At 36.2% G+C, this 70882-nt stretch overlaps 9 protein-coding genes across 11 annotated transcripts in view; 4 read left to right on the forward strand and 5 right to left on the reverse strand.

Annotated features, from left to right (window-relative positions):
* LOC105957205 (serine protease SPPA, chloroplastic) overlaps positions 1 to 10513 on the forward strand; it is a 10645-nt gene extending 132 nt beyond the window's left edge. The window contains exons 1-13 of the mRNA XM_012981129.2: positions 1 to 622; positions 2114 to 2297; positions 2756 to 2893; positions 3976 to 4146; positions 4222 to 4325; positions 5088 to 5155; positions 5668 to 5834; positions 6085 to 6154; positions 6246 to 6400; positions 7950 to 8055; positions 8610 to 8697; positions 8785 to 8928; positions 9976 to 10513. The exon at positions 1 to 622 is cut by the window's left edge and continues 132 nt beyond it. Of these exons, the coding sequence (XP_012836583.2) occupies positions 236 to 622; positions 2114 to 2297; positions 2756 to 2893; positions 3976 to 4146; positions 4222 to 4325; positions 5088 to 5155; positions 5668 to 5834; positions 6085 to 6154; positions 6246 to 6400; positions 7950 to 8055; positions 8610 to 8697; positions 8785 to 8928; positions 9976 to 10206 (2013 nt within the window). The 5' untranslated portion in view covers positions 1 to 235 and the 3' untranslated portion in view covers positions 10207 to 10513. The remainder of the gene's footprint in view (positions 623 to 2113; positions 2298 to 2755; positions 2894 to 3975; positions 4147 to 4221; positions 4326 to 5087; positions 5156 to 5667; positions 5835 to 6084; positions 6155 to 6245; positions 6401 to 7949; positions 8056 to 8609; positions 8698 to 8784; positions 8929 to 9975) is intronic.
* Positions 10514 to 17434: 6921 nt separating this feature from the next.
* MIS12 (minichromosome instability 12 (mis12)-like protein) lies at positions 17435 to 22409 on the forward strand. The gene is made up of 7 exons (XM_012981128.2): positions 17435 to 17743; positions 17851 to 17908; positions 18108 to 18227; positions 19683 to 19778; positions 19888 to 20026; positions 21922 to 22062; positions 22162 to 22409. Exons 1-7 carry the CDS (start codon positions 17622 to 17624, stop codon positions 22221 to 22223), a joined length of 738 nt encoding a protein of 245 aa, XP_012836582.2. The 5' UTR covers positions 17435 to 17621; the 3' UTR covers positions 22224 to 22409.
* Positions 22410 to 27040: 4631 nt separating this feature from the next.
* Positions 27041 to 30245, reverse strand: LOC148771141 (putative late blight resistance protein homolog R1A-3). The gene is made up of 3 exons (XM_088817658.1): positions 28866 to 30245; positions 27276 to 28616; positions 27041 to 27193 (listed from the first exon to the last, which is right to left on the reverse strand). Exon 1 carries the CDS (start codon positions 30028 to 30030, stop codon positions 28933 to 28935), a length of 1098 nt encoding a protein of 365 aa, XP_088673784.1. The 5' UTR covers positions 30031 to 30245; the 3' UTR covers positions 27041 to 27193; positions 27276 to 28616; positions 28866 to 28932.
* On the reverse strand, positions 27393 to 28574 carry LOC148771142 (putative late blight resistance protein homolog R1A-10). Its single transcript, XM_088817504.1, has one exon. It carries the CDS (start codon positions 28572 to 28574, stop codon positions 27393 to 27395), a length of 1182 nt encoding a protein of 393 aa, XP_088673630.1.
* Positions 30246 to 34899: 4654 nt separating the features above from the next.
* On the reverse strand, positions 34900 to 37947 carry LOC105957203 (putative late blight resistance protein homolog R1B-16). The gene has a single exon (XM_012981127.2). It carries the CDS (start codon positions 37756 to 37758, stop codon positions 35080 to 35082), a length of 2679 nt encoding a protein of 892 aa, XP_012836581.2. The 5' UTR covers positions 37759 to 37947; the 3' UTR covers positions 34900 to 35079.
* A 3516-nt stretch (positions 37948 to 41463) lies between these two features.
* On the forward strand, positions 41464 to 44267 carry LOC105957202 (2-aminoethanethiol dioxygenase, putative (DUF1637)). 3 transcript variants are annotated; one of them, XM_012981126.2, is made up of 5 exons: positions 41464 to 41711; positions 42386 to 42537; positions 42814 to 42976; positions 43529 to 43729; positions 43863 to 44267. In XM_012981126.2, the coding sequence occupies exons 1-5, from the start codon at positions 41561 to 41563 to the stop codon at positions 43985 to 43987; spliced, it is 792 nt and encodes a 263-aa protein (XP_012836580.2). In that variant the 5' UTR covers positions 41464 to 41560; the 3' UTR covers positions 43988 to 44267. The 3 variants fall into 3 exon arrangements, with proteins under 3 accessions (XP_012836580.2, XP_088672999.1, XP_088672998.1); XM_088816873.1 differs by having other exon boundaries at positions 41505 to 41711; positions 43841 to 44267; XM_088816872.1 differs by having other exon boundaries at positions 41514 to 41711; positions 43860 to 44267.
* Positions 44268 to 45568: 1301 nt separating this feature from the next.
* Positions 45569 to 48319, reverse strand: LOC105957184 (putative late blight resistance protein homolog R1A-10). The gene has a single exon (XM_012981109.2). It carries the CDS (start codon positions 48206 to 48208, stop codon positions 45674 to 45676), a length of 2535 nt encoding a protein of 844 aa, XP_012836563.2. The 5' UTR covers positions 48209 to 48319; the 3' UTR covers positions 45569 to 45673.
* A 5243-nt stretch (positions 48320 to 53562) lies between these two features.
* On the reverse strand, positions 53563 to 57363 carry LOC148771143 (uncharacterized). Its single transcript, XM_088817505.1, has 2 exons — positions 54171 to 57363; positions 53563 to 53681 (listed from the first exon to the last, which is right to left on the reverse strand). Exons 1-2 carry the CDS (start codon positions 57361 to 57363, stop codon positions 53563 to 53565), a joined length of 3312 nt encoding a protein of 1103 aa, XP_088673631.1.
* Positions 57364 to 59202: 1839 nt separating this feature from the next.
* On the forward strand, positions 59203 to 63106 carry LOC105954566 (uncharacterized). Its single transcript, XM_088817506.1, has 7 exons — positions 59203 to 59328; positions 59419 to 60264; positions 60353 to 60436; positions 60488 to 60738; positions 60784 to 60860; positions 61213 to 62496; positions 62988 to 63106. Exons 1-7 carry the CDS (start codon positions 59203 to 59205, stop codon positions 63104 to 63106), a joined length of 2787 nt encoding a protein of 928 aa, XP_088673632.1.
* The last annotated feature ends 7776 nt before the right edge of the window (positions 63107 to 70882 follow it).

Consider the following 70882-nt stretch of genomic DNA (forward strand, 5'->3'; position numbering starts at 1 on the left):
TCCTAACTATTGATTATAAGATACTTGTACGTCGATCTTGCTTTATCATTGAAAGCAAAAGGGGCCTAATAGTTACGGCCCAAAAAGGAGAGAAAAAGGGGAATGATGGTCAATCCTACACCTTGTAATTTTTATCCTATGAGCTCTCAAAGCTGAAATATTGTACATTATATATATCTGAATTTCTGCTCCAACCTCTGTTATCCCCTGCGCCAGCCATTAATCAGCTCCGGTAATGGCTCAGTTACCACCCACATCTGGGTTCACCTCAATTCACACGAACACCATCTGTTCGACGAAATCCCCACCCTCTTTCTCAATTCATTTTTCAAGAGCTAAGCTCAACTTGAACAGGTACCCTTTCCACTACAATTGCCCCCGCCCACGGTTTCCGAGCAGGGCATTTGATACAGAGAGCGATCAGAAATTACCCGACGAGGATGAGAAGATTGGAGGGAAAGAGGAAGCTGAGTTAATTGATGACATGTACCCAACCGGTGAGTTTGTGTATAGGGAGTATGATCCTTGGGAGAATTTGGTTGTGAAGTTCAAAATGTTGTTCGCATTTCCATGGCAGCGCGTCAAGAAGGGCAGTGTCCTCACCATGAAAATACGAGGAGAGGTTCATATTATCTCTCTCTCTCTCTCCCCCTTTTTTGGCTGTTTTTATATTAATCTTTTATTTTGGGTTTGCTGATAATACTTGTTTGATTCACCCAATTCTTCTGATTTATGTGCTAAGGAACATGACATTGATGGTGATCTGAATGTATATACCAAGTTAGAAGGATTGGTAGATTTATAAATAAGATCAAAATAAGTAAGTATGCTTTTAAATAAAATAAGTTGGTATGTATGCTTGATACTAAAATTATGTTTTTAAAATTCTAAACAAGATATGTTCTTAAGATTTTGTTATTCTTAGTTACCGAATGTTTCTAACTCTTCTGATCACTTGTTTGACTACAATCTTGTTTTGCCAATTTGCTAGCAAAAGAGTAACTCACTTCAATTTTCGAGAAAAAAATATTGAGCCACTTCAATGTTATTTCTAAACATGGTGAGATAATTGCTTTTAGATACAGTCAAAATTAGTGTGAAACACTTGTTAGAGAGAGAGACATCGTTTGATAATTAATGTGCGTCCACTGCAATTTGATTGCTCTTTTACAAAGTTGTATGTTTAAAGTAACAAGGTACCCTTCAAATTTCCTTCACACGGTCACCTTTTTGGTGCAGGTTGCAATATTTAATAAGTTAGAAATTAAGACGTGAAAGGGCTTATTTTAGGCCTGTATGAAAATAAAAGTATCAGTTTACGATAGACATGTGAATTTCTTAAAGAAAAATTCTAACATCATGTGTCTACAAGTTCGTCAACATAAGTATTGTTTTTTTGGTGATATGGTAGTCAGAAACATAGTTAATGCAAATCCGTGGGTGCTCAATAAACTTAATTTTAGAAAGTTTTAAGTTTATGTTGATTGCACTATATTCTATTGAATATCCTTCCACGAGCAGGAGCATATTCTAAGAATTTCATTTCACAAGAATATTGTGACTGTTGTCTTTTATTTATGGAGCACATCAAGCAATAAAAATTTTATAAATAGAATGGAGGCCTTACATATGCACTTATACGCTTTCGATTCAGATATTATGCGCATGTCCAGGAATTTTTATCCCATCTTGAGGTGCTAATTTTACAATCTTAAATATTATGAAACACATATTTGTTAGCAATTTTTAATTTAGGCCTTTCGAAACTTATTCCCTTCTTTTTGCTTGCCTCAAAGTCTACTCTTCTTGTATGAAAATATAAAATCGTTGAGTTCCCATGACATTCCCTCTTTTTCCTTTATTCTGTATGAATAATCACAGGGAATAGCTCTGGCTACCATATTTGCATTTTTAAATATATGAACTATTAGGAACAGTAATGACTAATTTGTTTAGTCTAAAAAATCGTATGGGGCAGCTTGCCATTAGAACCAGTATGACTTGGTAGGGATGTAAAAATGCTCTGTGGTCATTCTATTATATTCCTCATTGTGTTGCTTCAGATTTTGTTTTCATGATTTTGTGACAAGGAAAATTTCTTCCTCTTTGTCAGATATCGGATCAACTTAAGAGCCGTTTCTCATCCGGATTATCTTTACCTCAAATTTGTGAGAATTTAATCAAAGCAGCATATGATCCCCGTATCTCTGGAATTTATCTCCAAATTGAACCATTGAGTTGCGGGTGGGGGAAAGTTGAAGAAATCCGCAGGCATGTATTGGACTTTAAAAAATCAGGTATCAGTACATAATTTTTTCGGGTTTCTAATGCTCTATTTGAATTCTATTATTGTATCTAGTACCCCCTAAAGTTAAGAAAAGATATTTGGATACCTGATCATGTCTAAGGTTTAAATGGATCAACTCAGGCTACTGTAGATGGGGACAGAAATCTCTTAGATGTAATAATTTTATTTATTTTCAATTAAACCCCACCATATATGAACATCTCCACATTTACCACCAAACTAAAGTTTTCATGTCAAAATTCCGAAATACATCGTGTTATTGTGCAGATGTAGATAATTTCTTGACAATATAGGGCTGTTAACAAGGTATGAGTTATATAAAATCAAGTTTGTTAATTCAGACTCCTATTACGCTGAGGAAAGTTTCTTGATTTTTTTTCATCCATCTCGATGAAACTCTTTTCTGGCTTAAAAAGTTCACTGAAAATTGTTTCTTGCTATATGTAGGAAAGTTCATTGTGGGCTATGTGCCAGCTTGTGGAGAGAAAGAATATTACATTGGTAGTGCTTGTCAAGAGCTTTATGCTCCACCAAGTGCTTACTTTCAATTGTATGGGTTGACTGTTTCGGCATCATTCCTTGGAGGTAAGTTGTTTTTCGTGGCTCTGGAAAAGTCTTATTTTTCATTTTTCACGAACAAAGTTCGCAATATAGTGTATCTGAGCCTAGGATGTTGAAATTCATGTTAAAAATTCACAAGTTCTTTGTCTATACTTCAACGTGGTATATAAAGAAGGTACTATCCATCAGCAGAATTCAGACACATACAAGATGTTTCGTGCATAGAAGGAATTTTCAGATAGCCAGTTGTAACAAGCCCCCAGAAATAGGACACCAAAGTGGTGAAAAATTAAATTTAGTTTAACAACTCTAAACTGAACACCAATAATTTCGTTGGAGACAACCCTAATTTTACCGTACAGTTTATGTGGGTAATCTACCACGTAAAATACCATATCACATAGCGCAACCCGAGTCATTTGTCCAGACTTAACATGGTAGCTTAGGTCTTTATTTTTCCTATTGCATGAATAACAAATTATGTCAATGTTGTTTAAATTGTGAATATGCATGAAATTGTCACATCATTAATAATTTAATAATCTAATAATTTATAATTTTCTCCTATTCCACATCCTACGTAGATTGTAATGAAGTTAAGATATGTTTTTATAATATATTTTGTAGCTTATTAAATTTTGGAACCCCTCGTATCTCAAATTCAGTATTTAAAAAGCAGTTTAAGACATTACTAAATCTAATTAATTGTTTTATTTTGAGAACCTGATTCCATACCTCCAACCGAGGATCATAGAAGACAGGCGTCTCTCTCTCTCTCTCTCTCTCTCTCTCTCTCTCTCTCTCTCTCTCTCTCTCTCTCTCTCTCTCTCTCTCTCTCTCTCTCTCTGTGTGTGTGTGTGTGTGTGTGTGTGTGTGTGTATGTGTGTGTCTATATATATATATATATATATATATATATATATATATATCAGTGGCCTCTTCTTCAGAGGTACCTTATCCTATACACATATTCATTTGACTAGATTTTTAAGAACTCGAATAGAATTGAAAGACTTTTAATTTATGAGCATCTTTTAGTGCACTTCTATATATCCCTATGATCTCCTTTTAACTGCAGTGGAGTGCCTTCAACAATTGTTTTGTAGGTGTCCTTGAAAAAATTGGGATTGAGCCGCAGGTTGAACGGATTGGTAAATATAAGAGTGCTGGGGATCAACTTACACGTAAAAACATATCAAATGAAAACCGTGAAATGCTGACTGCTTTGCTTGACAACATTTACGGGAATTGGGTAGAAACAATTTCACTTGTTAAAGGTAACTTTACAATTGGTGTCTTTGTTTACACTCACAAAACATTTTTGTCAACCAATTTCTTGTTTGCTTATGCAGGAAAGAAAAAAGAAGATATTGAAAACTTTGTCAATGAAGGGGTATATGAAGTTGAAAGACTGAAGGAAGATGGATGGATAACAGATATAAAATATGAGGACGAGGTACCATGACTTGTACATGTTTATTTGATTTTAAGTTTATATATGAAGAAACATGGAAAATATTTTGATTTATATTCTCTCAGATACAACATTCGTAAAAAAAGGGAGAGATGGCATATAATTAGATTGACTACTAGTATCAGGCAAAACAAATGTTGACAACTTTTTGGTTAGGTAATATTTTTATATTAGTTGTTGCTTTATGCACAAAATATAATTTGAAAAGCTTAACTGGATTGATATGCATTAAATATTGTAAATCTAGATAGTATTGGGGCTGAGCTTGGACTTACAACTGGACCTAGTGCAGCAAACCGACTTGCATTCTTGTATTATCTTGTCTTGGAGATAAATTTAGAAAACATTACTAATGTTGGTTCATTGAAAGATACACTTCACAGTGTAATGTACTTGAATAAGAAGCATGCTAGGTCTTGTTTTGTGAAGTTCGTAAACCATTTTTTCATTATTAGAAGTAACTTACGTTTTCTGCTGACATATCAAATATTCAGCCGTCTCAATGTTAATGATGACAGAACAAGAGCAGGAAAATAATCTTATTGTATTTCTGGCCCTAGCCTGTTCTACTCATGAAATATCTTCGCTGAGTCCTAGTGTTTTCCTGTTGAAAAAATCAAAACAATCATTCGTAGCCGCGTTTCTAATGAATTTCTTTTTTCTGCTTTTTGTGTTCTTCAATCTGTGTTTCTCTTTGCTATATACTGGTCATTCACATCTTTTTAGTAAGTTTCCACATTTCAGGTTGAGTCACTGCTAAAAGAACGTTTGGCAATTCCTAGCAGTAAAAAACTTCCTACAGTTGACTATAGGTATTTATAGTTGAACTCTTATAAGATCCTCAAGAAGTATTTTAAGATTTTTGCATGCTTTCTGCATGGATTTCGTATACTATGACTGCTAGAGTGGAACTTCTTGGGACTTCACAAATAAGCCTGATTATTGAAATACTTCCAGTCAATTGTCTTCTTCAGTACTCACTTCGTTTTATTATTTATTTATTCATTTAATTTTTTTTCCAAACGGCCATCGGATAGGGAGTAGGGCAGACACCCAACCTGTATTCGTCAGCATTCTTTGTTCTTACATGGGTTTCACACGAAGCATACTTAGAACTTTTGGATAAAATTTCTATAGTTGCCTTAAGTCACCAGTATGGAATCCCTCGTCTCATCCACTGCTTAAACATTTTTATTCGTCTCCATAAATTTAGACAGAAAAGGTCACATATGTCTTCGAATTATGTTTATTTATGTGCATGTAATTTTCTTGTTAAAGAATGCCATTTCTTTTATTAAAATGTATTCTTTCCCAACACATGCAGAAAATACTGCCGTGTTAAGAAATGGACATTAGGATTAGCTGGTTCTAGAAATAGAATAGCTATAATCAGAGCCTCTGGAAGCATTAGCCGTGTAAGAGGTTCACTGAGTACATCCAGCTCCGGGATTGTCTCCGAGCAGTTCATTGAAAAGATTCGCACTGTAAGAGGTACATGTATTTCCCGTGTATGTGAACATAAGTTATATTTCTCCATTTTAAAAGAGCATTCGATTAGTTAGAAATGAAAGCCGATGCATACTGTAGTTCTTGGATTACTGTAAAAAATAGTCTAAATTATCTGTAACTTCTATATAACAAACGTTAACACATAACTATTGCTATTTTTGGTGCTTCACCGTTGTATTTGATTAGCTACTTCTCAATTCATCTGATTTATACTATAAGGTCTTTTTTTCAGAGTCAAAAAGGTACAAGGCCGTTGTCCTTCGGATTGATAGTCCTGGTGGAGATGCCCTTGCTTCTGATTTGTAAGTGCCGTTAGATAGTTCTGTTCCGTTTATTTATTCTTGCCATCATCTAATATTTGTTTAACCTCGTAGATTAACAATGTGTTAACAGAATGTGGAGAGAAATAAAGCTTTTGGCTGCCAAAAAACCTGTAGTTGCATCAATGGCTGATGTTGCTGCTAGTGGAGGATATTACATGGCAATGGCTGCAGAGACTATAGTTGCAGAAAATCTTACAATAACTGGTTCAATTGGAGTTGTGACAGGTCTTACAACTCTCTCTCTCTCTCTCTCTCTCTCTCTCTCTCTCTCTCTCTCTCTCTCTCTCTCTCTCTCTCTCTCTCTCTCTCCCCCCCCCCCCCCCTCCCTCCCTCCCTCCCTCCCTCCCTCCCTCTCTCTGTTTTTTCTTCTTTTGTCTTGCAAGAAATAAGAGGTTTTGAGTCAGAAGGCGGCAAGTAGTAGAGTTTTTCAATGAGGTTTGGATATTCATTTGTGAACCTTTTGGTTTCAGTAGAAATAATTGACAACGAGTAGTTCGTTAACACACCCAAATGTCAATAACATTAATTATTAGAACTTAAATGCACTAAAGTTACCTTATGGCACATCCAGGAAATTGTGAAGCATATCTTGGCTTTCTCTTTCTAAGATAGTGTTTATTTCTACATTGCTCAATATGTAAATTTGCCAAAAACATATGGATAACACAATCTTATGGAATTAGCACAAGCTAACGCAATCAAATAATGGCTCACCCCCATTGGAGACACAATGTCCATACTTAATGTACACATTTAGTACTATTTTGACAAACCAATCGATAAACTAAGTAGGTGCATTAATAAATTAGTGAATTAATTATCTAATGAATCCATATCCTGGTAAAATGGGATTGATGTATATCCCTTGAATACTTTAGAGGTTTTGATTATGTCAAAAATTCTGGTCATGTAGATTTAATTATTCGACATATCAAATAAGTTAAGTTGTCTAGTCTCAGGGAAAAGATGTCAATTTAGTTTGTTTATTCAGGCTTAAATTAACCGACTGTTTTCAGATATCTTAGTGTGGAGATATTTCAAGTAATTTAAAAAACGGAGCGTTTTTTTTTGTGTGGAGAATTCTAATTTTATAAATAGGAGAAATCGTTACATTGGGGCCTTGTTAAAACCTTGCTCCAATCAAGGAAAGAGAAAACCGGAACTCAATAATATAACTTTGAGATTATGGGTGATATAATATTTAGTGGAATAAATACCAAATGATTGATTAAATTAGTTGGAGTGAGAATTTAAATTTAATTGATCATTGGATTGCTACCATATTTTCTCATTTTGGTCCCTACTGTATCCCGTTCGCAGTTGTGCGTTTGTGCTAGACATGAAAAATCGACCCATATAATATTTAGTAAGAGAATTCGAATTATAAAATTTCTTGTTTGATAGGGGTTGGAAGTTAGTGTCTTTTTACCACATTTTAACCGTAAATCTCCTACAAATTAATCATTGGGTCCTGGAATCCGTTTCCGAACAGGATATCATAACTAGGTAACAATTTCTTTTTACAACAAACACGGCATTGAAGAATTGTGCCTATCATAATTATCTTTCTAATGAAAACACAAATATCAATTGTATCTGAATGTTGCTATCATGGAGAACGTGCTAAACATATAGTATATGGTAGCCTGTTTCTCCTGGAATCATATGAACGCTTTTTAAGAAATGCGGAAATAATTCATTCATTATCTGAACAAACATTTCATATTCCACATGTTTTTACAGTTTATTGATACTTTTGCTAATTTTCTCCTAGGGAAGTTTAATTTGGAGAGATTGTATGAAAAAATCGGTTTTAATAAGGAGATCATATCAAGAGGAAGGTATGCCGAGCTTACTGCAGCTGATCAACGACCATTCAGGTGAGTTGAATATTGTTGCTGAGGAATATATCAATTTGTACTTCACATTAATTTAGAGAATGGTCACTCTTTCAAATGAGCCTCAACTTAGTGAAGTTATGCACAAGCCTCTTATCATAATTACTGTCATTTTTATCCTCGCCTTGCCAGTATATCAATATTAATTTTAAGAATGGATACTTTCACAAATGGGCCTCAAATTTGTGAAATTTACGCACAAGCCCCAAAATTCTTTTTGCAGAATATCTCCAAATAGGACTAGCAGTCGATTTACCATTTTGTTTAAAATCAGGCATTGATACTTTCTTAACTGAAGTTATTTGAAATATTCCTTTCATTATTTGCCACTCTTTCTCTCCCTCTCCAGCTTCATTGTCACCGTGTGTATTCATTTATTGTATTTCAACCAAATTCCAGGTTAAAATGGTTCTTTGTTACTACCGTTTATGCAATTATTTCATCTCAGTTTCAGTTTGATTCAAGCTTGTGATCTGTTTCTTTTTAGGTAAAAGATTTCTTATGAATTAGTGTATTGTTTGTGTTTTCCTAATCAGGACCGATGAAGCAGAACTATTTGCAAAATCCGCGCAGAGTGCATATAGAAGTTTCCGGGACAAGGCAGCTTCTTCTAGATCAATGACTGTACGGTATTCAGTAACGTACTATGATTGCCTATTCATATTATACATTTAAGATCCTTGTTATTCAAATACCCCGTGTTTTATTTAGGTAGACAAGATGGAGGAAGTTGCTCAAGGGAGAGTGTGGTCTGGTAATGATGCTGCGTCGCGAGGTCTAGTTGATGCTATTGGCGGCATATCTCGAGCCGTGGCAATAGCAAAACAGAAGGCTAATATACCATTGGACGAAGAGGTAATTTTCAAAATCATAATTCTGTTGATTCTAGTCCTTTTAATTCTCTTCTTTATTCGGCCACTTAAGAATAATATTTTTCATCCAAGACATGAAAATATGTGAATTAGGAATACTTGCAGGCACATCCCCTCAGATTCCATGTAAATATAGATACAAACCCTTTGGTTTAAATAAATGGTCACATTTACTACCCACAACTAAACAAAGCCATTAGGATTTTCGATGGGAGATGACGTCATCAACGAAACAACTCAACAAAAATCCACTTTTCGCCCGGACTAAATAACCCTTGGGAATAGTTACATGAACCTCTCCTAAGTTTTTGAACTACAGAATCCCTTACATCCGTTGTTAGTTATCATACATATAAGTTTACCATTTGTTAGTGTGCGCATATACATTTCTTAACTACCTCGTGTTTATCCAAAGTTCTCTGAGATTTTTTCCATCTTTTCCTTAGTAATTTGCGTAACTTGTGTAAGTAAGTGCATTTTAGATTAATTCTATTCAAGCTGGCAGTATTTCAAACTTAATTACACATATCTTCATTTTCTGTATCACCTTTTTCATAAATTCATGAGCATCATAGTGCTGTTGTCACAATCACATGAATGATCGATTAACTTCTTATCTCTAACCACTCCATTTTTAGAAGTTAATATGAATTATTTTAGTTTGAGAGCAAGCATAAGTTTGCATGTGAATAGGAGAAGACAAAACAATCCAAATCAATATTCGGATCAAGAATAATGTCGTAAACTTTAATTACAAAGTTTCAAGATTCAGCTTAGTTTGTGTTTTAAAGTGCCATAGGAACGTTCAGGATAATTTTTATTACTATTATTATGTTCTATTAGAAGGATGAAGAGATGCAACTGTAACGCTACAAACCTTAGCGGAGGTCAACGTAGTTCGACAAACCTCTACCGAAACACGTGCAATTTTTAAATTCAGAGAACACGAGTTACTTAATAAAAATGTAAAAAAATCTACATACATGTATTTAGACAAAACTAATGTTTGTAATGTGTTGTCAAAAATCAGGTAACTCTTGTTGAGATATCGAGGCCTTCAACATCGTTATTTGACATATTGGGGGGATTTGGAAGCTCAATTGCTGAAGCAGACAAAGCGATTAAAGAGTTGATGCAGCTCGTGTCTTCGTCTGATGGAATTCAAGCCCGAGTTGATGGAATCGTGTTGGAGCAACTTGATGGAGCTTCTTATGCCAATATCATATTCACTTTGTTGAAAGACTGCCTCAGCTCTTTCTAGTACACTCTTTTCCAAAATCTTCTTTGTATACTACATCCTTGATTATAAATGTGTTTTATTGATGGTGCAAAGGGTTGTTGTCTACGAAGGGATCGAGTTCTGATATCGGAGGCCCTATTTGCGAGTGGAACTGCTCTGCTAGTAGGATATACACACATGATTAAGTTATTAACAAGAACTTCCATATTTGTAATGTTTCTATATATTCTTGGGTCTTGGTTTCGACACTGTTTACCAAGCTGCCAATGTAAGACTACTAAATTATTTACATAAACATATGAACTCCACCTTATATTTTAGGGAACAATCCTTATTTTTTCTTTCCTCTATTTTTCATATATTTATTATTCACCCTCGACTTCCTTCAAAATGAATTATGTGCCCCTCATCTTACTTGAAAATTGTTAGGATGTTAAACTGAAATCCTCACTTTTCTCAATGTAAAAACAATCTATTTTTATTGTTAAATACAAGAAATAGAGAACACAGAAAGGAAGATGAGAGAGAGAGAGAGAACACAAAAATGCGTGCTTTCATTTTTACCATTTCAAGTAATAAAGTGGTGATACTTATCAATAAGGTGCAGCAAAAATTGATTCAAATTTTTTTCACTTCAGTACCTTCAAGTTAAATACTATTTTTTTACAAATTGTTACATGTTTTTCTTAGATTAATATCGCAAATAATTTCTTTTATTAGCAAAGTATTAAAATACTCCTCATTCAAAATACAATTTATACAAACAAATATTTATTTTCTTATTTCAATACCAAAGATAAAAAGAAAAAAAAAAGAAAAACTCTCTTCTTCTCCCCCAAACCCGTTAAACCATCTATTCTTCATCTTCTTACAAATCCTCGAAATTTTTTCCAAATTCAAACAAATTAAAAAACTCACAAAACTTGTAAAATGGAGTCACAAGACAACAAAATGATTTACATGAAAGGAGAACCCATTAAAGTATGCATTTGTGTCTTTTTTGAGCTTGAAAGTCGATTTTAAAGTTTTTTTTTAACCCCATCGACAGTTTTTTATACATACAAGTCGATTTTGTCAATTTTAGACACCAACTTGTTGAAAACTATTAAAAAAAGAAGTGAATTCAAACACATATATGTCGAAATTTCTCAAAATTCCGACATGTATGTGTCGAAAAACTACTGCTGCTTAAAAAAATAGAAAAACTTCAAAATCGAGTTTGAAGCTCAAAAAAGACATGTATACATACATTAATGGGTTCACTTTGGTCGTAAACTACCATTTTGTTATCATTTGACTCCATTTTACAAGTTGTGTAAGGTTTTGATTTCGTTAGTTTTGAGATTTTTTAAGAAGGTTTGTTGTGAGAAAGAAGTAGGAGGGAAGGATTTGTGAAGAAGGAGGGGGGTTTGAGGGGTTTTGTGTGTTTGGTATTGAAGAAAGAAAAATGAGATTTTTAATGTTTTTGTGGTATTGATTTCTATTAAGGGTATTTATGTCATTACCTATTTATTATCTAATTTTTATTTTGGTGGTATTGAAGTGAGAAAAAAAGGGTATTATTTTTAGCTGCTCCTTATCAAATATAAAAGAGGACAACTTATGTTATGCCTTATCACTAAGGAATAATGATTTTATCTCAAAAAATCATTTCACAGATTTGTTAGGATTTGTGTTAAGATGGTAGTGTTGTATTGCTAATATGACCCCTTGTGTTAAGCTGAACGGGAGACTCGTCCGTAAAGTGTGGAACTGAACATTCGATCGTGGTTAATATATAACCAATTGATCTCCGCTAGAGAGGAAGGGAACTTGTAAGGCTTTGGCTTAACCATAAGTGATTAACATACAACCAATTGATCATTTTAGACGAGTATGTCGCCCCCAAATCATCACAGTATAGTTTAGGAGAAATCGAAGAAGAAATACCAAAATCAACCATGAGTGATTGCACCCATAATAATTCACATATACGATAATACTCAATTTTGGTGGTTGATTGAAGATACAATCTCTTGGGTATTATAATAATACTCTCACAATTGTAAGAACATTTTTATTACAAGCATAATATTTCTCTACCTAATGCCACAAAGGACACGATCCTTACATAATAGGGGAAATTAGCTTGACGTTCCTAAAAAATATTCTCTATAGCCATACGGACATTTGTAGTTTGCCTTTTTTACTAAAATTCCTTGTATGCTTTCGCGCTCTAGATCTGGCACTAGGTCTGGGGTATCTCTAATACAACTGCTCAGGAAAATTAACAATAACGGCGTGGTGATTTGCACATCTTAGTTATATTAATAAGTAACAACTTAGTTATATTAATAAGCTACAACTTATATTCACGACGCTGCCTGTCAAGGTGGTCCGCAACACCTTGCAATGGGCATCGTCAGACATGGGGTATAGATATGCTATGACGTAATATTTTTCGATGTGCTCTGCTGCATCGTCAGTTCCATCAATTGTTGTAAATTTGAAATCTTAATACCCTGGGGTTGTTGAGAATTGGGCACGTGTGCGCAGCGAAAAACAAAAATTTTGTATGAAAAACGAATTTAATCATATAAATACGTGGTCAATTATAGCAATTAATAGCGTACCTTAATGCTTCCAGCGCAAATTATTAACAAACATGCATATAATTAATTTCCTAGGAAAATCACGTAGCATGCTCGGAGTAAATCACAAATCATACATTAAACAATTTCACGAAATCATTCAAGTAAAATTCATACTGCAGATATAAACATATTATTTAATCGTATTAAACTAATACATGTTACTTAAAATTGGATCCGAAATTACCTCTTGAAGCGTGAGGCAAACTATCGGATTCGACGAAAACTGTCACGAAAACCAATTCATGCAGTTGGGAGAAGCGACGGCGACGGACGCACGGGGCAGCGGCGGCGCGTGCTGTTCACGCGCTGTCTTTGGGCGGCGCGTGCAGTGGCGGTTCGGCGACGGGGTCTCGGCGATTTGACTCATTTATCTTCCTCCTCTCGGATTTCACCTTATACACTGAATTCAACTGATACGTGGCACTAGACACGCAAAAGTCAGTATAAACGGAAGAGTAACGTAAGGATTAGAACTACCGAAGACCGAGGCGGTGCGTTGAGGGCGATTCACGGCGACAGCGACGACGGATCGGCGGAGGAGAGGCAACGAAGAGCAGCGGCCGTGAGTGTGGAGCGGCTAGGGTTTTCACATGTGTGCAAGACCTATAAATCTTGTATTTATAGTGTCTTGTATACAAGCCCTAACAGGCTTAAGTTGGACCGGGCCCAACACCTTAAGCCCGTTAATCTTTCTTCGCTCGTTTCTCATAAACCGATGATCGAAAAATTATGACAATTATTTTTTCTTATCATTGAAACGTCCTCGTGGATACGAATGCCAATTCTCGATTTCCAATTTCGAAAATTGGAAACCCTAATTTAGTAAAATTGCTAAATTTGGAAACTTCCCAATTTAGAAAATTTACTAAGATAATCGCCTAGTTCTTTCCTTTTCTTATTCTCATTTATAATTCCCAATTATGAATGTTGGACTCAATTGTATTGACTTCCATTTATGCAAAGATTAAATGTTTTTATCTTTGACCATTTATTCAATGAATTCGAGTACACACGCAGTGTGACCCTCGATGGTTCAGGTGCAAGCTAGCCGTGGGGCCACAACTCTTTGTGGTTTAAACTCGTCCCTAGATTTATAATTAAGATGAAACTCGTTTCAACTTAATCACCCAACAAATCAAGATTGGAGTCTAGCAACTACGCATCATGATTCCCTAGATACAACAAATGAAGTGCCTACAAGAAACGTGTGATATAGTAAACGTACAGTACGATCCCTTCGATACATATGTCCCGAATGAACTAGAGACATTGGTTCATCAAGAACTCCTTTATAGTTCAATAACTGTGCGATCGTTCTAAGTATTGTAATTGGTACGTGCATGACTTACAGAATCACATTCCCTAATCATCACTTAGTCAGCTATGACAAGAGACTTAAAGATTACAAACTATGAGAACACACAGACATCGAAGACTATTCTAGCGATCGAATCCCCGACTATAATGCACATACCTCCCACTAGATTTCGGGCCGCACAAACACTGGCCCTTGGGCGGTCCTCGGTGGAACTCAGGGACAGGTCACGATAAAGCTGGTCCTCTAGTGAAGTCACGGTGATGTCTAGGTCATAAGGACTAATGGTGTACAACTATACCATAGATATCTCTACTCGATTATTGAGAACCACTTAGAGATTTCTAGGGTGAGGGAGTTCAGTGAACTCGTCAACTTACGAGCATCCACTTATGCATGCCGATATCACGATACCGTTTACTGATGAGATGCAGTACACATACACTAAGTGTTAGTTTCTTAATGGGAAATGTTGATATCCTCATTGGTGGCGTAACCCGTCGACTAGTATCATGGTTCAACAGTTATATTACTTAAGTAAATATCTCATGATCGTACTAGATCAAATATAAGTTATTATAATAACTGTAAGGACTATATCAATGCTTATGTAAGGGGACAAAGATATAGAATGCCAAAAGGTGTTTGATCATTAATTTGAAAAATGATTATTTATTACAAGTATAAATGAAAGAACTCAACCACAAATTGGCTTGTTGGTCACCTACGCTAACAGGGTAATGTCTCGACATAAATTGCTGGGTGAAGGGACATAGTCGGACTGGGCCCAAGTCAATAATGATATACCTTATTGGATTGACCCAGAAAATGAGTATTTGGCTCATCTAAAAGGTCTGGTCCATGTACAAGGTCATTAACTAATTCCATTAATAAGATCTTACAAGCTAATTAGGATTTACTAATCCTACTTAGAGTTCTTGTCTAATCAGGATTCTACTAGTCACACTATATATAAGACCTCAGCCTTATTATAAAAGGTACGTTCTATTCTCTAGTCCTGATACCTAGAACTCTTATTTTTTTACCTACCCACCTCTTTCCTAGGCATATATATCTAACTTGAGCGTATGAGGGGTTTCCGCCGGATCAACCCCCGACTTAGTTCACGTGCTCTAATTTTGCAGGTTGGAGATTCAACTTTCTGTTATTGCGTGGTTAGATCACCTACTCCCGGGCAGAGACCTACTCCAGTGTTCCCGTTTAAACCCAACAAGGTGAGTGATAAATTATCATTCTTGCGCCGTATGTGGGAATGCCAACTAGATCATCGTGACATAGACAAGATGATCAAGACAACCACGTAACCGCCACTTCCGCCACAACCAACCAGATGAGGAATCCTCCACCACCCCCTCCCCTCCTGCAACAAAGTAACCGCCGCTGAAAAACAACACTGCCCCTCCGCTTATACAAGACAACATCGCTGCCCCTCCGCCTTCACAAGACAACAACGGTGCTCGTCCACCTCCTCAAGACAATAATGGTGCTCCTCCGCCACCACAAGATTACACTAGGCCAGATCCTCCACGCACCGTCCAGATGACTGAAGAGACTTTAAGACTTATGGTTAAAGAGGTGTCCACCCGTGCCGCCGCAGAGGCAGCCCCGCGAGCTGCCATTGAGGTTATAGCCCATTACATCACCACATGAGTTTCGGCAGACCCAACGGAGAGAGGGATCTCGTGATCGGACTCCGATACCCAACGACTAGCGCCAACGAAGAAGGAACCTCGCGACGAAGTGGATAGTCGAGATTCTCACCATGGCAATAGGGACAGACAACCCGGACATAGAGACCGCATTGCTCCGCCACACCTACCTCACTGTTCCCGTTTAAACCCCTCAAGGTGAGTGACACATCATCGTATATAAATATTATTGAGCTTATCGATGTTGTGCCTTCTTCTTTGTCCTCAAATTTTCTATTATTTGTTCTTTCTGTTTCTACTCTTCAAGTAATGAAAATAATTTCTTCACCTTTATCTTTGTGATATCATCAAATTATATGAGCTTGATGCTCTTCACTGGAGATCATAGTGTCCCTCCATCGAAAAAGACTTGGAAATATATCCATAAACTATTGTGCCCTCAAAAAAGGGATCCTCTCATGCAGCCATGCCAACAACTCAAGGTTGCATCCATTAAAATACGTCGCCACGTCATTCATGTGGGTTCTCATTTCTTTCGGAATATACTCGTATGCAACGATGCCCCATGCATACCATCCCAGATTTTGTAAATTATCTAGGTACTAAAATATAAACTTCGAATGTATGGCTAGGATTTGGGAATAATAGACAATTACAAACTACATATGTATACAACCTAAAAAATCATCCACGCAATCATTATTTACTGCATAATCCTCTAACATGTTGAAATGTGTGGGCAAAGATTCTTTCTTCTAATTCATGTCAACTGTGGTGCCTCTTGTGGTGCACTCTAACATTGTTGAAAACTCCTGAGAGAAAAATGGGACATTTATTGTGTTTTTATCCTTCCCAAATTCGAAGTCGGTTAATTCTGGAACATATATTTTCATAAGATGTTGCACTTTGGTATAAATGTGTCATACTTTGGGCATGTTTATGAAGTGCCCAATCGGATTCGATTTTAGGGCATTAAATTGCTGACCCCATCTTTTGCTTCACATGGTACATTGCTTTTGTGAAACAATAGGGGAACATCGAGTATCCTTTTCGGAATTTTCTTTCTTGGGGCATCATCTATGGAAACAAACTTTGACAAATGATCAGACTAATAGTTCCTTAGATTTTCTTTTTTCCGAGAATACAATCGATCAATAATCAAAGACTTCATCTCATTGGCCCGTAAGGGGTGATCTAGCGGTTGGAGTAAGAGAGCTTGTGTCAATTGACTCAAGTTCGAATCCCTTACCAACATTCTCTAGGTCGAGCTTGCCACATTGTTTAACTTATGATTGTGTGCATATCTCGTGTGGTTCACGATTTATTGCACGAGAATGAAAGTTTACCTAATTCACCTATATAGTTGGTTGCGGATTCTTTCATTATTAAAAAAAAGAATAAAAAAACTCCAACTCCATATAATATATGGTTGGTTAGGGTAACAGCGTATTGAGAGGGTAACATGGGACTTATATTATGCTACACTAGGTAAAGTATATCAAATACATTTTTACTACTAATATACATTTATTAGTGTGTTTAAATTAACTGTAAAATCCATTCAGTGCAACTTTCGTGGACTGCATTATAGAGATAACTGTAAAATGGATAGTTTAAAAAGAGTGTATGTTAAGTTGAAATATCATTCCTTTGGGAATGCAAACTAGTCAGTGCATATCCAAATTGAAAGTTGAAACCTGGTCGACCAGCAACTTCTCTCTCTCCTGTTTCTGGCGCTAAACAAATGCTGAAGTTTCATTTTTCAATTTGAACTCTCTCTCTCTCTCTCTCTCTCTCTCATCAGCAAAACATAGAGAAATGGCAGCAGACAACAGCGAAGCCATATTCGAATCCTTGAATCTGAGCCCACAACTGTTCATCAATGAGGTCCTCAATATCATTGACGATCTGCTCCAAGAGGGTTTCAATTTCTTCCTCCAGTTAAACCCTCTCTCTCTCTCATCACTCTTTTCTCCTTCTTTCTCTACTCAAACTTCATCTCTTCCTTAATTTCCCTTTTTCTTTTCTTCTCTTTAATTTGTTGCAGGGAGGCTTCTAAGCTGCTGAAAACTGAGAGCACTGATCGTTCCGCTGAATTGAGCAAGGTATTTTTGTTGATTATTTCTGTTTCCTCTGATGAATTTGTAAATTTTAGGGTTCTTAGTTATTTTTATTTGCTTTCCAGATATATATATATATATATATATATATATATATATATATATATATATATATATATATATATATAGGGTTTTCTATGTTTGGGAATTAATTTTGTTGGTGATTCTTGTCTTGAATGAATAGGGTGTGGCATACCTTCAGCATTTGATTCTATTGACCCTCGACCAGCGAATGCAGAAGTGGGAGGAATATTGTCTTCGATTTTGTTTTCGTGTGCCTGAAGGATTTTCTCTGCCAAAAGCTGTATGTTCACTAGCATCCGCTTGAAATGTTATTTTTTTGTTTATTTTCCATTATAGTTTTGTGTTGATTATCTTAATGGGAAATCTGTGAGATACTGCGTTGGAGATTCTTTATGATGATCTGTATGAAAACAATTTTCATATGGTTTTGATCTGTTGTTCCTTAGAGCAGTTGGTCTAGTCTAAATAAATTGTCAGAATAATTAGACTAGCTTAGTCATGAAGGCAGTGGAGACGGACGTGCAATGGAAGTACTTTTTTTAGTTTGTGGTGTTTAGTACATTTTCTTGGTCCATTGTTTTAATTTTGTTACGATAAAATATTTAAAAAGATAGATTTGTCTTTGAAGCAAAATAATAGGAGGGATTTTGATAATCTAGAAAATAAAAAATGCACATCAAATAGACGAAAAGAGATGAGCCCAAGTAATATGTCATTTCTCATCTCCGGCACATAATTGTCTGCGGCCTCCATCAGCCAGCTCTACCTACCTCTGACCCTTTTTTTTCTTTCTTTTTTTCTTTTTTTTCTCTCTTCTTCATCACTATTGCATTTCACTCTGTTATGGTAATATTTTTTTGCCTTGGCTATTTAACGACTTATGGTCTCAAGAACCCATGTTTCCTACTCTGTATGAGCATGAAGCATTAGTTCTGTACTTTTTCCCTGCAGTACAGCATTAAATTTTGCAGAATTTCTATTTTTCTGGAGTAATTTCAGAATATTTTTGATGCGGCACCAACTAAGTTTGATGCCTTCGTAGCCCTGAAGACTAATGTTCTACTGCACAGAAGGCTAGGATATGCATATTGTTAATAAAGTAATCCCTTGAGGCAGACTGGTCTAGAAATGTTATGTTCCGGGTGAAAAAGGCTGCAAATACAAAAGTATACAAGTTTAAAGAAATAAGTAGATTCTTTTTCAGATGAAGAAAAACCAAGATGTATGATAGAGAAAAGAATTGCTTGTCAGTCACAGGATCATATTGAAGATTTAACAGACTCCCAAGTATCTGATCTCCTAAAGTTTGTTAAGAGTGCATGTATCTTAATTTTAAAGGTAAAAACCGTTGTCCCAAGTCTGATACTAGTCTAAAACCAGAGAGAATATGTTGTCCCAAAAAGGAGTTACTTGTATCTGAGTCCCCTAATGCTTGATATCGGGTGAAGCTTTTGAAATTTCTTTTTCCAAAATCTGCACTACAAGTTACTTAACTTGGTAAGTTTCTGAATGTTACTAGATCACAAAACGGTGTTTATAAACGTGTTATAAATCGTGTAATTGTTCATTTTATAATGGTTGTTCAGTTTTGCCATTTGTTCAGAGCAAACATCAATAATAGCACAAATAGCCAAATCCTGTAATTACGTACATTCTAAATGAAAAAAATGAATGAATCAATTTCTCTTAGTTACTTCCCTTTGATATTGTATCCTTTCGGAATTTTTCATTGTAGAATGAGTCATCTGGAAGTGATTTACCAGAACTCGATGATCTCACTGATACACAGCTGGACGCACAGTTGACTTCTCTGCGTGGCAAGCTTGCTCTGGTAACATCAATCCTTCAGATTTTATTAACTTGCTCAATTGTGGACAATAATGTTTGTGATTATCCTTACAGATGATCTGTGTCCTTCAAAAATGGAATTTATGAAACAGGTCGGAAAAGAGTCTGCTGAACTTGTCAGAGAAATCCATGCACTGGAGAGGCAGTCTGTGTCAACTAGTCTGCCTGCAGCGTCTATTGATGAAGCTTTGCAAGTTTACAAGGAGCATGATTCCACTCAGATTTTCGAAGGTACTCTACTTTTGCTTTTCATAAGTACGACTCAATTTAGGCGCACTGATACAATAAAAGTTCCTTTATGTGTTCAGGGTAAATAGTTCTATTTTTGTATTTGGTTCATTAGATAGATGTTAGATACATTAGGTTTCATCATGGCAATATGGGCTAGGAGTGTAAATGACTCGAGCTCACAACTCGAGCTTCCTAACGAGCTCAAGCTTGAACCCGAGCTCTATTGTTCATGAGCTCACGGGACAACTCATAAGCTATTCATTTTTTTCTTTCTTTTTTTGAATTACAAGTATAACTAATATAATAATAAAAATATCGAAATACTATTTGTGTAAATAAACATTGGTTTTTATGTGCTTTTTTAATTATTAAAAAAAAAAGAAGTTTATAACAATACTAAAAAGTTTAGCTCAAGCTCGAACCTAAGTATGAACAGTCGTACTTGAGCACCAAATAAGCTGAGCTGGGTTCGAGCGCTTGCTCAAACATCAGTCATCATTAAGAGTCTGTTATGGTTTTGCAAGTTTAAAATTAAGAAATATTTGATTTACATTTAAGATATATTGAAAATAAGACATTGCCTAGTCGTCATACTGAAAATAAATATCATGTGAATATACAATAGCTTATCGCAATTTCACCAATCTTTGGTGCTATCAGTCCCAGATTTTCTAGGCGCACACAAAATTCCATATAAACTACTATATGCGCTGTTTTTGCCCTAAGAAATTAAGTGAAGAGTTACAAGTACAAGTACAATGCCAAAGAGGAGAAAATGAGAGGAAATGATTGGAGATACTTTTTCAAACCAACGACATCGGCAAAAACATTAACATGTTCAAGCCAATTCCCGATAGTAATCACCCTTGGAGTCGAGCCAGTTTTCCTTTAGTTAACTGTCCCTTTTAAAATAAAACCAAGAACATGTATCTAGAAATAATTAGTTCTTACTAATAAGATATGTAGATGTACCTAGAAAATTATGATGATATGTATTTGAAAGAACTATTCTTCAAATATGTTTTATGTTAGAAAAAGCTCTATTTGATATACGAGTCCAATAGCGGGGTCATGAATACATTGTGGGTTGGTAAGGATAAATAGAAACTTTGAAAATTCTCGAGTTTTGACAGAATTCCCCAGACCTAACCTGGTCAAGTACGCATGTGTAAAACTTAAGGTCTTAAGTTCAGAGACCAAATTAATAATGGTGCTGAGAAGGAATACATTATATGTTCTAGGTAATTTTACGTCAATAATTATCTAACTGTTTTACACGTGATCAAAGAATTTGTACATCTGATTGGTACATTATTTGGTTAGCCTTAACTTTATTTTGTATTTGACCCCAAGTCTGAGTTTGTACCACTTGATTAACTACTAATTCAACTTCTACTGGGCTCATCATCATACCAGACTTATGTAGCATTTGTCAACATACTGGTACATCAGATTATGCCTCAATTTGTTGGATGATTTTTATGTTGGCTTCTTTCTTTTTTCGTAATCAGCATTTTTTACCAAATGGGAGAGTCTTTTAAGGATTGTTTTCTAATTTCAATTTGTTGCATGATCTCATTGTCGACAAATAGCCTTTTGAGGGCTGAATGATAAGCTTCCAAGTCATAATCTCTTTGAGCAATCCAATAATTTCATTTACCATAGTTTTGCAGTATTACTTGTTATTCTCATCTGGATCTGGCTTCTGTGTGACCGACCTTGTGATTTATGTATCAATGTCAATCACTTTTTGCTATTAATTTGCGTTTTTTTTTGTCTGAAATTAGTTAGAGAAATATATATGAACTGATTTGGCTGTTTATGTGTGTCCTAAAATGGGTGGAACGAACATCTTCAGTAGTTGATAATTACATTGTTTTGAGCGTAATATGCAGAGCTGAAGACTATGGCATTAGAATTCCACACGAAAATCGGGAATCTGAAAAGGAAAAGAATCGAGGAATTTCAATGTGATAGAGTAGACAGATTAAATGTAGCAGCTCATGGGGATTTGCTCAGAATGCCTCGTAGCAGCGGTAACTTTTGTGCATAAATAGTGTTTTTTTTGTTAAACAATACTCAACTTGTTTTCAAAATGCTGGATTTTTTAATTTAATTTAAATTTAATTTTGTAGGTCTGTTTGGTGCAAAGCTGGAAGAACTTGAGAAATTCTTAGATGAGATGCCTACTAGATGATATGAATGATTAAATACCACCGCATCTATATATTTTTATTTATTAGTTAGCATCAGGTTAACAACCTGCAATTTGACGGACCCACCCATCGGGTTGTGTTTGTGTTTTGCCTTGTTTTAGTTTTCCATCATCGCCACTGGTGTTTGATTTTGGCTGCTAAATGGTGTTTTGGATTTCAAATTGAAACCTGACTCCAACTTTATCTATACTATCTATAAAAGGGTGAATAACTAGGTGAGTTTCTTCCCTTTTTTGTATGTTCAAAAACACCCTTACTATCAACATTTGGATAAGTACCCTTTCGAGGACAATATAGTCAATCATCCATTTAAGTTAAGATTTATTCCATTTTTTTTTCTTGAAGTATTTGTTTTCTTTATAATAAATCTTAACTTAGTTGCAAATAAAATTAAATTATATATCAATTCATAGTAATATTAAAATCAAAAATAAAAATAGAAATCAAATTTAATATGTTTAAATTATTAGATAAAATTTAATTACGTGCTAATTCCACATCAAGGTGATTCCATTTTATTTAAAATGATAAAATGGAAAATGACAAAAAAAAATAAAATATAACCATTAACAATAACAAAAGTTAAATTAAATTTTAATTAAAGAAAATGAGATAGAAATTAAAATAAAGGAAATTAAAGAACACGTTAAAAGATTTGTTTAAATTAAATTTATACTTAATAACTAAATCAAATGCACTAGGCCACTACTTCCAATGTAGAGAGTGTTAATCAATTCCTATTTTAAAGGAGGGTTACTCATAATTAATAATCAATTTTTCATTAAACATAACACTTGTCTTTTAAGTAATGGAATCATATTATTCATTATAACGTATCGTCCGTTAACAATATAAACTCCTCCAATAATCCTTTGATTTAATATTATTAAAGTAGCCATAGAACATAAAAGCTCAGCAACAATATTTAAAAAAAATGCAACTGTTGACGAACATAGAATGGCAAAATAAATTCACCAACAATTAATTATATTGATGCAGCTAGACAATTTAGTACATTTTTTTCGCTGTGCATCCATAATACAAGAAGAGCATAGTACAACAAGAACACAATATAAAATTATTTTTCAGGTACATAATTTAGTATACCATTGATCTTATGCACAATTTTCATAATTGTAGTACTTATCGCTTCACGCATTGCTTGCATATATTGTCTCCTAAGTGAGTATATTTTTTGGAACAAAATTATATCATATAGGAAATTTGTTCAAATTCTTGTGCTTCTTATATTGCAGCGAAGGAAGCAAACATGTCAACTGAATCTATTGTTCCAATAAAAGCATGAACACTCCTTATAATAACAGCATTAACTTTATGAATGCGAAATAGATTCATAGTTGAATTGATTTTACATTGATTTAAGAATTGATTTTACAATTATTTATAATGAAATTGATTTTTCATTTAATTTTTGTATTTATGTTTACTAGATTTTTGGCTCGTGCGATGCACGTGATTGAAGTAAAATTAATAAAAGTAAAGTTCAATTTAAACGATAAAAATGAAGTTTCAATTCATTTTGATATTTTGCTATATATATTGATGATAATCTCCCATCCATAAACTTTTTTTGCCATATTTATTAATTTACTTTATATTTTAAATATAACATGGTTGTATATTTATCTTATCTTAGTTAATGTTGAAGTTTGACGAATCTTCTTCTTTGTCACCCATAACAGGCCTCAGTAAATTTACTGTAAATTAATGATATCATTAAATTTCAAGAATTTATGAAGAGCAACTTTACTTTTATTAATAAAATAAGACTCAAATATTTTTTCTAAACAATTTTTCCATCAAATTAATATTAAGTAAAAATGACAATTTTGGTGGGAAAAAAATACGTAAATTTGGGGCGAAAAAGTCTGGATACTTAACGGATTTATTAAACTTGATTATATTAAATATAGTAAAACAATAAAATTAATTAATTAAATAAATGACAATTATAATTTATAACTATCAAATGAGCGGTAATAATTTCCTAGGGTTTAGCAGGAGCAACCTTACTTTTATTAATAAGATATATATATATATATATATATATATATATATATATATATATATATATATATATATATATATATATATATATATGAAAACTAACGGCGAGGGCCACATTGAGACAAATTTTCAAGGTACATGAGGGCAAATCGATGCAATAGAGAGTCTAAGGAGGTAAAGTCATATTCAACCAAAGTAGAAGAGGGGAAATTGAAATTTACCCTATATTTTATGCACTTGACTGATGGTTTTAAGTTGTCTAATGGTAGAGAAATATAACTTGGAATTAAAAGTTATTTCTCATGTAATTTATTTCAATAAACTTGTTTCATTGATTTTTATTTTGATCGCGAAAATTTTAATGCCCCTTGTTTGTTTTATCTTCTATATTATTTGAATTTTTAATGATTTTATTTGTTCATGAACTTCTTATATTTTTAAATTCATATTTTTTCCCTCTAAATGTTATGGTCCAGTGGCTATAGATAGTTTCATTTTCAAGTTAGTAGGTTTTGTGTTTACTCCAAATTAAAAATCATGAGTTAAGTTTTAGGCTCTGACTGAATCATCCATCTCCTTCCTGCAGACAATACCTCACACCTTATTTAAAACACCTGTAATTGTTGTCGTGCTCTCATAAGAAATTTTAAAGTTATTAGATATAAAATTCCTTTAACACAACTCTGAACTTGGCAAGCATGCTGCTTTCTGCAATTTCTTCGATCTGGTTCCCGTTACCATTCAGGTGAGTTTCAGGGAGATATTATTATAGAAAATCTACGAGCCATTCAAGGGTAGAGTGAATTATGCCAGTATACTTTATATGCTTTATCACTGTTATTATTGGAGATATCAGTATTAAATGATACACTTCACTAATAGCTTAAGCTTTCGGTTGAGGTAATTATTCAATATGGTATCAGAGTCAAACCAAATGAAAGGTCATGTGCTCGAATCCCACCGCTACCCATTTCAAATATTTCAAGTGCAAGGCTTCAAATGTAATTCGCTTGAACTTTAGGGGGTGAATTGGAGATATTAGTATTAAATAATAATAGCTAAAGTTTTTGGTTGATGTGGTCATTCCACAGTTATATTTGGTTTTTTTTCCTTTTTTCCCCTTTATAGCAAGTCGATTGATCCGTCAAAACTACAAGATAAGGATGTTGGATGTACACCATAATTCTTAGACATAGTAGGAAGGGGAGGTACAACCATACAGGTGAAGTCAACAACAAATGGATTCTTCATGGTGTAGTCACATGATGATGAAACTGATAGTTGAAGGACAAAATGAAGCCACCAAAAATGCATAAACAGAAATATCAGCTCAATCTCGTATTCTCGAATGCTTTTACTCAATAGTTAGTTTATAGGAAGCTAAATGAAGAAATGATTGTACATGTAGTCCGTTCTTTGTTTTGATATTTCATGACATACCAATGGCTGAAGACAAACTGTCTTAGTTTCATTAATATATTTCATTGTTTTATTTGGAACTGTAGCAGGTTTTACTGTATAAAGGTCAAGATTATGCTCTTGCTACGCTCTTTTAGAATTCATTCAAATAGACAATCAACTTAGTGCTCTAGAAGAAATTTGAACCTTTGGAGAATAATCGTCATGGAATGCTCAAGTATAAATGTTTTATTGTCCATAATTTTTATCTCTATGATACACTATTTTTACTCAATATAGTTTCACTGATTGTTGGATAGTATGGCCACTTGGTTCCATTCCAGATGTTTTTTTTATAGTTTTTGCATTTAGAAGCTTGATATGTTAAGAAACATGCAAGATATATCTTTCAATCTTTGTACCATATCAAAGATATCATTGTATACAAACTTATGGACAAATATCTAAAGTTCTTCCATGAATTATTTATTCTTTATAATTGGAATTAATTTAACTTTGTGAAATTATTATGTCATTACTTTGACATGATGATGGCCTGGTACATACTAAATTCTCTAATTCTTAAACGATCGAGACTATTAAAGAGCCACTCCAGACTTGCGTTCATGTGGAGTGATACTCATTGCTAGCTGGAAATTATGTTAATGCACCAAGCTCCTGTTTTTTTGTTTATTTTTCTGATGTATGTTTCATCGTTCAATAAGGGAAAAAAGGGCATTGGTTAAAGAGCGGGTAATCCACAATAAACATAGCATGTTGCATAAGGACTAGCTGTGTCATGAGGACATTGCAATTGGATGATGCATTTTGGTTGTCAGGAGTACATTTGCTATTCCACCAGGAGTTATAAGAAACACCAGAAGTTATAAGAGTTGTAGTAGTTTTCAATGATTTCACATAGGCATCATTAACTAAATAAAATTTTGTAATTGACTGCAAATTTGATCATCAATCTCGAAAAATATGTTTTCTTAGGATTCACGTGAATTTCAATGTGTATGCAATACAAAGAAGATAAGAAAGAAGCATTTTAAGTTTGATTTGATGTAGTTTACATTTCCCCAATATTTACAGAAGTAGCAATATGTTTTTGGTCTAAAACAAATTGACTCATATTTTATAAAAGGCATCTTGCAACCTAATATGGATACATCAAAAATATTTTCACCATATGATAATATTAGGACACGTGCAACGCACGTGCACCTTGCTAGTATATTCAAACATCTAAACCTCACTTGTTCCAGATTTCATGTAAAACTTTCGTATTTCATTTTAAATTCAAATATTACGAAGATAAAATAAAAAATCAATGCATAATGTGAATCAATCTAAATGTCTCTTTATCTAATTTTCTTTTTCCCATATTGAGCTGAGCCTTCACAAGCTTCTGTGAGCTTTAAATAAATATCTACAATGGAATGGGTGAAGGACTTGAATTATTTCAAACAAAAATCTGATTTCGTTTTATCACTCCAACAGTGCTTGAGCAAAAAATCATTTGCTCAACTTCCTCCTTGCAGTTGCAGTTGCAGCGGCAAGGTGTAACTAACGATCTGGGTGTGTCATTTGTCAAATGTAATTACCTCTAAAGGCATATTGTACACCCGTCTCAACTAACTGCGTTGCACAATCAACTAGTTCAATCTTTTTTAGAGATTCAACAAGCTCCATCGGGATCTCTTTCAATTTGTAGCAGTGCTTTATGACAACTGACTCAAGTACACGTAGGCATTTATCCATTGCTCGAGATCACTGTCTTCAATCAGAAGATGCTTAAGCCTTCGAAAGTCCTTCCAACGAACTTCCCATTTTGGGCCTCGAAAGGCGTAGCACCGCAGTTTGAGCACTTGATGATTTGACAACAAAGAAACATTGTTTATTTCTTCCCACGGATATCCAAAGCCGCTCAACGTTAATTTTTCAAGACTTGTTGAGTATATTGAAAGAGGAGCAACAATCTCCGTCTTGATCAATACAGGATTCACAACTACACATTTAAGCAATTTTAGCTCGTGGAGATGGGAAATATGATCAAAGCAGCTCAAGGGTTGATGACTATTATCAGGAGACAATTCAATTCGGATTCCTAACTTTTGTAGATAAGGGATTTTTTCAAGAACATTTAAGGTACAAGTTTGATGACACACGTCTAGAAGTGTCAAGAGGTTTGGTAAGAAAGACCCCTCACAAGGATTTGGTAGGTTGCTTCCCATGACCTGAAGATGCTTTAGTTCTTTCATATCCCGTATCTCCATAGGCAGATTTGAAGAATTCCCATAAGATTTTACGATGCTCAATTTTCGATGGGCAATCAAGTACTCAAGGTTCCAAAGTTTGGATATGGAAGAAGGTAGACTTTCATTGTAAGTGACGACAAGGTACCTTAGTTGGACTAATTTCAGTACTTGGATTAGGAACTCATAGAAACAGATTGAAAGAGCATCGAGTACCCTCAACAACATCAAACTGAGACATATTGGTACCGGATATTGATGATATGGACCGGTACATAGGAGAGAACGTACCACTGAAATTGACTCCATTGACACAAACGCATCTTTGATGGCAAATAAAGTACTATTGCGAATGCACAACCGGCGTTGGTATTTTATACCTTGTTCCGGTGTAGCATCAGCAAGACTATTTAAAAACTTGTTCTTATGAGCTTCTTTGTTACAGAGGTACCAAAAGGAAGAATGCAGGCTAGCAGTTTTAATTTTGCCATAGAATCCCCGCTCACGGACCAAGACAAGATTATTGAAAACAAGTTTCTCAAAGTATTCAGGAGCTGAATCCCTGTCCAATTCAGTAATTCCCTCAACCATCCACAAATTGTATAGCTTGGAGCAAGAGACCTTCGTTTTTTCAGGGAAAGTTCCCATATAGAGAAACAATATTTCAAGTGTTGAGATAAGTAGTTGTAACTTAGGGCACGTTTGGTACAAGTATGGTATAGGGTGTGATATGCAATATCCGTGATATGTATTCCAATATAACATATCATATTGGACCTGATATCAAATCCAACCTAAGTAATAGGATCCATAATCACCTACGTTGGTGGATAAAAAACCGGGCCTCTACCTAATAATGGGCTTGCAAGTGAGCCACCAAACAAAATATTGCATTTGATTTGTTGTGGATCATACCCTATCAATGCTACCAAACGTGGCCTTAGAAGTAATGCCTTGTACATTTCATCGTATGCATTCATGAAAATTGAGTTTTGTTTCTGATCAGCTACCTCGTTCCAATACTCTGCTGTCTTTTCGGCTTTGGATAGTATGTTGGCAAGGATGACAATTGTAAGAGGAATTCGCATTTCTCTGCAATATTCTTCTTTCCAGCTTTCTCGAGTTCGTAACAACACGGTTCTTCAACACCAAACGCCTTCCCACGAAGAAGATACCAACTTTCTTTCTTATTGAGGAACCGTATTGTGTAAACACAACTCTGATGGCTAGCATATCTAGCTACTTGATGTAGCCTAGTTGTGAGCAATATTTGGCTTCCATTATTGTCGTCTGGAAAGAAATCGATCAAGTCTTTCCACAGTTGCCAGTCCCATATATCATCCAACACGATGAAGTATCTCCGATCCATTAAACTTGAGACTATGATTCTTTTAAAGGCAGATAATTCTATCGCTTGTCCTTCCAGTAATGTTTTCCAATCATCATCATCGAACAAGTCGGGATTCACTAGTTGTTTTAGAATAACTAGCAAGACCCTTTGTAATTGATATTTCCGGCCAATGGTGACAAAAGCACACCTGTGAAAACGTCTCGAAATGAAGGGAGCGTGAAAGAGTTTCTTGGCAAGAATAGTTTTCCCAATGCCAGCCATCCCGACAAGGGAGACAGGTGTAAGATCTGAATAGTTGGTCGTGAGTCGATCTTTGATTTCCATAAATTGATCGGATAATCCAACCATCTTTGAGTACTCATCATCTCCACCAAACTCATCATTTTCATCTTCTTCGGGTGACATGTTGCGTAACTCGTGAATGTAGGCCTTCATTAACTTGTTTACCTTTTCGGTAAAGGAATGGATATCTTGTTGTGAAAGAAACTGATTTGAGAGGTGGGAATGATCAAGAGTGTCTTCTAATTCGCATACCGTTTCTCTGATTTGTTCATCTAAAGCATTCACCATCTTTCTGTTGATGCTGCTGTTGCTGCTCTCCATTTCCTCGAGAACTTGTTGCAACGAACAAACCTCCTCGTAAACAACTTGTATTCTTCCTGGAGATGAAATTACAACTGCCGAAATATGACCAGAATTTACAAGCTGATGTTCAATTCTCTGTTTTAGAGAAATCACTGCTGCATAAGCCATCTCTCTCGATCTCTCGATCCCGACTCAACTCAACCAAGATTCAGTAAACAGACAGTAAGTTCATAGGCAAAAAATGCTTATGATCAAGTTAATATTGTTTTTTTTTGTTTGTTTTCCTATAAAAAGAAAAAAAGTTAATATTGTTTTGCAAAGATTTTCAATGAGAATTGAATAGTGAATCAGAATTTTAAAGTAGACATGAGAGGGAGTTGGATTGGGAATTAATGAGATAAAACTTTTAAATATTGAAAAAGAAAAAGTTTGCTTTAATTTTATATTGTGTCTTGAGCTGATGAGTAAAGATGAACATTAAGTGATAATGCTAGAGTTAGATCACCTTAGACTAGTGTTGAAGTAGGATGAGTAGGAAGAGCATAGTGGATCACTGGCTCATGAGCTTGATGACCTGAGATACATGCGAACAGAGAACACGAGAACTAGGCCGCGATTGATCCGGCGGAAACCCCTCCGACGCTCAAGTCAGACGTACAGATAGTAGAAATTGTTGAGAGAATACCAAGTGTAGTATCACTCAAATAATAGGGCGTACCTTAAGGTAGGGGTGAGCAAAAAAACCGAAAAAACCGAAAAAACCGTACCGAATAGCAAACCGCATGTACGGTTTTTTATTTTCGAAATACCGAATTATTCGGTTCGGTACGGTGGAAAGATAAATAACCGAACAGAAAAGCCGAACCGAACCGAAATTATAAAATTACTTCATTTTATATAATATATGTATTATTCTACCCTAATTTTTATTTGGGACTTGCTTTTTACGGTTTGAAAATTGCTATTTACGGTTCAAGGCAGCTGATTTAAACGCCCAAGACGGGCGCCCACGGCGTGTACGAACACCCGGTTTACACATGCCCCATTTGGTGTTACTTTTGACGAATAAAATAATTTTTTTATGATTTATTTATATCTAATATATAGTTTTTGCATTTTATTTGTTTAAAATTGAAATATTATTAGAAATTTATTAAAAAAGAATGAAAATATTTTTAACGTAAAATAAGAAATACGGGAATATCTTTCCAAAATATGTGAAATCGATTTTACTGAACAAATAATTATAAAATTATAAACAAAACAAATGCCAAAAAATAAAAGCTTTTATTGTTACAAGATATGTTTAATTCTTTTATATATATATATATATATATATATATATATATATATATATATTCTATTTTTAATAATTATAAACTCAAGAAATACATTACAATTTTAAAATTAAAAGTAATTACATTTTTTTAAGTATATTACATTTTGCCCTATAACTAATTAATATGCTTACAATTACCTAACAAGGGCCAAAATGACCTTTTCAGATGACTATTCCATGGAATAAAAAAGATTCTGTTAAAAGTAACACCGTAGGGAGATTGTGGGGATAATTACATTTTGGTCCCTCATGTTTGGATCGATTCCCCTTTTGGTCCCCCTTGTTTCAAAGTGAACAAAGTTCACCTTAATGTTTCATTTTTAAACAGATTTGGTCCACTCCGTCACATGGACGTTAGCAATTAACGGAGGAAGTCACGTGCGCCGCACGTGACCCTCAATTAGGTCTGAAAAACGGGGAAAGAACCCCCAATTGCCATTCCCAACAATTTTCACCTTCTTCCCCAATTCTTTAAAAACCCAATGCCCTAATTATCTCCATAATCCCCCCAAACCAACATATTTGGTGATCATCTTCACCGAAATTCAAAATTCATCTCCATCATGGGAAGCCGATCGACAAATTCAAGTGGAAGCTCACACAATCGAATCAATATTGGCGCACGAAATGCGTGGTCCCTCCCACTCGAAACTGTTACTTGTCGTTGTGATTTTGAGCTTTCAACCCTTACTTCATGGTCGGAAAAGAACCCTGGGAGAAAATTCCGGGCATGCCCAAATTATACGGTGAGTTGATTTCCAAAAAAAAAAGAAACGATTTTTTTTTACATATTTTCTGCTTTTCTTTTTGCTCTTTAATTGATTTTTTTGTTTCTAGAGCCCATCATGTTGTGGCTATTTTGAGTGGGTGGACGAAGAAGTTTGTCGAAGATGCAAGAACATCATTCCTGGATTGTTGAAAAAACTGGACAAATTGGAAGAGAAAATGAAACTGGAGAAAGAAAAAAAAAAGAAAAATACAAGTTGAGCTTGAACTGTACAAGAAGACACAAAGGAAGATGAAGATGATGGCATATCTTGTTATTTTTCTTCTATTTATAACAATCCAACTCATGTGCAAGCCCAAATATGAGAAGAAATTTGTAGAACTGATGTAGAGCTTAAATATCTTGGAGGTGTTGGTGTTGCATCTTGGACATGTAGTAAAGTTTGCATTTTTATTTACTCAATAATACTTGTTAATTGTTTTGAATGACATTGTTGCTAAACTTCAATAATCTTTTGGACCACTCTTGAATCTCGTGGATAAACTTATATACCCATAGCTCTAAGAACAGTCCACTCTTGAAAATTCACTTTTCTTTGAAATTGTAACTATACTTGTCTCTCTCATATTGAAATTTTACACGTAAGAATGGGAGAAGGTGTGGTCGAGCGTACCACCACTAGAGCCGAAGTATTAAATTCGTAGATTTTATTGCGTTGTATTTTATTTTTTAGCTATGGATATTTGATTTGGCATTTTATTTGTGACTCCTAAACTTTTATTAGTCAGTATTGAGTATTGAGATTAGTACAAGAGTAAATTGGTTGATGATGACAAGTATTGGTACTTGACATACATTAGATATATGTGTGTATCTCCTCGTCATCATCGCCGTCATTAGGGCTGGCTTTTCATGATATTTGGACGACTTTTAGTCGACACTTCGATGGTATTTATAATCTTAATATTATTATGCATTTTTTATATTAGGTGAAATAAAATAAAGGGTTAATATGCTATGAGCCCCTCAAACGAAATCGAATTTGAACTAAATGACAAGTTCAAATTCATTTTTTTAATTAAATCCTTAATTTCAAATAATATATGGGCCACATCCCTAATTTCTTTTTATCCCTATCTTGCCCTTATACCCTAAATTATATAACCTACATATATTCACGTTTCTCCAATTCAGATTTATTTCGTTCTTTTGGTTTCTCTCACGTTATCTCTCTTCCTCCATCTCTCACACAATCTGTGTATCTTTTTTCAATCCCGTTTTTTTTTTCTCGCCCTCTCTCTCACCTCTCCATCCCCATACATATCTCTTGCTAATTAATTCAGTAGTAGCCGAGCCAGGGATTGTGGTGGAAAGGGCGGCGGCGGGGGCTGTGGTGGAGGAGGAGTCGGCAGCGGCGATTGTGGTCGAGGCGGCGGGCTGTGGTGGTCGAGATGGCGGCGAAGGGTTGTGGTGGTCGAGGCGGCGGCGGGGCTGTGGTGGTTGAGGCGGCGGCGGCGGGCTGTGGTGGTCAAGGCGGCGGGCTGTGATGGTCGAGATGGCGGCGAGGGGTTGTGGTGGTCGAGGCGGCGGGGGGGGGGGGGGGGGGGGGGGGGGGTTGTGGTGGTTGAGGCGGCGGCGGCTGGCTGTGGTGGTCAAGGCGACGGGCTGTGGTGGTCGAGATGGCGGCGAGGGGTTGTGGTGGTTGTAGCGGCGGGATGCGTTTATTGTGGAGATTTGATCTTGATCTTCAAGAGATTTTGTTTGATTTGGGTTCAAAATCGTAAATCTGGTTTTCCCAAAGTTGGTAGGTGACTACGGTTGTGACGGATGCAGACGTTGGCGGCTAGTGTTTGACGGCTGCTGCGTTGACGGCTAGGGTTGGCGAGGATTGTATGTTTGTTGGCTGCTAGGGTTTGGTAGTATACCGTAGTAGACCATAGTGCACCGCAGTATACCATAGTCTACTATAATATTACAACAAATAAATTATTAAAAAAGAAATATATATATATATATATATATATATATATATATATATATATATATATATATATATATATATATATATATATAAATTGAATTAACAAAAACGAAAAACGAGTTTTGTTTTGTAGTTTTCAATAATATTGTAGAATATTTTTTTTAATAATAGTATAAAAACGATAGTACACCATAGTACACCATAGTACAATATAATATACCATAGTATTTTTAAAATTTGCTGAATTATTTAACAAAAAAGAAGAAAAAAATGTTGAATTATTTAACAAAAAAGAAGAAAAAAAAACGTAAGTTTCAAAAAAATGTTATAAATAAGGAAAAAAAGTTGTTTATATATAATAACGTAAAAAATGTAGAGTGAAAATTGAAAAAATAAAGATGCGTGAAAGGGCATTTCTGGAATTAATTTAATAAAGGATGTGAAGCAAATGTTTAGTTGAGCTTGTCATTTAGTTCTAATTAGTTTTGCCATTAGGGACCTATATCTTAAGACCCCTAAAATAAAATCGCCAAATTTTGTTGATGCCTAATCCAAAAAAAAAAATGGATTTTGGAATACATTTTTAAAGTTTTCTGATTGCCATTTTTTCGAATTGTTTTGAAACATAAGTACAATTATATTTTTTTTTAGAACACAAATTGATATTTTTATGAATCATGTGCTGGCTATGCCCATAATTTGAACCCATTAATTTGACGGAAAAAAAAAACTACTAAAGGAACCAATAGAAACAAAAAGATATAATCAACGGAGGGTGATGTAGATTGTAGACAATCAAAATAATTTGTACCACATGCATAGTACAGTCAAACATTCAAAAGATCACAACTAACATCCTCTTAATTGATGAAAATAACAATAAAACTCCTCATACACAAAATAATGTGATGTATATTTGGACAACATTTTCAACCAAATACCAATTTGCATCAGTATATCATTCTTCAAACCTTACTGCAATATGTAATCTGTAAGTGATCGATCAATACATGTAAATTAACAAAGTACAAAAACCAGTGTAAACAAATTCACAATCATCTTTACAGAATAAAATTAAAATCTCCATAATAATATTACAATTTACAATCTCAATCTCCCAGCCTCAACCCGGTCTCGAGGAACACGAAAGAAGCATGCATGTTTCTTCACTCATTGAGGGAAATGACGCTCTCTCACTTCATCTGTGAAGGCCTGGAATTTTTCCTTCAACTCTTCACTCGTTAGCTCCTTTTTCTTGTTGAATATTCGAATTGTAAGGATTTCATTTCCAAGGCTCTGTTGATCTTCTCCTATGTTAATTACCGAAATGACTGCAGACTCGCTGCATCCGTTCAAAAGAATATTCCTAAGTGTCGGTATATCTCCAATGGCTAAAGGGATCTCATCTAGCTTTTTCAATCCTATAACAAAGAGATTCTCCAGAACTGGGAAGTGGGAGCTGTCTGCATTCCAATGTACCAAATCACTGCAGTTTACAATTTTTAGAAATTTCAGTTTAAGGAATTCTCCCTCAACTGGATTCCACTCCGATCCTACGACGGAATCATTTATCAGTTTGAGAACTTGAAGATGGGGCAGCAAACCGATCCTTGTCAAATCTTCCCAATTAAGAAAACAACCTTCTAAAGTCAACTTCACGAGAGATCTTGGGAATGCGATCGTGTTCCGCACCAAATCACGTCGCAGCAGCGACGTTTGTTCGTCGCTTGATTTTTGCGGCTCGTAGACACAAAAATTTAGCGATTCGAGCTTTTGTAAGCGGCAGAGATTATAGAGACAGTAGTCGCGGGAGCTTCTTGAAATACCAAAATACATTATCTTCAATTTCTTGACGTTGGGGATTCTCTCACACACCTCCTCACTCAACCTCAAATTCACCGCTCCCTTTAGCGTTTGCAGGTTCCGCAAAACCGAGTCATGATGATTATCTTGTTGGTCACTCAAAGGAGGATCACGAAAAGATATTTTTGCGAAATCCAGATGCCTAAGTTGTTGCATAGACCAAATTTCAGATGGCGCAACAAATCGTACGTTGCCTCTAATAATGAACGTTTGAACATTCCAAAGTAGAGAAATCGACGAAGGAAGCCCAACGCTAGTGGTATGAGATTCGGAGGAATAGGATTTGCAAGCGTAGCGCAAGTTAAATAGTTTGAAAATATCATCTCTAGATTTACTATCGACCACGTTCAATAGCACTCTCAACAATCTAAACTTAAACGACATCCTACCCCCGTTGCTTACCAAAGAACGAGCAAGAGATGCCGACTCCAAGCCATGAGAAAAGACTCGCGGATCATCATACTTGTCCTCTGGAATTTTTTCGTGAAATACAATGCGACGCTCTTCATCTATGCCTTGCGGAATGTCCGAAACCCCCATCACACGAAGAAATTTCTCTTCTTGTGCCTTCTTTAAGCATAAGTCTCTTAAGAGATCATGGACGAGGCAAATTTTAATTTTTCCTGTTGACCTATACCTATGTACTAAAATCAAATTCCTGTCAGTGAGATCTTTTAAGTAATCCTCAGCAATCTCCTCCAAGCTTTGACTGTTATTTGGTCTTATAAATCCCTCAGCAACCCAGAGTTTGATTAGTTGAGTCACATGAATTCTATGGTCCTCTGGAAAAACCCCCGTGTAAAGAAAACACGGTTTCAAATGAGCAGGTAAGTGGCTATAACTCAAAGATAATATGTCGAAACTTTGTTGGTCGTCTCCTAAATTTATAATTGAGTTTTTTTCTCTTGCAACATCCTCCCAGTATTCTTTTGTCTTGTACGACTTCCTAAGAAGCCCTCCAATCACAACAATTGAGAGTGGCAGTCCTCTGCATTTCCTTACAATCTTCTTTGCTATTTCCTCTAATTCAGGGGGACAACCTTCTAACTGCGCGAATGTTTTCTTACAAAATAGGTTCCAACTTGTATCCTCATTTAGAAATTTCATTGAAAGGTACGACGAGGAGCCAAAATAAGTAGCCACACTCGATAGCCTAGTGGTTACAACAATTCGACTTTTATTGGTATTATCTGGAAAGAAAAAATTTATCCGATCCCAAGCATCGGTACTCCACATATCATCCAGTACGATTAGATATCTCCTACCTATTAAGTTTTGATAAAACTTATGCATTAATTGGTGTTCGTCAGCCTCGGGAATATTCAACTGATCACCAGTTGATTTGCTTTGGCAAGAAAAAAGCTGTGAAAAGATTTCTGTAACACTATAGTTTTGAGAAATTGTAGCCCAAGCAATGATATCAAAGTGATGGAAAATAAGCGAACTGTCGTAAACATTTTTGACGAGTGTAGTCTTACCACTTCCGCCCATTCCGACAATAGGGATGATTTGCAACCCTGATTGTTGTCCTGTGAGAGCATCCTTAAGTTGAAATGACTCCTTATCAAATCCAACCATGGTGCATTTTTCTGTATTGCTAGTGAGAGGTTGTTGTGATGAAGTAGTTGGATATGATGTGGGCTTTAGATCTTTGATTTCCTCTTTATTAACATTGACAGAATCCATGTCGGCTATTATCGTCTGTAGATCGAGGAAGGAAGTCGAACCGGCAGCTAATTGGTCGACTATATGAGATTCGATTATATCTTCAGCCGCATAGGCTGCGCGTGCAATTTGGCTCTCCAAAACTTCAACTTCTTTGCTACCTCCACGTGAATGAGTACTCTGTATAAAATCTAGTAAGAAATCGATCTTCTCGCAGAGAGATTGAGCCTGTTCTTGGTGAAGACAAATGGAAAGGCGAGGATGGTTTTGGATCTGGTCCATAATATTCAGTAGAGAAACTAAAGATGCATAAGCTGCCATGATCTCAAATCTCAAGCTAAACTCTTGAACTACTTTGTTTGAATTTTTGAAGTGTTACGTTGGCAGAAGAAGAAAGAGAAGAGCAGAAAACACTAAACACGGGTTAGCAAATGATAGAAATGTTTGACCGAATCTAGAGATGACTTTCCGCAAAATGTTATGTTGATTTTTGTGCTTAAACATAAATTAATTACAGTCGAATATTAAAATAATAATTCAGTTGGGGGTTTTGGCAATTTGCACCCTTAAATTACACCATTTTGGCACTTTGCACTCTTAAATTACAAAATTGGCAGATTGCACCCTTTAAATATAAATTGTTTGGCACTTTGCAGCCCAAATCACGTTTGGCTTAGAAAACTTACCTGCAACTTGCTGGGAATCTGGAAGATGGACAAATTCATAATTTTCTTATTATCTATCCTCTTCCCACAATTCTTAATCACTGTTCCACTATTTTTATCTTTCATCCCTCAATAAAAAAATCCTAAAATCTTTTTGGCCCTTTCTTTCAATGGTAAAATCGGTATAAACGCTAAATAATAATAGTAAATCACTTTTTTTTTTCTTTTGAGTATGAAAAACCCTTAATTTTTTTCTGAATTGTCAAATGACAAAATAAGGCTACTGAGAAGTTTATTTGGTGGTAGAAAGGTGGTGCCTATTAGTTTCGTGATGAGAAGATTTTTGTGCTCCCATTGAATAGTTTGGATCTACAAAATTATTAAAAAAATAGCGTTGTCATGGAATAAAACTTAGTTTTCTGAAGGTGTGTTATCGGACTCTTGTCTATATATTCCTACCATTCTTGAGTTTTAGTTCAAAACTTATATATTATGGCAAATAGAAACGGCTAAGAAGAATTTAGGATTTTTTGATTAATATGACGAAATATAAAAATGGTGGAACGATGATTAAGAATTGGGGGAAGATGATAGATAATTAGAGAACTGCGAATTTGCCCATCTTTCAGATTTCAACAAGTTGCAGGTAGTTTTTCTAATCCAAAAGTGATTTGGAGTGCAAAGTGCCAAACAATTTATATTTAAAGAGTGCAATCTGCCAATTTTGTAATTTAAGGGTGCAAAGTACAAAAAATGTGTATTTCAAGGGTGCAAAGTGCCAAAAACCCATTCAGTTGCCTTTAAATATTGGGATGCCACATTTATCTGTACACATAGAAATATAGAATGGGGCGACGGAAAATGACAGAATTATGATACACATTGAGTGAGGACAGTCCTCAACAGGGATGAAAGTCTAATTGAATGAATTGGAATTAATTATTTTGGATTTTTTTTATTTTTTTTCGAAAGAACAAAATCAATACCACTTCCAATTTTTTATTTTTCGAAATCAAAAAATTCATTCCATCTATAAAAATTACGGAATTTTCAGAATGTTGCACTTTGATATACTAATAAGTAATAACTATAAAGTTTAAATTCATAAAAAAATGAAAAATAAAGGCGCAAGAAAAAGGTATGTTTGGAAGCATTTTTATTTTGTTTTCATTGATTCCAAAACAAAATTGTATTTATTAAAATTTTTAAATCATTTTCTAAAACAATTTTAAAATTTTCTCTCTCCTTCAGAAATGTTGTACAAAATTGTATTTATTAAATTTTTCAAATTATTTTCTCAAAACAATTTTAAAATTTTCTCTCTCCTTCAGACATGATATGACTGCTACAGTATAATGATTTGACTGCTACAGTAAAATATGTCTTCGCTAAAAAATAGATAAACATCAAATCATCTTTCAATTTTTTTTCTTTCTAAAATACTTTTTTTCTAACACTATTAAATATGATTTGACTCCTACAGTGTATTTTGTCTCCTTCCAAAATATAAAAAAATATTACTTTTATTCTCAAATTCTTTCCCCAAAACATATTTCCTCAAAATGAAATCAAACTAAGTTTCGAAACGCTTCCAAACATTGCTTAGATTGTGAATAAAAAGACTTTGACTCTTCAACCAGGCTCATAGACTAAAAATATTATTAGTATATCTAAGATATAAAAGGAAGATATTTTTTGAACTAAAACCTAGACCTTGACCTAGGGTTAATTTTGTAAATTAATAAATGTCTAATTTAAACACTAATTAATAAATCTCTAATTTAAACACCAACACCTATATTTACATATACCGAGTTTCTATCTTTTTTCTTTTTTTTTTTTAATTTTCCTTCTCCACTCTAACCACCCACTAACTCATCATGGTAGAAGTAATCACACCATGATCTCAACCCCTACCAATTTCATTGTTCTATTTAAACTCACGAGAACTCCACAAAAAATCACAATTTTTTTTGCCAGTCATTTACTTCTCGCTCATTTAAAATTTTATTCGTCTTCTTCTTCCTCACCAACATTTTTCAACGTAAGCAATTGCTTTCTATGAGGAGGAAGAGGAAGAGGAAGAGGAAGAGGAAGAAGACGAGGAAGAAGAAGAGGAAGAGGACGAAGAAGAAGAGGAAGATGAGGAGGAGGACGAGGAAGAGGAAGATGAAAGGAGGACGAAGAAGAAAAGGAGGAGGAGGAGGAAGGGGAGGAAGAAGAAGAAACATGAGTCGAAGCGAGGGTTTGTAAAGAAGAAACATAGAGGTGTGAAATAGCCGTTCATTTGATAAATGTTTTATTATTTATTGTTTAACATATATATATATATATGATGAAAAATATATGTTATAATAAAAAATAAGTTAATAGCAATGTAATTTTAATTTCAAATATATATATTTCAATATTATTTGATAGTCTTTTTTATTACAATTTGTACTATCATTTATTTCAACAATTTTTTTTCCATACGTTGAATGCGACCCCTCGTGCAACGCAGTTGCACGGTTACTAGTGAGTATTAACGTTAGTATTAACATATTAGTATTAACATAAGAAATAAGCATCCATCATCATTAATATATTAGTATTAGTAATATTATTATTATTATTAGTACAGTATTAGTATTATCATGAGTATTAAGTATTAATATTAGACATCGTTTGGTTGCCAAAATAAGATTAACCAAGATAAGATAATTTTCCCTATAATTTTCTAAGACGTTTGTTATCAAATTTTGAATTTTTTATCTCCACATAATTTAATAGTGTTATGTTTGGTTCCGTTAACATCAACACAATTATATGAAAATGACCGAATTACCCTTTCTTATTGTACATAGCTTTTTTCTTTTTCCTTTTAACATTTATATTTTGTTTTTTTTATTTTTTTCGAAATAAATATATTTTTGAATTTTTTGTCTTCTTCATAATTTCCGATAAATTTTTTTATTTTCCGAAAAAAAAAATTATTTTCGATTTTTTTTCAAAATAAAATTACTTTTCGAATTTTTTCAAAAATATTTCAATTTTTTTCAGAATTTTTCGAAAAAAATATATTATATTTCGATTTTTCCCAATTTTTTCATTTTTTTTCAAAAAAAATTATTTTTTGAACTCTTTTTTTTACGAAAAATAAAATAAATATCGGAAAAATTGAAGCAAACAAAATAAATTCGAAAAAAAATTCTAAAAATATTTTTTTTGAAAAAAAAAGAAAAATATTGGGAAAAAAATCGAAATATAATGTATTTTTTTCCAAAAAAACAAATTCGATTTTATTTTGGTAGAAGGGTATTTATGTTATTTCATCCGAAACTCTTTTTTCGCTAGTTAAAGTAGTAGCATGTGGGGATGATTTGTAGAGTTGGAGATAATAAGTAAATAAATTTTCTCAACCCGTCTGCAATGAATTCACCATTCCATTCGCCCTATAATTATCTCTCTCATCAGAAATGTGTGTTCATCGAAGGCTGTTCACAATGACGAAGAAGAAGAGTTCCTCCACTATTCAAGCTCTCTTCGACCTCTGCGCTGACACTTTCACTCAATCCACAGCTTCCCCACCTTCTCCTAACGCCATTCATAAGCTCTCCTCTTTGTTGGGTACTTCTCTTATTTAGCTTCCGAAATTGATCAATTCATTCATTTTTTGGGAGATTATTTTAGATTTTTCCTGTCGATTCTTTACCTGGGTTTTTTCTCTTGCAATGACATGAATTATGGGTTTGGGTTTTTTTTATCTGATGTCGAATTGAGTTGCTCAAATTTTGATTTTCAAGAATATATTTATCCTCTATGCAAGAAGTAGGATTATTAGAAACTTTAATTGGATTTTTGGATTAATTTATCTTCTTATAAACACAACTTATGTGGTGCCAGTTGCAGAATATATCAAAAAGTTAAATGAAAACATGTGATCTTTCTGCATAATTCCAATCTTTGCAGCTGAATGAAATAAAAGGAGCTAATCATTGGATAATTATCGGAAAACGGGTTCTTTCTTAACTAAATGGAATTTCTACATGGATTGTTTTAGACGTATTCTAATACGTCTTGGTGCTGTTTTGTTCTGTCAGCATTTAGTGGTTATTCATCCTCCTTCATTTGACACCTTATAATTAGTTTAGTGGTTTTAACTGTTATGCTTATGCTCCTTGTTTGCTGTTATAGTAGTAAATATGTCCATAATCCACTTGACATATTCTTACAAATTCGTTTACTTATATTTGTTTTGTCATCGTTAGCACCGGTAAATTAGATTCTTAAATTATTCGCAGACTCAATTGGTCCTGCGGATGTTGGTCTTAGTGATCCTAGCAAAGAGGATGACAGAGGTCATGGTCCTTTTGGATTTTCTTCATTCAATAGAGTTGATCGATGGGCTCAACCTATAACTTATGTCGATGTACACGAGGGAGAAAATTTCACGGTAAATGATTTTGCTTCCTTTGCTATTTTCTCTTATGATAATAGCCCACGTCGTCATCATTATCATCATCTTACAGTTTAACGATTGAAGGCTATTGAAACCTAATTCAAACTTAACGAACTATATTTATTTGCATGATCCACAAAGTACTTCATGTCTTGGCTAAATTTGTCTTATTATCTCTATTTCAAGGAACAATAAAGTTTATTTTTTTTGACACTATCGAACATATTTTCAGGATGATTTAGCAAACTGTGTGGGTATATTTTATTGCAGATGTGCATATTTTGCTTCCCTACATCGTCTGTGATTCCACTACATGACCATCCTGGCATGACTGTTTTGAGCAAAGTCTTATATGGTTCATTGCATGTCAAAGGTTACGATTGGGTTGACCCACCTCGCATCCGAAAACCTGTGGGAAATGATAACTCTGCAGGTCCGATTTTATATCATTTTCCTATTTCTTGATCTATTAGTTTGTGATGCGTCTAGAAAGGAGTAAAATGTCGGCATTGCCTTGAATAATAGACTGTAGAGAAGAACATTTGAAAGGTTTTGGGCAGAATGAAATAAGGAGGTAGCAATTGAGAGAACGCTCGTAAAGAAGCTGATGTATTTAAGATAGTTCTGAAATAATGAGGTAATTTTTATACAGAATGATGTCTACTAGAGTTAGAGGCAGAAAAAATCCAGGGCATGACAAAATTAATCCTTGTGCTGCAATTAATTAAGCTCCTGATTTTTATTTGACATTTAAAAAGGGAAGAAATACCAAGTGAATGACAATCTTTAGAAGGTGCGATAAGGAAATAAGGAGATAAATCATAAGAATAAGGAATGTAAGAGCGATAAATCAAACATATATAAATTGACTGGAAATCAATTTTTGTTTATATAAATTGAGTTTCATTTCTCAATTTTGATTAATTGTAACATGAATATCGGATCAATTCTCTCTTCTCTCTCTCTCCGACTGTCTCTCTGTCAGTGAGGCTGGCTAAATTGGCGGTGGATAAAGTTTTGACAGCACCATGTAGTACGTCTGTTCTATATCCAAGTAGTGGAGGGAATCTGCACAGTTTTACCGCAATCACTCCTTGTGCCGTTTTGGACATTCTTGCCCCTCCTTATGATGAATTTGCCGGCAGGAGATGCTCGTACTACCGTGATTATCCTTGTTCCACCCTCTGTAAGTATCTTCTTCTTTCATCTCTTTAGGCCTCGTTTGGAAATATTCATGTGATTGCTAAGATACATAATCATCCTTAAAATTTGGGCTTTATGTTCGAGCCAATGAAAGGGTTTGTGGAATTCATATGCAGCCACAGAAGACGAAAAGAGTGATATAGAGAAAGAAGAGGAATATGCATGGCTTTCTGAGATTGACACACCCGATGACCTCTACATGCGCTCAGGAACATATACCGGTCCACCTATTCACAAATGATCGTCACATCTAATATTTTTTTTTGTGCAATGTAAAATGGGGTTTTTGCAAAAGAAATCGTAACGGTGCACTAATTTGGACTTTGGCTCAGCAAATATCCTACTTCCATGACAGTTCCTTCCGTATCTGAGTTGTATAGCAGTCTGGTAGGTCATTATCGAAAAAGAAAAAAACAGCTTGATTACTTTTGTTGTCTCTTGGTTTTGTAATCTGATTTGCTTAGTCTATTATAATGTATTATAAAACATAAGTTTTAATCATTCGACTTATTTCCCGGGCATGTTTGAGCATGTGATCGATGACATCATAGTATCTGCACTAAAACGAGGTTGTCTCCGTAATAGATTTACTCGATGAGTTGTGTCCTATCAGCAACGATAGGAAGATTATCCGTAAAAAATGGAACGCTTTGGATGCAAAAATTAAATCAGAGAGGCAGTATGTCAATTAGAGGATGCACTCGAATTCTATGTCTCAAATCAATATTTCTTTCCGTACTCTGAAAATGAGGATTCATCCGATTCACTAACGGAAGAATTGAAATCCTTCTCCCAAATGGCAACGAAAATACCGAGTTATGATGTTTTTATGTCACTGTTAGGACAGTAAATGTTTCAACATAGAGATGTTGGAACCGTCTTAATTCCATGCACCACAAAGTTATCAACATTGTACTGTATGAATAGAAAATTCAAAGCATGTGATATAGATAGCGAAAAAAATCAAAATGCACGAAACCATTTCTGATAAGTTTGTCCCTTTATATTGGATGGTGTTACCGCAGAGGTTGTTGCAACTCCCGTTTTCTAATCGGTATGCGCTAAAGACTTCATTAAGACACCATTTAGGATTCCTCGGGCTGTTTTTTTTTTTTTTCAAGCATGTCAACGGATTATTGCTTGTCGGTCGAGATACCTCTAGTGTAGACACATCACTAGACTGAGAAGGAGTCACATGAACAATGGTGACTTCGAGGCCATTGAAACAGACCCCTGAAAGAAAACAAAGAGTTTCGAAGGGTTAGCAATTATGGATAGTTGAGGGGTGTCTTCATAATTAAACCTTACTTGGGCGAGTTTATTGTAATTTATAATTGGGGAAATTGGCTAGACACCCCTTATTCTAGACTTTGGCTAGACACCCTTTATAATTTTATTAACTTACGGGCCTTATTGGCAACTATAAAATTCTGTTAAGAAATTTGATCAACCATTATTCAAAGGGATTTTTGGTAATTATGAATATTTAAGAGGTGTTTTGGTAATTTACCCATTTTATATTTTTAACAGTCAATTTCAAGGTTGAAACACAAAAGGATTTTATTCTATTACATGTTTGAACTCAGAACCATAAAATACAAATGTAACAAAAATTCCATCACTTTTAAAAAATTCCATTCTTCTTTAATACAAATGGAACAACTTCAATATTATTCACCTCCAACCTCTAAGTTGACAAATACATACATGACTACACAGTAAACCAAGCTCAATCACCTTTATTTATTTACTCTTTCTTTTCTTTTCTTTCTTTCTTTCTTTCTTTCTTTCTTTAATATATATATATATATATATATATATATATATATATATATATATATATATATATATATATATATATATATACATTGCAAATTCACCATGAAATAAATATAGATAAAACTGAATCATATGTAGAAGGCCCGGATCATTCATCCCACGAAGCATGGACATGGACATCAATTTTGAGGGACACAAACTTCGCCCAATTTGAAATAAACGGACTGCAGTCTCTTACTTGAATTTCTCTAAGATCGGAAGAAAATTTCCGTGGCACCTGTTTTAATCTGTAGCAGTGTTTAATGCTTAGGCAATCAAGAAATCGGAAGCTTTCCTTTCCTGCGGTCCAGTGCATCAAGTCACTATCTTCAATCAGAAGAAACTCGAGTCGCATGAATCTATTATCTTCGATTTCCCACTTTGGGCCTCGAAAAGCATAGCATCGCAATTTGAGCACTTCAAGATTAGGCAATGAAGCGATCTTGCTCATTTCTTCCCAAGGATATCCTAACCCACTCAGGCACAATTTCTTAAGACCTAATGGGAAAACTGAAAGAAGGGGAGGGTTCTTCAATGTAGGATTCACAATAACACATTTAAGTGATTCTAGTTTATTGAGAAGTGAAATATGATCGAAGCAGCTCGATGGTTCGCAATCAGAGGCTGCATCAGACGATATTTCAATTCGAATTCCTAATTTCTTTAGGTTAGGGATGCTTTCAAGAACACTCCTAGTACAACTGTGGGAGCTTATGTCTGAAAGTGTTGAGAGTTTTGGTAAGACAGATCCTTCACAAGGATCGGGCACCTCGTTTTCCATGATTTGAAGATGCTTCAGTTTCTTCATATCCCATATCTCCACGGGCAGCCACTGTGGTTTTCCGGCAGACCTGATCGCCATATGTCGGTCAACAATCAAGCACTCAAGGTTCGGAAGTTTGGATATGGAAGAAGGGAGCTTCCCATTATAAGTTAGGGCAAGGTACCTTAGCTCAACTAGTTTCAGTACTTGGATTGGAAATAAGTAAAAACGGACTGTAAGAGCGTCAAGTATCCTCAACAACCTTGAATCATCCAAATATATCGGTACTGGATATTGATGATAAGGGCCGGTACATAGTAGAGAAGACACGTTTGATGCGGATGACATTAAGTTATTCAAATATTTGATGCCAAACAAAATGTTATTGTGGATGCAAAATCGAGGCTGGATTTTCACATCTTCTGCTACTATATCAGCATAACATTTTATGACATGGAAAAACTTGTTCTTTCTAGCTTCTCTGATGCAGAGGGGCCAAAATACAGAATGGAGTCGACAAGTTTTAATCCCGTTACCTGTGCTATGCTGGTGGACAATAACAACACTTCTTGAAATAAGGTCCTTCAGACATTGGTCAGCAACATCTTCCCATGTTTTGGACAGATTTCGTTCAAGAAAACCCTCAACAATCCACAAACGAATGATCTTGGAGTAGGGAATTTGGTGTTTTTCAGGGAAGACTCCCATATAGAGAAAGAGTGTTTTTAGATGGTGAGGTAAATAGTTATAACTTGGAAATAGTAGCTCCGACATTTTATCATATGCATCCAAGAACACAGAATTTTGCTTCTCCGCTACCTTGTTCCAGTAATCTAGGCTCTTCTCTGCCTTGGACAAGAGGCGCGCAACGGTGACTATTGTAAGAGGAAGACCTTCACAATTCTCAGCAATCTTCTTTCCAGGCTTCTCCAGTTCGGGAGGGCAAGGCATTTCATCAAACACCTTGTCTCGAAGAAGACACCAACTCTGTTGATTATCGAGGAAACGCATGTCATAAATTTGATGAGTTTTAGGAAATAAAGCTACTTCCTTGAGAGTAGTTGTCAACAAGACTCTACTCTCACTCATTATGTCTGGAGATAACCTCTCCAAATGTTCCAAAACCTCTTTGTTCCAGACACCATCCAACACAACCAGACATCTATCTATAAAGACGGAACGATTATTGGAGAGATCTAATCGATTTAGAATCTCCCGTGATTGATAATCGGGGCCTAACGTGAGCCACACACGACGAGTAAAATGCCTAGAAATTGATGGATGTTCGAAAATCTCTGTAGCGAGAGTGGTCTTACCTATGCCAACCATACCCAGGAGCGAGACGAAAAGGAGCTCAGAGGACTTCGGATCAGTAAGCATCGCTACGATTTTTCTAACTTGATCAGATAATCCGACAACCTTTGACTTTGTTCCAATCAAACGAGTTGCTGACGGAACACAGTCAACGCGTTCGAATTCTTTAATGTACTCCTTCACCCTTTTCGTGAAGGAATTAATCTCTCGCCGCCTTACATCGTCCAAGGCCGTGAAATCCACGCGCCGCCGCCGCCGACGCCGACGATGGAGGGTCCTCCAATGGGACTCGAGCATATCTTGGAGTCCATTAACCGCCTCTGTGATCCTCCAAAGGCTGCTGCTGTTTCCCAGAAACAACTGCAGGGACTTAAATTCATGGTATGCAAATTCGAGGATTTCGAGAGAGGTATCGTCGGAGCGATTCAGATGGAGCTGTAGTGTACGCTTAAGAGATACATCGGCGGCGTGCAAAATTTCAGATATCTCACGCTCTCTCTCTTCCTCTCTCACAAACCAATACAAAGGCACAATCAGTAAGATGTAGTAAATTATTAACCAAAGCATAACTAGGAGGAGTGAGTGATTCTTTCGTTTCCAGTTTTTGGGTATTTAGTTCTGCCAAGAAATTGAAGCTCAAGAACCATAACAAACATTTTACTTGTAATTACCGTTTAAAACTTTCGGACTATTAACCATAGTGTTTTTTTAATAATGGCCATATTTTCAATATTGGTAGGAAACCCACTATTTTAATTAATCCCGAAAATAGCCTTTTGAAGCCACGTTATTTCTAAACAAAAAATCACACGAAATCAGGAAAATAAACCTCTGAAATCGTGTGAGATTTTATCCCCAAAATCTCGCTCTCCCAAATCTTTCCATAACTCCCACTGCAAAACCTAAATCTGTTAAACGACTACGCCGGCGACATAACCTATGGCTCAAAAAATCGAATTGCTGCCAAATTCCTAAACTCACCCACTAAAATCTGCGAAACGACTATATTGTATCGTTCCCTGGGTAAAAAAAATAGGCGAAGAAGCTACAAAAAAAGTGAAATTCTTGAAGCAATGGACACCAACGCACTGCAATCGGAAAATAAAGCGACGTGTGCGAGCAGTAAGTATCCCAATTGAAATAGTCTTGTTCATTACCATCCTCTTCTCGATTATACCAAAAAAACACAGTCTACAAATGTGTTTGTTTTATATTTTGTTTTTGTGAACAGGAGAACGCAGGACGAAAGCATTGAACGACATTCAGCTAACCGACGCAGGTAATTAATATGTTATTCTTGCTGGAATTTGTGGCTTTGTATGTAGAACTTGTTCAGTCGAAAATTGACATAACACGATGTGAAACACAATAGACTATTTGGCTGTATTAATTCGACTATTTGTGTTGTATGTAAATAGAATATTCTGTAAATAGATCATTACGAATCATTGACTAAGAAAATCGTGGGCTTGAAAGTCTATTTATGGGGAAATTAATATAATTTTAAATAGATGAATTTGTTGAGTAGTTGTTTTGTAATTAGCTAAAATAGAAATAGTTGAATCTTACATATATGGTTTTGTTGGTATATATTTAGAATAGATGACTTTGGAAAAAAACTGTGTAGTTCGTGTTTGAGTATACTGCAAACAGACTATTTTGTAAGCAATTACTTGTAAACTATGTAATTGTAGAATATATGGCTGTATCGTAGATGTTTGTTTATGGTAGTTCATTAGGAATTGTTATTAATCTGTTATTGTTGCTGGAATTAGTGGGCATTTGTATGTAGTACTTGTTCAGTCAAAAAAAACGCATGACACACTGTGAATGAAAATAGTCAATTTGCATGTGTGTCTTGAATGTTCTTTAAGTATTAATAGACTATTTGTGTTAACTGTTAATAGACTGTTTTTTAATTTGTTAAGTAGTTGTTTCGTAATTAGCTAAAATAGAAATAATTGAATCTTACATATATGGTTTTGTTGGTATATATTTGGAATAGATGACTTTGAAAAAAACAGTGTAATTCGTGTTTGAGTATACTGGAAACGGACTTTTTTGTAAGCAATTCCTTTAAACTATGTAATTGTAGAATATATGGTTGTATCGTAGATGTTTGTTTAAATAGTTCATTAAGAATTGTTATTAATCTGTTATTCTTGCTGGAATTAGTGGGCATTTGTATGTAGTACTTGTTCAGTCAAAAAAATCGCATGCCACACTGTGAATCCAAATAGTCTATTTTGTTGTTTGTCTTGAATATTCTGGAATTATTATTAGACTATTTTGGTTAACTGTTAATAGACTATTCTGCAAATAGTTCATTAGTATGTACATAGAAAAATAGACTATTCTGCCTAGATGGACTATTCTGTAAATTGACTATTCAGGATCACTGGACATTACTTGTGTTGGCGCCATATTTCCGGCTATTGAAGATCGAGGAAATCCGCCAAGTTTTGGAATTAAAAGTGTTGATTTATATGCCTATAGAAATCAATTAACCAAAGTTGTAACAGTTATGTTGTGGAAACAGTATTCAGTTACAACTATAATTCTTGTGTTAACACAGCTATAAACTACTTAAAGCAAATAAATGAACACAAGGAATTAATGTGGTTCAGACACAAATGTGCCCTACATCCACGTGGACCTGCAAACACGATTTCACTAGTTCAAATTTACAGTGTACATTAATAGGACTTATTAAAAACACTAAAGACTCCCTCTTTATGTAATATGCCGTTCTTGTACACAACTCGAACTTCGTGTTTCTTCCAACAGCAGCTCCACCCGCGTGCCTTGAACTTTCTTCAAGCCTGAACTCCCTTCAGAAAACGCGTCTGATCTCCCTTGAGATCTATACAGCAAATCTGTATATGTTGGCACAGTGCAACGATGGCACAGTCCTGCTCCGCAGAACGCCTTGGCAAAACTTCGATGCTATGAAGAGATTTTTCTCCCAAATAATGCCCGCGGTTCTTGTATGTCTTGGAGGCTTCTATAGCCACGAAAATAAGCCCTAAGACCTAACTTGAACCCCAAGAAATCTATTTAACTAGGTAATAGAATCCTAGTTGATTTCTACTTCTATTCTAGATAAGTACAAAAGATTCCTAACTAGAATAAAATACATGGAAATAAATCTAAGTCCTAATAGAAGTATTATAAGAATAGGACTCTAATAAATTCCAAAATAAATATGGAAAACAAATCTTTGCCAATCTTTTAATTCCAAAACTTGGCGGATTTCCTCGATCTCCAATAGTCGGAAATATGGCGCCAACAATCTCCCCCTTTGGCATAGATTGGTCAGAATCCATATTTAACAAGAACTCCCCCTGCATATGAGATTTTCTCTCTTTGCAGAAACGAGTAACTCCCCCTGCATCACATACTGTTAGTACAATAGAAGTTGCAACACATAGATGTTGTAACAGAGAAATTTCCTGCAACACAAAGTTATCCAAAACAAGCCCAAGGCACAAAATAAAGATAACCAAGGTGATATCCAAAAGGTAGGGAAGTAATCATAACAATAACAGTCCTAAAAGGACAACAAAAAGGGTTTTTCAAGGAAACTTCCCTTAATAATCATAGTCGGAGAGCAGATCATTATCATGAGAACTGCTAGACGCATCTGGAGTTGTTGCTACTCCCCCTTTCTGACCAGACTGTGCCAAAGTCGTAAGTAGCTGGTACTGAATAGACGAAAATCCCTGAGCAAGCTGAGCCTGGATAGACTCCTAAAAACGGGTGAGCGCATCTTTGGTAACCACATCAACTGGCGGCGGAACAGAGGCAGAGACAATGGGAGTCTTTTTCGCGCGAGGGGCCGTCTGAACAGCAGAAGGATCGACAGGAGGCAGATCAGCAAAATGTTCAGAAAGGACCTTACCATGGATAGTGATTGGACGGCCAGGAGGATCCAACAGAGTGGCATCACGAGTGGACATGCCTTGTTTGATCAAGAGCTGATAGATCAGTGAAGGAAACGACAAATGCTCACGCTCGGTTCAGGAATTGGCTAACACACCAATGTGAAGTTTTGTAAAATCCTCGTTGATACACAAATTTCAGGAGCAACAGTAGAGGTCATAGAGGCAGAGTCATTAAGTGAACTCTTGTTCGCCTTGAGAGCAACCTGGACCACAGACAAATAATCTTCTTGAGGATCATCAAAATGCCCAACCGATACCTTAGGATGAATAGTGGTTGGTCGTTCAGGCATAGAAGCTGTAGTTCCCACTAAGAAATGTTGTGACAGCGAGTGATAGATCAACGAGGGAAAAGACAGACACTCCAACATTTTGTGCGAGAGTTAGCAAAAGCTCCATTTTGAGCAAAGATGTACTCCCCAATGTTGATAAAAACGGCATGAGTGACGCTTCAGGGAAACCCAGCATACAGTGATCACAACGGCTACGGTGTCATTGACACAAAGGGCTTAACAGTAATTTGATTCTAACACCGGTAAAAATCTTTATTCAATTCAGGAGCCACATTGAAAAATTTCCCTTCGCAAGTAACCGCGAGACCCAACAACGGAGAATCAACAAAAAGTTAGGATTCCGTGAAGATTTTGATGACTCAGATCTAGTTGGATGTACGGCAGTAAAGGTAGCATAAGTCTGCTCAGAAAGAGATTGGTGGCCACTCGAAGCGTATGACTCATCCTCAAGACCATAATTGCTCTCAAACTTCCTTTGAGGCCGGCGAAGCTGCGCATGGGCGCTGAAAGTAACTTCTTCAATTGCGACATGGTCTTCACCACCAACATCTTCTGGCTTAGACATGGAAGGATCACTTTCAACCATAATATTGTCCAGCGGATCAGAGACAACACCTTATTTGGAGCTTGGGGCTGGTGACTGCACATGTGTATGGGCTCCGGTATTGTTGCCACGAGAGAGATGGGAACTACAGAGACCACTGTTGTCGTCACAGACCTTGACGTTTTTCCAGACTTCTTTTCGGATGGCGATGCACAGTTGTTTGTGCTTCCTCATTTCAGACCCCTCGACTGATTTGTCTCTTTCCATAGTAAATCTGTGGAGCACAGAGAAGAGAAGAGACGAGTAGCTTTTGAAAAACATAGAGAGATATTGGAGAGATAGGTCGAGTATAAGAAATATTGAGAAATCCTAGAAGCCCAAAAGATAGGATGATAACAGATTCCACAAATATCATGATATATTCCCAAACGTTTCTTCAGAGATTCGAACATATCACGTATCAAGACAGCCATGTATCAACAGTCAACCAGAGGCCACAATATACTCAGAAACCCTAGAAGGGACAGATATTTAAAGCACAGGGATCGAGAAAAGAGGCAGAGAGGACTCTTCAAATACCGGATATTCTCAAATCAGAAGAAGATCCTACAAAATCCGTGACCAATAACAAACAAGATATTCTCCACACGAAACATCAAACAATAGAGAAGACAGATGACATGGCCATAGCCACGTGGCCAGAGACAACTAGTAGCCAAAAAAATTCACAAAGCCCAAAAAAAAATCAAAAAGATTTTAAAAGAAAAAAATCACATCTTTTTAAGGAAAAGAAAATCAAGAAGATCACAAGATTAAAAGTTGAGGGCTTGGTTTTCATGAATTAATTAGATAATCTTAAAGAGAATCACAATAGAAGGCCACCAAGCAAGCTCTTGGATGCACGATATAACTATAACCCCATAACCATACTCAAGAAATCATAATTTAGGTAATTATTAAGGGTTATGAATGCGTATGCGTTTAGCACAGCAATTCGATCGTGGACTTCAAGGAGAATTTCCTAATATATGCTTGAATATCATCCCAACTTTTCCCTTTTTTTTTTTTTTTTTTTGACATGATGTTCAAGCAGACATTAGGATGGCAACCTCTTTAAGAATCCACATAGCTTTTAAATAGAAGTCAAGAATGCATATGCGGTAGCATAATTCTTCCAATAGAGGTATGATCTTTGAGATGAATGAGGTCATAGACATTGATCACTCCCGATAGAGGGGGCATCACACTTCTATCATGGCTAACTGTGGAAACACAAATTGATTCACAAAAACTAACACACAACCATTAGTCAAAATGAAAACTCCCATCATTACTGTTCCTAAAAAAAATGATATCACATGAGCAGGTGACACATATAATGTCCGAAAAAAAATCAAGTGCAATCCGGACACAAGTATTAATTGCACTATCATAGAAAATTCAGTTTTGCACATGGCAAATTCCAAGCGCTTTACGCAAGGAATCAAACCTAAGGAAATCAAGAGGCTTTGTGAAAATATCAGCTAGTTGATTGTATGTGGACACATAATCTATAGTCACACGTTTCTGCTCAACTAATTGCCTGATGAAATGGTGTCGAAGATCTATGTGATTGGTTCGAGAATGCTGGACAGGGTTTTTTGAGATATTTATAGCACTTTCATTATCATAGAAGATATGCAAGAGATTTTCATGAAAGCCATAGACATTTAACATATGTTGCGTCCAAAGAAGTTGAGTGCAACAACTACCTGCAACTATGTACTCACACGCAGCATTAGATAAGGAAATGGAATTTTGTTTCATACTGTACCAAGATACCAAATTGTTACCCATGTAGACACAACCTCCTGTGATGCTTCTTCTGTCATCCACATATCCTGTCCAGTCTGCATCACTGTTCCCTGCAAGACAATTGTTAGTATCTTTTGAATACCATTTTCTCAATTTGGGAGTTCTACTAACATATCGGATAATGCGCTTTACAGCACTCAAATGACTCACTTTAGGGCTTGCTTGGTACCTAGCACAAATACCTACGCTGAAACAAATATTATATCTACTAGCAGAAAGATAAAACAAATTTCCTATCAAGCTCCTGTATAGTGTGGAATCAACGTCTGTGCCCTCACAATCTCGTCCCAACTTCTCAATTGAGGTCATTGGTGTTGTTAAAGGCTTTGCCTTTTTCAACCCAAATTTACTTACCACGTTATTGGTATATTTGCTCTGTGAGATAAATATCTCATCATCTAATTGCTTTACCTTGTCATTGCTCAGAACCAGTTCCCACATGTCATTTCGAGAAAACTGCTCAAGTTCCTCAAGCTTGGCTAACACCCAAAATTCATCAAGAATTGCTTCTTTGATGTTTTTTGGTTCAACAGTGGAAGTGAGATAGACATACCTGACCATTTCCTGGTAGTCAACCTTGGGCTTATTGCAAGTTTTCATACCTTCTTTACCAGTGGTAACATCTTCAGTTGTGACATAAGATGTCGGTACTGATACTTCTGTGATTTTGTCTTCTGGTATTTCTCTTCCAATACTCTCAGTTTGTTTCCCCATTAGAAATTCGCCACATAAATCTGGTGTATTGGAGTTTAGTTGGGGAACACCTTTCACACAACCTGCATTAATATTTCGTGTTAGATCCTGAAAATTCAAATTCCTCAGTCGATGACAACACATATTTGTGATATCAGAGGTGGCGAGGGGACATTGTTCAACTTGGTCAGTTTGATCAATTTTATAACAATTATCAAAGGATAGATAACCAGATAGAACACACCTGTGGTTTCGATCAAACACTTCACACTTACGCTTGGTGAACAACACTGAGTCGTATAGATCACATAGCTGACTTACGCTGAGTAGGTTTGATTTCAAACCCTCTACATACAGAACGTTGTCAAGGTTAGGTAATCCTCCAACATCCAAGTTACCTTCTCCTTTCACAAAGGCCTTGTTTCCATCACCAAGAGTAACTTGTCCACCAGAAACATTATGCATGTTCTTTAAGTAATTAGGTACACCTGTCATATGCTTGGAGCAACCACTATCAAAATACCAAGAGTTCGTAGTACATGCTTTTAAAGAAAGAATAGCAGGAAAGCAGTTTGCATTATACTTATTCATCCATTTATTATCAGAGTATCTTCTTTGGGAATTGTGATCCCATGCAGCGGAATTGGATGATTGATATGCTAAACTCTTATTTATCAATTTCCATCTTTTAAAGCATTTTGGCCTAACATGTCCTACTTTGTGACAGAAATGACAAGTTGGCACAAACTTTTTTGTATAAGACTGTGAGGCAACATGTTGTGGAGTAGGTTTGACAGTATTATTCACAAAATTTATTTTTCGATTTGGATTAGGTTTACCATCGAACTTACTCCCAATATAGCCAAGACCAAGTTTATCAGGATTTGAGGGATGAGCATTTAAAATTTCATCTAACCTGTTTGAAGGAAGAATCGTAGTGCAATTTAACTTACTCACTGACGCCTCTAACGTTGTTGCGACAGGGGAGTTGTCACACTTCAGGTTGAGGCAGGGTTCAACATTTTTCATTGGAGGAGGATTTTTCTTGATCTGCCTTGTCTCCAGTGCCTCATTTTCCAATTCAAGCTCATCGATTTTGGCCTTCAGGTTGACTTTAACTGCTTCATTCTCCTCTTCCAGTTCCTTTACTTTCTCCTTCAAACGCTTGTTTTCATCACCAACCTCATGACATTGCTTTAGAAGATCATTCAGTTGCTGTTGAATCATCTCAATGGAGCATTTTTCATCATCCTCTGAATCTTCTTCTCCTGTGGGCAAAAGAATTGTGTTTAAATTTCTATGATTCTCGAGATTACGAGTAGCATACCTGAGGTGTGGTGGTTCAGTGCTTGTGACAACATCTTGTGTCACGTCAGTAACCCTGCAAGTACCACATAAGTCAATACTAGTTTCAGCATCACTTGCTTCACTTTCATCATCAGATTCAAAGTTATCGTCACTCCAGGTTGTAGCAAGTGATTTTCCTTGCTTCTTCTGAGTGTTTGCACATTCAGATTGAATATGACCATAGCCACGACATTCTCTACATCGAATCCCCTTCCTAACTTCTTGCTTGTTTGTAGGACTTCTGGGATGTCCATTCATTTTCACGAGTTTTCCGAAGTTTTTGGCTATTAAAGACATGGATTTTGTTAGCTTGACTTCGAGTGTTCTCATGGGAGCTGGGGGCACGGATGGTGTCACAACAGACACAGTTTGTAAAGCGATTTTTCTCTCTTTATCCATTCTACTGATGTTCAGCTTGTTTTCAAAGGTCTGTAGATTTCCGATCAGATCTTCAAGCCTCAATGAGTCCACATCACTTGCTTCATCTATAGCAGTGACCTTATATGCGAACCGGTCAAGCATAGATCTTAGCACTTTACGAACAAGTTTTACTTTAGGGTAAGTTTCACCGAGGCCATGGGCTTCATTTGCGATGTTGCATAATTTGGAGTTGAAATCGCTCACGGTTTCAGTTTCCTCCATCCGAAGATCCTCAAAACGAGTAGCAAGCATCTGAAGTTTTGATAATCTAACAGAGGTAGTCCCCTCATAGGCTGTTTGAAGTTTTTCCCATGCTTCCTTGGCACACTCACATGCTGAGATGATTTTGAATTGATTGATATCAATTCCATTGAATATGGCATTCAATGCTTTGGAATTCATATTTGCGGCAATCTGTTCAGTTTTGCTCCAGTCTTTTTCATGTTTCTCAGTTTGAATTCCTTTTTCATATGTGGCAACAGGTCGTTTCCAGCCAGTCAGAACTGTGCGCCATGCATCTTCATCCATTGACTTGATGAACATCTTCATCTTGGTCTTCCAATAAGAGTAATTGGTTCCAGTAAGCAGTGGTGGGCGAGTCGTGGAACCACCTTCCATATGAGCATTCATAGTACCTATGGAAGAAAATGGCAAATAAATCAAAGTCCAAAAATCACACACTATGTTTATCTAGTGAGAGGCTCTTGATGCCAATTGTTGATTTATATGCCTATAGAAATCAATTAACCAAAGTTGTAACAGTTAAGTTGTGGAAACAGTATTCAGTTACAACTATAATTCTTGTGTTAACACAGTTATAAACTACTTAAAGCAAATAAATGAACACAAGGAATTAATGTGGTTCAGACACAAATGTGCCCTACATCCACGTGGACCTGCAAACACGATTTCACTAGTTCAGATTTACAGTGTACATTAATAGGACTTATTAAAAACACTAAAGACTCCCTCTTTATGTAATATGCCGTTCTTGTACACAACTCGAACTTCGTGTTTCTTCCAACAGCTTGCTTAGGGATTTGCGTCTATTCAGGAACAGCTGCTTAAGACTTTGGCACAGTCTGGTCAGAAAGGGGGAGTAGCAACAACTCCAGATGCACCAGCAAAAACTGCCATACACAAGGGATAAACTTCAATGATGAAGCAGCAGTCCACAACCGCAAGGCAAAGTGTCCAGCAGTTCTCATGATAATGATCAGCTCTCCGACTATGATTACTAAGGGAAGTTTCCTTAGTAAAACCTTTTTGTTGTCCTTTTTGAACTGCTTAAATTTATGTCTTATTTATGACTGTTATAGTTATGATTTCTTTCCTGCCTTTTGGATATCACCTTGGTTATGTTTACTTTATGCCTTGGGCTTGTTTTGGATAACTTTGTGTTGCAGGAGATTTTTCTGTTACAACATCTATGTGTTGCAACTTCTATTGTACTAACAGTATGTGATGCATGGGGAGTTAATCATTTCTGCAAAGAGAGAAAATCTCATATGCAGGGGGAGTTCTTGTTAAATATGGATTCTGACCAATCTATGCCAAAGGGGGAGATTGTTGGCGCCATATTTCCGGCTATTGAAGATCGAGGAAATCCGCCAAGTTTTGGAATTAAAAGATTGGCAAAGATTTGTTTTCCATATTTATTTTGGAATTTATTAGAGTCCTATTCTTATAATACTTCTATTAGGACTTAGATTTATTTCCATGTATTTTATTCTAGTTAGGTATCTTTTGTACTTATCTAGAATAGAAGTAGAAATCAACTAGGATTCTATTACCTAGTTAAATAGATTTCTTGGGGGTTCAAGTTAGGTCTTAGGGCTTATTTTCGTGGCTATATAAGCCTCCAAGACATACAAGAACCGTGTGCATTATTTGGGAGAAAAACCACTTCATAGCATCGAAGTTTTGCCAAGGCGTTCTGCGGAGCAGGACTGTGCCATCGTTGCACTGTGCCAACATATACAGATTTGCTGTATAGATCTCAAGGGAGATCAGCCGCGTTTTCTGAAGGGAGTTCAGGCTTGAAGAAAGTTCAAGGCACGCGGAGTGGAGCTGCTAGAGAGAGACACGGAGTTCGAGTTGTGTACAAGAACGGCATATTACATAAAGAGGGAGTCTTTAGTGTTTTTAATAAGTCCTATTAATGTACAATGTAAATCTGAACTAGTGAAATCGTGTTTGCAGGTCCACGTGGATGTAGGGCACATTTGTGTCTGAACCACATTAATTCCTTGGGTTCATTTATTTGCTTTAAGTAGTTTATAACTGTGTTAACACAAGAATTATAGTTGTAACTGAATACTATTTCCACAACTTAACTGTTACAACTTAGGTTAATTGATTTCTATAGGCATATAAATCAACAATTGGCATCAAGAGCCTCTCACTAGATAAACATAGTGTGTGATTTTGGGATTTTGATTTATTTGCCATTTATCTTCCATAGGAACTATGAATGCTCATATGGAAGGCGGTTCCACGACTCGCCCACCACTGCTTACTGGAACAAATTACTCTTATTGGAAGACCAAGATGAAGATGTTCATCAAGTCAATGGATGAAGATGCATGGCGCACAGTTCTGACTGGCTGGAAATGACCTGTTGCCACTGATGAAAAATGAATTCAAACTGAGAAACATGAAAAAGACTGGAGCAAAACTGAACAGATTGCCGCAAATATGAATTCCAAAGCATTCAATGCCATATTCAATGGAATTGATATCAATCAATTCAAAATCATCTCAGCATGTGAGTGTGCCAAAGAAGCATGGGAAAAATTACAAACATCTTATGAGGGGACAACCTCTGTTCGATTATCAAAACTTCAGATGCTCGCTACTCGCTTTGAGGATCTTCGAATGGAAGAGAATGAAACCGTAAGCGATTTTAATTCGAAACTATGCGATATCTCGAATGAAGCTCATGGGCTTGGTGAAACCTATCCTGAAGTCAAGCTTGTTCGTCAAGTGTTGAGATCAATGCCAGACCGATTCGCATACAAGGTCACAGCTACTGAGGCAGCAAGTGATGTGGACTCATTGCGACTTGAAGATCTGATGGGAAATTTGCAGACATTTGAGAACAAGTTGAACATCAGCAAATTAGATAAAGAAAGAAAAATTGCTCTACAAACAGTCGCTGTGACAACTTCATCAGTGCCCCCAGTTCCCATGACAGCACTCGAAGTAAAGCTAACAAAATCCATGTCTCTGATAGCTAAAAACATCGGAAAACTCGTGAATATGAATGGACATCCTACAAGTTTTGAAAGAAAACCCAGAAGTCCTACAAATAAGCAAGAAGTGAGGAAGGGGATTCGATGTAGAGAATGTCGCGGCTATGGTCATATTCAAGCTGAATGTGCAAACACTCTAAAGAAGCAAGGAAAATCACTTGCCACAACCTGGAGTGACAATAACTCTGAATCTGATGATGACAGTGAAGCAAGTGATGCTGAAACAAGTATTGACTTCTGTGGTACATGCAGGGTTACTGGTGTGACACAAGATGATGTCACATGTACTGAGCCACCACACCTCAGGTATGCTACTCGTAATCTCGAGAATCATAGAAATTTAAACACAATTTTTTTGCCCACAGGAGAAGATGATTCAGAGGATGATGAAGAATGCTCCATTGATGATTCAACAGCAACTGAATGATCTTCTAAAGAAATGTCATGAGGTTGGTGATGAAAACAAGCGTTTGAAGGAGAAAGTAAATGAACTGGAATAGGAGAATGAAGCAGTTAAAGTCAACCTGAAGGCCAAAATCGATGAGCTTGAATTGGAAAATGAGGCACTGGAGGTAAAACAGGATTTTGCTTTGAAAGATATTGACAATCTTAAAGAATTGCTGAGACATTTGCGAAACAACGATTGCAATAAGACAAGGCAGATCAAGAAAAATCCTCCTCCAATGAAAAATGCTGAACCCTGCCTCAACCTGAAGTGTGACAACTCCCCTGTCACAACAATGTTAGAAGCGTCAGTCAGTAAGTTAAATCGCACTATGATTCTTCCTTCAAACAGGTTAGATGAAATTTTAAATGCTCATCCCTCAAATCCTGATAAACTTGGTCTTGGCTATATTGGGAGTAAGTTCGATGGTAAACCTAATCCAAATCGAAAAATTAATTTTGTGAATAATATTGTCAAACCTACTCCACAACATGTTGCCTCACAGTCTTATACAAAAAAGTTTGTGCCAACTTGTCATTTCTGTCACAAAGTAGGACATGTTAGGCCAAAATGCTTTAAAAGATGGAAATTGATAAATAAGAGTTTAGCATATCAATCATCCAATTCCGCTGCATGGGATCACAATTCCCAAAGAAGATACTCTGATAATAAATGGATGAATAAGTATAAATGCAAACTGCTTTCCTGCTATTCTTTCTTTAAAAGCATGTACTACGAACTCTTGGTATTTTGATAGTGGTTGCTCCAAGCATATGACAGGTGTACCTAATTACTTAAAGAACCTGCATAATGTGTCTGGTGGACACGTTACTCTTGGTGATGGAAACAAGGCCTTTGTGAAAGGAGAAGGTAACTTGGATGTTGGAGGATTACCTAACCTTGACAACGTTCTGTATGTAGAGGGTTTGAAATCAAACCTACTCAGCGTAAGTCAGCTATGTGATCTATACGACTCAGTGTTGTTCACCAAGCGTATGTGTGAAGTGTTTGATCGAAACCACAGGTGTGTTCTATCTGGTTATAGATCCTCTGATAATTGTTATAAAATTGATCAAACTGACCAAGTTGAACAGTGTCCCCTCGCCACCTCTGATATCACAGATATGTGTTGTCATCGACTGGGGAATTTGAATTTTCAGGATCTAACACGAAATATCAATGCAGGTTGTGTGAAAGGTGTTCCTCAACTAAATTCCAATACACCAGATTTATGTGGCGAATTTCTAATTGGGAAACAAATTGAGAGTATTGGAACCGAAATACCAGAAGACAACATCACAGAAGTATCAGTGCCGACATCTTATGTCACAACTGAAGATGTTACCACTGGTAAAGAAGGTATGAAAACTTGCAATAAGCCCAAGGTTGACTACCAGGAAATGGTCAGGTATGTCTATCTCACTTCCACTGTTGAACCAAAAAACATCAAAGAAGCAATTCTTGATGAATTTTGGGTGTTAGCCAAGCTTGAGGAACTTGAGCAGTTTTCTCGAAATGACATGTGGGAACTGGTTCTGAGCAATGACAAGGTAAAGCAACTAGATGATGATATATTTATCTCACAGAGCAAATATGCCAAGAAGGTGGTAAGTAAATTTGGGTTGAAAAAGGCAAAGCCTTTAACAACAACAATGACCTCAATTGAGAAGTTAGGACGAGATTGTGACGGCACAGACGTTGATTCCACACTATACAGGAGCTTGATAGGAAATTTGGTTTATCTTTCTGCTAGTAGATATGATATTTGTTTCAGCGTAGGTATTTGTGCTAGGTATCAAGCTAGCCCTAAAGAGATTCATTTGAGTGCTGTAAAGCGCATTATCCTTTATGTTAGTAGAACACCCGAATTGAGAAAATGGTATTCAAAAGATACTAACAATTGTCTTGCAGGAAACAGTGATGCTGACTGGACTGGAGATGTGGATGACAGAAGAAGCATCACAGGAGGTTGTGTCTACATGGGTAATAATTTGGTATCTTGGTACAGTAAGAAACCAAATTCCATTTCCTTATCTAATGCTGTGTGTGAGTACATAGCTGCAGGTAGTTATTGCACTCAACTTCTTTGGATGCAACATATGTTAAATGACTATGGCTTTCATGAAAAACTCTTGCATATCTTATGTGATAATGAAAGTGCTATAAATATCTCAAAAAACCCTGTCCAGCATTCTCGAACCAAACACATAGATCTTCGACACCATTTCATCAGGAAATTAGTTGAGCAGAAACGTGTGACTATAGATTATGTGTCCATAGACAATCAACTAGCTGATATTTTCACAAAGCCTCTTGATTTCCTTAGGTTTGATTCCTTGCGTAAAGCGCTTGGAATTTGCCATGTGCAAAACTGAATTTTCTATGATAGTGCAATTAATACTTGTGTCCGGATTGCACTTGATTTTTTTCTCGGACATTATATGTGTCACCTGCTCATGTGACATCATTTTTGTTTGGGAACAGTAATGATGGGAGTTTTCATTTTGACTAATGGTTGTGTGTTAGTTTTTGTGAATTAATTTGTGTTTCCACAGTTAGCCATGATAGAAGTGTGCTGCCCCCTCTATCGGGAGTGATCAATGTCTATGACCTCATTCATCTCAAAGATCATACCTCTATTGGAAGAATTATGCTACCGCATATGCATTCCTGACTTCTATTTAAAAGCTATGTGGATTCTTAAGGAGGTTGCCCTCCTAATGTCTGCTTGAACATCATGTCAAAAAAAAAAAAAAAAAAAAAGTTGGGATGATATTCAAGCATATATTAGCAAAATTCTCCTTGAAGTTCACGATCGAATTGCTGTGCTAATCGCATACGCATTCATAACCCTAATAAAATTACCTAAATTATGGTTTCTTGAGTATGGTCATGGGGTTATAGTTATATCGTGCATCTAAGAGCTTGCTCGGTGGCCTTCTATTGTGATTCTCTTTAAGATTATCAAATTAACTCCTGAAAACCAAGCCCTCAACTTTTAATCTTGTGATCTTCTTGATTTTCTCTTCCTTATAATATGTGATTTTTTTCCTTTTAAATTTTTTTTTTTGAATTTTTTATATATATGGGCTTTGTGAATTTTTTGGCTCCTAGTTGTCTCTCGCCACGTGTCTATGGCCATGTCATCTGCTTTCTCTATTTTTTGATGTTTCGTGTGGAGAATATCTTGTTTGTTATTGGTCACGGATTTTGTGGGATCTTCTTCTGATTTGAAAATATCCGGTATTTGAAGAGTCCTCTCTTTTTGTGCCTCTTTTCTCGATCCATGTGCTTTAAATATCTGCCCCTTCTAGGGTTTCTGAGTTTATTGGGGCCTCTGGCTGACTATTGACACATGGCTGGCTTGATACGTGATCTGTTCGAATCTCTGAAGAAGCGTTTGGGAATATACTTTTGTTTTATCATGATGTTTGTGGGATCTGTTATCATCCTATCTTTTGGGCTTCTAGGAATTCTCAATATTTCTTATACTCGACCTCTCTCTCCAATATCTCTCTATGTTTTTCAAAAGCTACTCGTCTCTTCTCTTCTCTGTGCTCCACAGATTTACTATGGAAAGAGACAAATCAGTCGAGGGGTCTGAAATGAGGAAGCACAAACAACTGTGCATCGCCATCCGACAAGAAGTCTGGAAAAACGTCAAGGTCTGTGACGACAACAGTGGTCTATGTATTTCCCATCTCTCTCGTGGCAACAATACCGGAGCCCATACACATATGCAGTCACCAGCCCCAAGCTCCAAATAAGGTGTTGCCTCTGATCCGTTGAACAATATTCTGGTTGAAAGTGATCCTTCCATGTCTAAGCCAGAAGATGTGGGTGATGAAGACCATGTCGCAATTGAAGAAGCTACTTTCAGCGCCCATGCGCAACTTCCCCGGCCTCAAAGGAAGTTTGAGAGCAATTATGGTCTTGAGGATGAGTCATACGCTTCGAGTGGCCACCAATCTCTTTCTGAGCAGACCTATGCTACCGTTACTGCCCTACATCCAACTAGATCTGAGTCATCAGAATCTTCACCAGAGTTCTAACTTTCTGTTGATTCTCCATTGTTGGGTCTCGCGGTTACTTGCGAAGGGAATTTTTTCAATGTGGCTCGTGAATTGAATAAAGAGTTTTACTGGTGTAAGAATCAAATCACTGATAAGCCCTTTGTGTCAATGACACCATAGCTATTGTGATCACTGTATGCTGGGTTTCTCTGAAGCGTCACTCATGCTGTTTTTATCAACATTGGGGAGTACATCTTTGCTCAAAATGGAGCTCTTGCTAACTCTCGCAGAAAAAGTTGGAGTGATTCCTACCTTTTCCCTCGTTGATCTAACATACCTTGTCACCACATTTCTTAGAGGTTGCTTTCAAGGCGAAGAAGAGTTCACTTAATGAATCTGGACCCATGACATTTGGTTGCTCCTGAAATTGGTTGTATCAATGAGAATTTTACAAAACTTCTCGTGAGCATTACATCTGTAACTCCTGCCTTGATCAATGACGTTTATAAGTGTCCAAACGGGGTTACTTCCAAACTTCTGTTTCTAAAGATACTCTGGCCTCTGTTCTCACTGCCAAAGTGTTAAAAAAAAAATGGCCTGGTCCGAAATCTGCTTTTCATGTCTCTAAGCTGGCTCAGCTGTATTCGGTCCTGTTCAAGATAGGCATTTCGAACTGGTTTCCCACTAACCACAATGCCACTCCCAATCCCACCCAAGCTGAATTTTTATGGTGCATCACTCATGACCATAAAATCAATATTGGTGATTTGATTTTCAATCAGATTGGTGTGTTAGCCAATTCCCGAACCGAGCGTGAGCATCTGCCGTTTCATTCTCTGATCTATCAGCTCTTGATCAAACAAGGCCTGCCCACTCGTGATGCCACTCTGTTGGATCCTCCTGGCTGTCCTATAACTATCCATGGAGTCTATCTAGGCTCAGCTTGCTTAGGGATTTGCGTCTATTCAGGAACAGCTGCTTAAGACTTTGGCACAGTCTGGTCAGAAAGGGGGAGTAGCAACAACTCCAGATGCACCAGCAAAAACTGCCATACACAAGGGATAAACTTCAATGATGAAGCAGCAGTCCACAACCGCAAGGCAAAGCGTCCAGCAGTTCTCATGATACTGATAGCTCTCCGACTATGATTACTAAGGGAAGTTTCCTTAGTAAAACCTTTTTGTTGTCCTTTTTGAACTGCTTAAATTTATGTCTTATTTATGACTGTTATAGTTATGATTTCTTTCCTGCCTTTTGGATATCACCTTGGTTATGTTTACTTTATGCCTTGGGCTTGTTTTGGATAACTTTGTGTTGCAGGAGATTTTTCTGTTACAACATCTATGTGTTGCAACTTCTATTGTACTAACAGTATGTGATGCATGGGGAGTTAATCATTTCTGCAAAGAGAGAAAATCTCATATGCAGGGGGAGTTCTTGTTAAATATGGATTCTGACCAATCTATGCCAAAGGGGGAGATTGTTGGCGCCATATTTCCGGCTATTGAAGATCGAGGAAATCCGCCAAGTTTTGGAATTAAAAGATTGGCAAAGATTTGTTTTCCATATTTATTTTGGAATTTATTAGAGTCCTATTCTTATAATACTTCTATTAGGACTTAGATTTATTTCCATGTATTTTATTCTAGTTAGGTATCTTTTGTACTTATCTAGAATAGAAGTAGAAATCAACTAGGATTCTATTACCTAGTTAAATAGATTTCTTGGGGGTTCAAGTTAGGTCTTAGGGCTTATTTTCGTGGCTATATAAGCCTCCAAGACATACAAGAACCGTGTGCATTATTTGGGAGAAAAACCACTTCATAGCATCGAAGTTTTGCCAAGGCGTTCTGCGGAGCAGGACTGTGCCATCGTTGCACTGTGCCAACATATACAGATTTGCTGTATAGATCTCAAGGGAGATCAGCCGCGTTTTCTGAAGGGAGTTCAGGCTTGAAGAAAGTTCAAGGCACGCGGAGTGGAGCTGCTAGAGAGAGACACGGAGTTCGAGTTGTGTACAAGAACGGCATATTACATAAAGAGGGAGTCTTTAGTGTTTTTAATAAGTCCTATTAATGTACACTGTAAATCTGAACTAGTGAAATCGTGTTTGCAGGTCCACGTGGATGTAGGGCACATTTGTGTCTGAACCACATTAATTCCTTGGGTTCATTTATTTGCTTTAAGTAGTTTATAACTGTGTTAACACAAGAATTATAGTTGTAACTGAATACTATTTCCACAACTTAACTGTTACAACTTAGGTTAATTGATTTCTATAGGCATATAAATCAACAATTGGCATCAAGAGCCTCTCACTAGATAAACATAGTGTGTGATTTTGGGAATTTGATTTATTTGCCATTTATCTTCCATAGGAACTATGAATGCTCATATGGAAGGCGGTTCCACGACTCGCCCACCACTGCTTACTGGAACAAATTACTCTTATTGGAAGACCAAGATGAAGATGTTCATCAAGTCAATGGATGAAGATGCATGGCGCACAGTTCTGACTGGCTGGAAATGACCTGTTGCCACTGATGAAAAATGAATTCAAACTGAGAAACATGAAAAAGACTGGAGCAAAACTGAACAGATTGCCGCAAATATGAATTCCAAAGCATTCAATGCCATATTCAATGGAATTGATATCAATCAATTCAAAATCATCTCAGCATGTGAGTGTGCCAAAGAAGCATGGGAAAAATTACAAACATCTTATGAGGGGACAACCTCTGTTCGATTATCAAAACTTCAGATGCTCGCTACTCGCTTTGAGGATCTTCGAATGGAAGAGAATGAAACCGTAAGCGATTTTAATTCGAAACTATGCGATATCTCGAATGAAGCTCATGGGCTTGGTGAAACCTATCCTGAAGTCAAGCTTGTTCGTCAAGTGTTGAGATCAATGCCAGACCGATTCGCATACAAGGTCACAGCTACTGAGGCAGCAAGTGATGTGGACTCATTGCGACTTGAAGATCTGATGGGAAATTTGCAGACATTTGAGAACAAGTTGAACATCAGCAAATTAGATAAAGAAAGAAAAATTGCTCTACAAACAGTCGCTGTGACAACTTCATCAGTGCCCCCAGTTCCCATGACAGCACTCGAAGTAAAGCTAACAAAATCCATGTCTCTGATAGCTAAAAACATCGGAAAACTCGTGAATATGAATGGACATCCTACAAGTTTTGAAAGAAAACCCAGAAGTCCTACAAATAAGCAAGAAGTGAGGAAGGGGATTCGATGTAGAGAATGTCGCGGCTATGGTCATATTCAAGCTGAATGTGCAAACACTCTAAAGAAGCAAGGAAAATCACTTGCCACAACCTGGAGTGACAATAACTCTGAATCTGATGATGACAGTGAAGCAAGTGATGCTGAAACAAGTATTGACTTCTGTGGTACATGCAGGGTTACTGGTGTGACACAAGATGATGTCACATGTACTGAGCCACCACACCTCAGGTATGCTACTCGTAATCTCGAGAATCATAGAAATTTAAACACAATTTTTTTGCCCACAGGAGAAGATGATTCAGAGGATGATGAAGAATGCTCCATTGATGATTCAACAGCAACTGAATGATCTTCTAAAGAAATGTCATGAGGTTGGTGATGAAAACAAGCGTTTGAAGGAGAAAGTAAATGAACTGGAATAGGAGAATGAAGCAGTTAAAGTCAACCTGAAGGCCAAAATCGATGAGCTTGAATTGGAAAATGAGGCACTGGAGGTAAAACAGGATTTTGCTTTGAAAGATATTGACAATCTTAAAGAATTGCTGAGACATTTGCGAAACAACGATTGCAATAAGACAAGGCAGATCAAGAAAAATCCTCCTCCAATGAAAAATGCTGAACCCTGCCTCAACCTGAAGTGTGACAACTCCCATGTCACAACAATGTTAGAAGCGTCAGTCAGTAAGTTAAATCGCACTATGATTCTTCCTTTAAACAGGTTAGATGAAATTTTAAATGCTCATCCCTCAAATCCTGATAAACTTGGTCTTGGCTATATTGGGAGTAAGTTCGATGGTAAACCTAATCCAAATCGAAAAATTAATTTTGTGAATAATATTGTCAAACCTACTCCACAACATGTTGCCTCACAGTCTTATACAAAAAAGTTTGTGCCAACTTGTCATTTCTGTCACAAAGTAGGACATGTTTGGCTAAAATGCTTTAAAAGATGGAAATTGATAAATAAGAGTTTAGCATATCAATCATCCAATTCCGATGCACGGGAAAATCAAAAAAACAAAAAAAATAAATTAAATTGTGGTTTTTCGTGCTGACGAGCACGGGAACACCATGTTCCCGTGCCCTGGAAGACGGACGCATGTAGTTCCCGTGCCCTAGAGGACGGAAACTAGGACATATCGTCCCCTAGGGCACGGGAACCCTAAATGTTAATTTTTTTTTATATTGTTATTAATATACTAATTATTATTTGTTATACCTTAATAGGCTAGTGAAGGTGGTTTTGACGATGAGTGTGGAACTGAATATGACAACGAGTACGAGGATCCCAACATGTGTTTTGATGTTCCTCAAGACACACCAACAACTTCTGAGGATCACAGTCAATATTTCAATGTGGGTGTTGAGTTTGAAACTGGGAAAGAATTAGTGGAATGGGCAAAAAAAATGGGTGCTACTCATGGTCATCGATTGATAGTAACTTCAAGCCAGAAAAACATTTATATAGTAATTAGATGTCATGTGTCTGGGAAGGGACGTGAAAAACGAACCGAATGTGTGAAGCAACGGAATGTGGGAACAAAGAAATGTGGATGTCCATTTCGTATATACTGTAGCAAAAATCGAAACGATGGACTATGGCGAATGAATTTAAAAAATGGCATCCACACTCACTCAACGCTACCGTATCTTACCGGACAAGGACCAGATAGTTGTTTGACACCAGAAGAATACGAGGTAGTGAAGTTACTTAGAAGGAGCCACGTGAAGCCGACATTAATCATGGATCGATTGAGGAAGGATAATCCACAGACATCAACGAGTGTGAAACATGTCTACAACCAACTTGAGAAGATGAAAAAGGAGAATATGGCGGGGAAGACTGTGATACAACATTTGATGTCGAACCTTCAAGAATCTGGATATGAATATTGGTATCGAAGTAATGAAGCTGATGATACACTTACTGATTTGATGTTCGCTGCTCCTATTTCACTGAAACTTTTGCGGTTATTCTCTCACGTTATATTGATGGACTGCACTTACAAAACCAATAGGTATGTTGTTAATTAGTATTTAGTATTGTGTTATTGTATATTGATTGCATTTGATATTTATGTATTTACGTAGGTATGAGATGCCACTTCTGGAAATAGTTGGAATCACCCCTGTTGGTCACAATTTTACAATTGTTGTTGCTTTCATGTCACATGAAGATGCAAACACGTATGAATGGGCTTTGAGTTGTTTGAAATGTGCATTGGGGGGGCTGGTACCTGATGTGATATTGACGGATCGTGAATTGGGACTCATTAAAGCAATGCCCCAAATATTTCCAGATTGTGCACATTTCTTGTGTTTGTTTCACATCAATAGAAACGTGGAAAAAAATGAATCGAGATTTATGGGTAGTACTAAACACGGGGTGATTTTCCGGCGCGTCCATTGGGCAAAATTATTGGAATAAAAAACAGAAGAAGATTACTATGAAAATTACGAGGAAATGGTTAGACGCTATGGTTGTTACCCCAAATTGATATCATACCTTAACGATACTTGGCTAATATACAAGAACAAATTCGTGAAAGCATGGACTAATAAGATTTTGCATTTTGGGAACACGTCGACTAATAGGTATTTTCGGTTTCATTATCGTCTTGTATTTTATATTATATTGTGGGCGTTTTTAATCATTAGTTGTTATTTTAATGGCTATTAACAGGGTGGAAAGTGCTCATAAATCGTCGAAGGGTTGGATTAGTGCTTCTACCGGCGCTGTGAACACCATTCAATATCAGCTCGACTCCGGGGTCGAGTATCAACTTACCAAGATCAAGGGTGAGTTTATGCAGTTTAATCCGGTTGCATAAATCATCGTATCCGGTATTTCAGGGTTTGATATGCAAAGTCACACATAAAGCATTAAATTTGCTTGATGATGAGCTCGATAAACCGGGGTTTCAAGACCCATCTCTTTGTGATCACGTTCTGTGGGTTACTCATGGACTTCCATGTGCATGCCAAATTGCGTTGAAAATCCAGCAACGTGATACATTTATATCTATGGATCTAGATCCATTTTGGAGTACCATGCACGTTGAAGAACCAGAAATACCCGAAGCACAGGTGTATCGTGAATCAAATATGAGAGACCGGATAATCAGACTAGCCACCGAAGTGTTAGGAAATGATTACATGACTCAAAAGATGACTGCTGATTACATGAATAG

Source organism: Erythranthe guttata, chromosome 4 (genome assembly GCF_056151865.1).
Source record: "Erythranthe guttata isolate IM_541 chromosome 4, IM_541, whole genome shotgun sequence".
NCBI lineage: Eukaryota > Viridiplantae > Streptophyta > Magnoliopsida > Lamiales > Phrymaceae > Erythranthe > Erythranthe guttata.

Excerpts from the sequence above, each read along its gene's own strand:
- MIS12 (XM_012981128.2), top strand. The coding sequence starts at position 17,622 with ATGGCAGCAGACAACAGCGAAGCCATATTCGAATCCTTGAATCTGAGC. Across the intron at positions 17,744-17,850 it reads GGTTTCAATTTCTTCCTCCA|GGAGGCTTCTAAGCTGCTGA; the intron begins GTTAAACCCTCT and ends AATTTGTTGCAG. Across the intron at positions 19,779-19,887 it reads TGCGTGGCAAGCTTGCTCTG|GTCGGAAAAGAGTCTGCTGA; the intron begins GTAACATCAATC and ends TTTATGAAACAG.
- LOC148771142 (XM_088817504.1), bottom strand. The coding sequence starts at position 28,574 with ATGGGAACTTTCCCTGAAAAAACGAAGGTCTCTTGCTCCAAGCTATAC.
- LOC148771141 (XM_088817658.1), bottom strand. The coding sequence starts at position 30,030 with ATGGCTTATGCAGCAGTGATTTCTCTAAAACAGAGAATTGAACATCAG.
- LOC105957203 (XM_012981127.2), bottom strand. The coding sequence starts at position 37,758 with ATGGCAGCTTATGCATCTTTAGTTTCTCTACTGAATATTATGGACCAG.
- LOC105957202 (XM_088816872.1), top strand. The coding sequence starts at position 41,561 with ATGTGTGTTCATCGAAGGCTGTTCACAATGACGAAGAAGAAGAGTTCC. Across the intron at positions 42,538-42,813 it reads ACGAGGGAGAAAATTTCACG|ATGTGCATATTTTGCTTCCC; the intron begins GTAAATGATTTT and ends ATTTTATTGCAG. Across the intron at positions 43,730-43,859 it reads TTATCCTTGTTCCACCCTCT|CAGCCACAGAAGACGAAAAG; the intron begins GTAAGTATCTTC and ends GGAATTCATATG.
- LOC105957184 (XM_012981109.2), bottom strand. The coding sequence starts at position 48,208 with ATGCTTTGGTTAATAATTTACTACATCTTACTGATTGTGCCTTTGTAT.
- LOC148771143 (XM_088817505.1), bottom strand. The coding sequence starts at position 57,363 with ATGAATGCTCATATGGAAGGTGGTTCCACGACTCGCCCACCACTGCTT. Across the intron at positions 53,682-54,170 it reads GTGTGAGTACATAGTTGCAG|TTAGCCATGATAGAAGTGTG; the intron begins GTAGTTGTTGCA and ends GTGTTTCCACAG.
- LOC105954566 (XM_088817506.1), top strand. The coding sequence starts at position 59,203 with ATGAATGCTCATATGGAAGGCGGTTCCACGACTCGCCCACCACTGCTT. Across the intron at positions 59,329-59,418 it reads ATGAAGATGCATGGCGCACA|ATTGCCGCAAATATGAATTC; the intron begins GTTCTGACTGGC and ends AAAACTGAACAG. Across the intron at positions 60,861-61,212 it reads TATTGGGAGTAAGTTCGATG|GTGTACCTAATTACTTAAAG; the intron begins GTAAACCTAATC and ends AGCATATGACAG.